General features: G+C 31.7%; 4 protein-coding genes across 10 annotated transcripts; 1 reads left to right on the top strand and 3 right to left on the bottom strand.

Annotated features, from left to right (window-relative positions):
- Positions 1-2,048: 2,048 nt before the first annotated feature.
- On the bottom strand, positions 2,049-4,399 carry LOC110632353 (cyclin-D5-1). The gene is made up of 5 exons (XM_021780555.2): positions 3,920-4,399; positions 3,734-3,820; positions 3,354-3,645; positions 3,148-3,278; positions 2,049-3,023 (listed from the first exon to the last, which is right to left on the bottom strand). Exons 1-5 carry the CDS (start codon positions 4,160-4,162, stop codon positions 2,814-2,816), a joined length of 963 nt encoding a protein of 320 aa, XP_021636247.2. The 5' UTR covers positions 4,163-4,399; the 3' UTR covers positions 2,049-2,813.
- Positions 4,400-28,874: 24,475 nt separating this feature from the next.
- On the top strand, positions 28,875-33,625 carry LOC110651748 (uncharacterized). Of its 3 annotated transcripts, none has more exons than XM_021807144.2 (14): positions 28,875-28,918; positions 29,424-29,499; positions 29,790-29,964; positions 30,080-30,160; positions 30,447-30,529; positions 30,612-30,721; positions 30,831-30,941; positions 31,399-31,508; positions 31,818-32,130; positions 32,221-32,298; positions 32,383-32,433; positions 32,554-32,643; positions 32,976-33,053; positions 33,204-33,625. In XM_021807144.2, exons 2-14 carry the CDS (start codon positions 29,490-29,492, stop codon positions 33,243-33,245), a joined length of 1,332 nt encoding a protein of 443 aa, XP_021662836.2. In that variant the 5' UTR covers positions 28,875-28,918; positions 29,424-29,489; the 3' UTR covers positions 33,246-33,625. The 3 variants fall into 3 exon arrangements, with proteins under 3 accessions (XP_021662836.2, XP_021662834.2, XP_021662837.2); XM_021807142.2 differs by lacking the exon at positions 28,875-28,918 and adding an exon at positions 29,007-29,172; XM_021807145.2 differs by lacking the exon at positions 28,875-28,918 and having other exon boundaries at positions 29,179-29,499; positions 30,831-30,917.
- A 2,902-nt stretch (positions 33,626-36,527) lies between these two features.
- Positions 36,528-53,329, bottom strand: LOC110648718 (uncharacterized). 5 transcript variants are annotated; one of them, XM_021803048.2, is made up of 9 exons: positions 52,679-53,329; positions 51,485-51,644; positions 51,265-51,397; positions 50,925-51,008; positions 50,089-50,202; positions 49,273-49,338; positions 48,834-48,931; positions 38,623-39,041; positions 36,528-37,899 (listed from the first exon to the last, which is right to left on the bottom strand). In XM_021803048.2, exons 1-9 carry the CDS (start codon positions 53,139-53,141, stop codon positions 36,701-36,703), a joined length of 2,736 nt encoding a protein of 911 aa, XP_021658740.2. In that variant the 5' UTR covers positions 53,142-53,329; the 3' UTR covers positions 36,528-36,700. The 5 variants fall into 5 exon arrangements, with proteins under 5 accessions (XP_021658740.2, XP_021658741.2, XP_057990072.1 ...); XM_021803049.2 differs by having other exon boundaries at positions 50,925-51,019; positions 51,336-51,397; positions 52,679-53,328; XM_058134089.1 differs by lacking the exon at positions 52,679-53,329 and having other exon boundaries at positions 51,499-51,639.
- A 4,256-nt stretch (positions 53,330-57,585) lies between these two features.
- LOC110648721 (transcription factor RSL2) lies at positions 57,586-61,598 on the bottom strand. Its single transcript, XM_021803053.2, has 5 exons — positions 61,097-61,598; positions 58,571-59,206; positions 58,245-58,475; positions 57,999-58,130; positions 57,586-57,866 (listed from the first exon to the last, which is right to left on the bottom strand). Exons 2-5 carry the CDS (start codon positions 59,183-59,185, stop codon positions 57,774-57,776), a joined length of 1,071 nt encoding a protein of 356 aa, XP_021658745.2. The 5' UTR covers positions 59,186-59,206; positions 61,097-61,598; the 3' UTR covers positions 57,586-57,773.
- Positions 61,599-72,089: the final 10,491 nt, after the last annotated feature.

Genomic DNA, 72,089 nt, shown 5'->3' with positions numbered 1-72,089 from the left:
GTAACAATTATTGATTGGTTGAGCATATATACCCAAATGTAAGTAAGAATTACTTCTTTTAGATCACATAACGCCTTTATTATTTTAATTTGATTAGTAATTTGATTTGATTTGATTTGATAATTCAAATTTTGGCTACCTTCCATAAACAGGTTAATCTTAATGTCTCATATATTTCATTCAAATTTCAGTCATCTCACCATCTTGAATCAAACATGGAATGTCAAAATGAGACACAAATCATAAATTGAGGAAATGGAAATACTGCAAAATAATCAGGTCTAATTTAGAGAAGCCAAATGAAAAATTTAGGCTTCAAGACAATAAAAAAAGAAGCAAAAGTTGCACAAAGAGAGAATTAAATATAACAATGGAATGCTCCAAATGTTAGAACACCCAATACCCAATAAAATTAAACAAAAAACAAAAGAAAATTTCAGGATTAGAGAATCCATAATGACAAATTTAAAATTAAAACTATGTTTAGTATACCGTAATGCAATTAAATTTTTTATTAAATAAAATATAAAAAAAAATAAAATATACAGTGGAATACTCCAAATGGTGAAACAACAAATACCCAATACCAACAAAAAAAATTGAAAGAATCATTAGTGAATGGATTTTAATTCAATTGAAAATAGAAAAGAATTTGACAGTGCTGAAGAGCTCAAAGGGGGAATTATGGGAAGAAGATAAGAAGTCGAGATCCTGTTTTGAAAGTGACCAATTAAGTTCACATGATTACTGAAACCTTTACTAAATTTCAGGGTCATGTTTCGATAATGAAAATGTTATCATTAATGCCTGTAACCTTACAGTGCTTTTCAATAATTCCTGGTTTGCTTTGTGTCTGATTTTATTTTGAGATACAAGGATTAAATTACTCTTATTTTTCATGCAATTGTGGCGCATTTCACATCTCAGAGGGATGAGAATTGAACCATTTCAATTGAAAGATTCCAAGTTGGACTTCATGACAACTGGGAATTAAAGACCTTCCTAGTGGCCCATACCACTGTTTGGAAATGGCAGATACATACCCAATGAATTGCTTAGTTGGCAATAGCTATCAGATTATAAAGAAGATTCCACCAACAGGGTTTTCTTGTACTCCAATTTGCAGGAATTGGGAACTTTCCAGGCGATAAACAACTGATGAACTGAGCCCACGCATCAGAACCCTGTTCAAATTTGATGCGTCAATAGCATCTAAGGCATCATGGTAGAATTCGAGTCTACACTCTCCCAGGCCCATGAAAAGAATAGATTATAAAACAGTAAAGGAAAATTGGTGCTGTTTGGTTTAGATACAAAGCGCGACCACCCCAGCAAAGTTGCCAGATGATGAGGGAACCAGTGGCAGGCAAAGTACCAAGTACTCCTTTGCCAGTTTTGACTGCACAGCTGTGAACCCTCCTAATAATACCTCCATAAAAAAATAAAAAACAAATTGTCCTGTGCTCACTACTCGTCAACTTAATCTGCTCGTACCTTTGGCTTCGGGCTTCAGCTCAGGATCATGCAAGGAAAAACGACTGCTTCTTGATGAATGGATGGCCCTATTTTGACTTTATACAAGAAAACTTGTAAACAAAATTATCTCAGCGACTTTAGGAAGACCTTTTTTTATTATAATTTGTACTTTCATGTTAAATACATAGAAAAAAAAGGGTAAATTATAAATTTAATAAAATTTATAATTTAATTTTTAATATTTTTAAAATTAATTATTTAATATATGAGATTTAACAAAATTTATAATTTACCATTAATTATATAAAAAATACTAAAACTCGCTTAACTTTATATATTTTCTAACCTAAACAATTTAACCTTTGAAATTTTGTATTACAAATAAAATAAATTTAAATTAAGAAACTATTTTATTGATAATATAAATTCTTAGCAACTAAATTATTTTAGTTAGTAAATATAAAGTTAAGGACATTTTTATTATTTTTATTATAATTAATAGTCAATTAAACAAAAAATTAGACGGAGGACTAAATTGCTTAGTTTTTAAAATATAGAAATTAAATTTAAGATTTTATAATTAAATTGTAATTTATTCAAAAAGAAAAAATCTCATATAAGAAGCAAATGAACACCAATGCTAACATCACTAGAAAAGTAATAATAAGGCATATGGCCATCAATATCAACACAGGAACTAAATTGATAACTCATAGAAACGGAAATCCATTATTCCGTCAAAGGGTAATCACTGGAGAAATTCCTTTTGATTCCACAAGCAATGTGTAGGGTTTCTTGACCCCCTCTAACCTCAATTCAGCCAACAAAGGTTTCCAGGGAAAAGCCAGACATTCAAACAAATTCAATCACATCAATCTCTGCCCCATGGCCAACATGCAGCACAGATTTATCAAATCACAAAAACAGAGAGCAACTCTTTTACTCCACAATTACACTATCAGCCTTTTCAAAGGTGCAAGAAAACATCCCATCAAAAGTTAGGTTTCATAAACCTAGAAAGAAAGGTAAGAAATAATTATTCTTATTATTGTAATAATGAAGAAATTTTTAAAAAGAGCAAGAAATGACATTTAAAAGAAACAAAGAATTGAACAGGCGTGTAAACCTATGAACTGACTGTTTTACAAGCACTCTCTTTTACTTCCATTTTTCTCCTTTCTATAATCATTCCTTGAGGAAACACTTCCAATCAACTCCAAAATCATATCCATGCATCCAGTAATAATCCAAAAATACTCATAAGTAATCCTTTATATAAGCCATGAATTGAAGAAAGAAAAAATTAGCCCTTTGAAGCCCTTGGAAACCAGAGTGTCTCAGTGTCTCTCTAGCCATCGTTGCCGTTTCTCATCAGCTAACCCATAATTTATATCAGAATTATCGAATGCAAGTCTCTTCCTCTTAGTGCTAATTGCACAAGTCATTGAAGAATTCTCTAAAACATCCTGCGAATTTACAAGCTTTGGTGTGTTAAGGTTCTCCATTTCCAGTTTTTGAATTAGATTGTAGCATTGAAACACATCTTCCTGTCACAGAAAAAGAACAAGAAGTTGCAAGTCTCATTGATCAGAATATGCTTCAACTTAATGCATTCATGATTAATCTAACTGTGGAGAACTGAGTTATAAGTGAACAATATCAGGGACTCACAATTTCAAGAAACTCAGAGTAAGTGGAATTTATCTTACACTCCAATGCTCGTCTTGTTAAGCTCTGATCTAGGGCCATCAAGGTGGCTGCAGCTGCTATAACAGACGGTCTATGATCCATCAAATTGATCTCTGCATATAAGAAGCCCATTTTAAAATCACAAACTACACGTACAGAAAATATAATCAATTCCCATTTAAAGGTACCTCTCATTAAAGTAGAGATGAATCCCACAATCCTTGATATTATATGTCTTGGTGGGGAGTCTTTGCAGAATTTGATGATCAAGTAATGTAGAAAAGCAAAAGGAGTAATGGAAATCATTCTCCATTCCAATGTATTTAATACCAAAAGCTCCATTCTTTGAATTACTTGGGTTTTAAAGTTGTAATCTTCAATCTGAAACTCTGATAAAGCAGGTACTTTTATCTCCTCCATTTTTGCAGCCAAAGAAAGACATGCCACTGCTAATAATCTGACGGCCCATAATTTCTCACTCTGCATCCAAAAAAATAATAAAGATTACTCCAATTTCATGAACAAGTATTGAATAGACCAAATTTAATTGAAAACAGCTTTATCTTACATCAATAGACCTCTTTGAGAGGAATCGATCAAAATATGCAAGGGACAAATAAGCTGTTTGGAAGCGGAAATCAAAGATTGCTCTAGTCTGCAATAATTACCAGAAAATCAGAATGCAACATTAATATGATAATATCTCAATTAAAATTTTGTATTTATAGTTCAATGAAAACAAAACAAAACTAACTTTAAGAATCCAAGCAATGGCTTCCAATCGGGCACATCTGAGCCAATTGTCAAAACCCATAGGTTGATCACCTTTGAATCTAAAATTGATCTCTCTTTCAACCAGCATTTCCACATACCCTTCTTCTTCCTCTCTACTTCTTGCCAAGTCAACAAATGTATCCTCATCTACCACATCTTCTACAAGACAATTCTCACTTTCTTGACAAAGAAGCTCAGAGATAGATTCACCTTCCATGTTCATTTCCTTCCTCTTCTTTCTCTCTATAAATGATGAAAATAATGGATGGCTGAAGTCTATCAAGATAAGGGTTTTGCTGTTTTAACGGTTTTATTATGAGGATTGAACGAAAAACAACAGAACTAATGTGTTTGATTTGGTTTCTTCTTGTTTGGTCTGTTGTGTAACATGTATCTCTTCACTGTCTATAAATGTGGAGATTGTGTTGAGCCTTTTTTATTTTCAATTTTCCGAAAATTGTTTTTTGTGGACTGGGTTAATTGGGTGCTTGTTTTCAGAGCACGAGAACAGCAGTTCTAGCGGGGCTTTGTTGGATGTACGCCAGTGTATATCAAGTGTAAGTCACGGTCCAATGAGGAGAGGATTTGTAGTTGTCAGGTGGGTTCCGTTACTAACGTACATGGGGTCGTACCTGAACCCGCACCTTGTTTATTGGTGATTGGTTGGGGTTTGCTTCTTCTATGGTCTATCTCCTTGTAGGCCAATTAGAAAAAGCTTCATGTTATATTGAAGGAAATCATAGTCACCTTTAACTTTATTAGGTCCATCAATTCATGGATTTTACTTCTAGGAGGTCCAATTATTTATTTGAAAAAAAAAATCATATTGATAATTTGAGCTAAAAAAATAATATATATATATATAATTAAAAGTTTTAGTAATTTTTTTTTTGTAATTTTTCGTAATAAATTCATATTTATTTTTTTAAATATATTTAGCTCTAATTATTATTTATACTAAAAATTTTATATTCTTTGAGATAACTCCAATGTTATTGTGATTAATTTGATAAATCTATATTATTTTAAAGAAACAAAAACAATATTTAGTAAGAAAGGATTAAGAGAGATAATCATTTTTCATTATCTAGTTTATTAGTTATTATTTAATTTATTAAATTTTTATTAAATAAAATTTTAAAATCCATTGAATATATTAAAGAAAGATAGTTTTAAGGAATTTAAAAAATATATAATTGTTTGATAGTATTTGTAAATAATAATTGGATAATAATTTTGCTTTTAATTAAGTCAATCCACCGACTGAGGATGGAGAGGTGACTTTCATCGTACTTATAGAAAAAAAAAAGGTAATTTATAATTAAATATTTTAAAAATAAAAGACAATTAGAAAACAAGAGAAGGTGCTTCCTTTGATTGTCCTAATAAAAAGGCAATAAATAGAGATCCCAATTCACTTATGAATTTTTTTTTCCCCCTAAAATATTAGAACTCAGAAGATCTAAGACAAATCCCCACATAAATAAACATAGGCAAACAATCATGTGAAGGTTTGGGGGAGATGTGGCAATGTTGGCCTTCTCAATGGGTAAAAAAAAAAAAAAAATTAGAAGATGACACAAGATCCAAAGATTTAATGACATCTATGTTATTTTACCATTGCCTTTATAATATATAATTTCTGAAAATACTATATTTTAGATTTAATCATAAATAATTTAATTGATATTTTTTACTTTTAAAGTGGAAAAAGAGTAAAGAGATCTCAATCACCTATTCTAAAATTATTTAGTTTACAGTGAAAAATCTTTTAAATTCATTTAGAATAATTTAGAGAGTATTTATTTTAACTTATATATTAGTCAACCCGCTTATAAGCTTTAAAAATAAATTAATCTATTTGTTTATAATAATTTTTTAAATTTATAAGATAAAAAAAAAAGTTGAATGACCCAATTTTTTACTTTGATATTTATAAATTAATTTGACTAAATATTTTACTCTATTAGCATTATTTAATTTTAAAATTTTATTGTAAATCTCATTTAATATCATTTTTATTCATTTTAATAATAAATATATTTATAAGTTATTTTTTATTAAACGCATTAACTACTTATTAATTACTTATAAATAGTTTGACCAAACTCGTAACTGCTTAAAATTTTAAATGCTTATAAACTCCATAAATTAAGTTAAACACTCTTTTAATTTATCTTTCTTTATTTTTAAGATATAAAGGATGAATAAGTCTCATATTTATATTTTTTAATTTTTTTATTTAAAAAAAAAAAAGAAAAACTAATTTTTAGTATATAATTTATTAATTATTACCTAACAAAATTCCAACCCAACCTCTTTTACTCTTGGATTATTGTGTAGGTCCACTTTGTTTAAGTAATTAAACAAGTCATTTATTATTCTAAGTACAATTAAAGTATAATTTTTATTACATACTTTATGCATCCCTAGGAGACCCCTCTGTGGAATTTTAATCATTTGTTTAAAACCCACATTGTGAAAATGTGTTGCTGTGCCTTTCATTTTTAATAATAATGCCTTGTTGTTCGTTTCGCTTTGACTGTTTGGCTGTAAATCACATCACAATTACACCTAACTATACACTAAATTTATCATTTTAGAAATACTTAAGAAATTGTAACTTCATAATCATATTTAATTTAATTTAGGATAAATCTGTAATTTGCTTAAAATTAATTATTCAATTTTTATTTTTTAAATTAAATTCTTTAATCGTCCTATTAAAAAAGATATTAATTTATTTTAACCTTAAATATTTATACTTTTTGATTTTTGTATTTTAATTATTCTTATAATTTTAAATTTAGTTCCTTTAATCAAGATTAAAATAAATTGATTAATTTTTTTTTTGATAAAAATCTAATAGAGGATTAAAAAGTTTGATTTTACAAAATACAGGAACATATTAATTGGATTGTAAAAAAATAAGGATTAAATAATTAATTTTAATAAAATATAGAGATATGATAATAATTTTTTATTTATTTTAAAATTAATTTTATATTTTATAATTTATGCTCTTTTATAAAGATATTTTAAATTTTGACCTTAATTTAAAAATAATGAGATTCTCCTAAATATAGTGTGATGAGTGCAATATATTTTCTATCATACTATAAAATAGTCTCTTTTATTTATGTAGGAGAAAGCAAATCATTATCCTCACTGTCCCTTTTGAAATCTATCTCTAAAATCATCTAAAAGTCTTACTTGCTCCAATCTATAAGTCAATGTGTTTGAATTGATCAAGTCTTTCTTTTTGTCTATCTCTTTCTTTGAGTAAAAAGAAGACAATTAAATCAAGATTCAATCACATTAGATCCAAGTTTTAGGCTGACTTAACAAGTTCTATGAGTCCAAATAAATAAATTAATAAGCAAATAAAATAAAATATACTTTTTTTTTTATCAATTTCTAGCTTATCACTAATTAGCTCCCCATGACTGACAATGTTAATGAATGGATCTTGAGCCAGCCAAATTAATGGCACCAAATATAATTATATAGTCAATCAAATCATAATTATATATTTTATTATTTTAATTATTTATATAAATTTTTTTATATAATATGATATATACACAATTAATTATAATTTTATTAATATAATAATTATTATTATATATAAAAATATATGCAATTATAATTAATAGTTTTATTTTCATTTCTTTTATTGATACTTGGCATAGTCATCGAATCTCAAAACCGATGGTTTTGATTCATTGATTAAAGGGAACGGGATTGAACCATAGGGTCTTTGGTTTCAATTTTAGTCTTGATTTTGCTTTGGTTCAATTTGATCAAATCTAATAACTCAAATTTTTTTGTCAATTTTTCAAAGGAGCAAATGAAATTTTGACTGAGAGCAGGATCGGTCAGTTTTAGCCTAATTTCGATCTCATTTAAAGTTAGTTTTTATCAAGTCGATTCAGATAAATTTTAATTCCAAGTTAGATCAGTCTAGTTTTGGCCATGCATAATTGCCATTATTAGACCAACCATGAAATGATTTTGATCTGATTTTAGGTTAGAGCAAGTGGTCCAAGTATGTGGAACTGAACAACTTATACCAAGCCATATGATTCTGATTTTATTTTTGTTTGATTCAATTTGAGTCAATCCAACTGTGGAACATTTTATTTCATTTTTTATTTTATAAATAAAAATGTTGATTCGAACATGATTGAACAGGAATCGCTCAATTTGGTCCAATTCAAAAAAGGGAGAGGCAATTTTGGTCTAATTCAGGCATGTGAACTATAATCTAGGGGTGAGCATTTGATTCAAACCGAACCGAACTGAATTAAATTATAAAAACTGAATTTTAAATTTTAAAAACCTAATCGAACCGAACCGAAATGGATGAAAAATGAAATCGAATTGAACCACTCTATTTCATTTCGATTCAGTTTAAATCGATTGGTTTTGATTTTTGATTGATTTTTTAATTTAGACTTGATTTTCAAGTTATTTGGTCTAATTTTGACTTTGGTTTGAACTTAATAACCATTAATCAATGAAATTAAACAATTAATATATATATAATTAAATATAATTCATAAATTTCTCATAAAAATAAATCAATTCAAAAATCGATTTGGTTCAATTTGGTTCGATTTGAATATATGAATTACTATTCAGTTTGGTTCGATTTAACTGAATTTTTTTCTCTTTAAAACCGAACCTAACCGAAATTTTTATAATGTAAAACCGAACCAAACCAATTAAATTTTAAAACCGAACTGATTGAACCAAATTAACTCGATTCGATTTGATTTTTTTATTTAAACTGAATTCTGCTCCGCCCTACTATAATCCATCGTTGCCAACACCTAGCCTTCATCTTGGTCTCATCTCAAAATATGGCTTGGAAGGCCCTAAACTTGATCACATTAGTCTTATTTAAAGATTGTTTGGAATCAAAAATTTCGATCTAATTTCAATATTGATTCCTATTTTATACTCAAAAACATGTTTTAAACTCTTAAAATAATTTTATCACTTTGAAAATTTAATTTAAATTGACATTTTTAATATTTTGTACAAACAAATTAAGCCTAAGGTGCTGATATCTAACTTATTTGTAGTCACCTTCAACATACTATTTCTTATTTTTCGATATTTTTTCCCCTTTTCATTTCTTAGACAATTTAACTTCAAGTTCTATTATCATCAAAATTAAACCTTTTTATCTATGTATTAACAAATTTCTTTTTAAAGAATGTGACTATTTATGAGAATTTATACGTTAGTTAATTTTTTAATTAATATAATGAACGTAAGAAGTAAGTTGTTTTTTTTTTTTAAAACCAAGAAAAAAGAAATGAGTTGTTAGGATAATGAAAGTTGGGTGAAAATCTAATTCATACCTAACCCATATGTTGTCACCATTTACTTATCACTTTTTAAGTTTCGGATGACCAAATTATTGACTTGTATATATAATATATTAAGAATTTGTATAATAGTGGTATTAGTTTAATTTATTTCTTTCTATCAATAACAACATAAAGCAAAAAAAAAAAAGAAATTGACTTAACGATTTTAAGAGCTTATAATATTATTAATTAATTTGAAATTCAATCAAAGTTCAGTTAATTAAAAATAAATAAATAAATATCAAAAGATCGAGCAGATATTGAAAAGGAGGAGTGTGGAGTGTAGAGTGGGGACTTGGTCCAATTAAGTTGGAAAGCGTAGGCATGCAACAAGTCCGCACCTTTAGCAAGATAGTCTCCTTTGGAAGAGCCAACAATGTCCCTGCAAAGTGAGCCCTGTCTGTGCTGCCACTTGCCGCCCTGCCTCTCTCTTTTTCCTTTTTAATTTTTCAACCTCATGCATATAATATTTTCACTTCCTTCCCTAATGGACCTCCTCTCCTTTCTTCTCATTGTACACACTTTAAATATTTTAGTTATTTTTAATCATTATGTGATGTTATCAAGAGCTCCTTTAACTAGTCGGATGATGATATAAGCCTGCAAATGAACGCAAGGTAAACTCTGTGGCTTGTAGCCTCTAATGCTTAAGCCAATAGTTTTTTGATAGAATTGGTGAATTTAAAAGCACTATAGTAACTTTAACAGAGTAAACGAACTTGATTTATAATAATGTTGATTTGACATATCTAGGCTGATGCTTAGTGACCATTATAGGTGATTGTGAGAATTCCGAGATTATTCAGTTGTGATCTTGACATTCTCAACGAATATATTTGCCATTAAGTGCCTGATCTTAGTTAGTTGATTATCCAAATTATCTTGCGGAGCTATTTGAGTAAGGTTGGCTGTTGAGTTAATCCAAGCTATTGATCGATATATTACTACTCGATTATTTAACCAAGCCATTTATTACCTTAATCATTTGACTTTTTGACTGAGTGAAGCATAATGTTTGACTATTTAATCATGCCATTTGACTCTTTAATCAGGTCTTATGAGATGTTTGACCTTTTGACCAAACTATAAGATTCAGCCTTTTAAGGTGGATTATATCACCATACATCAAAATAATTAAACAGGAATACTTTTAAATCCATCTTTCATATATATATATATATATATATATATATAACTCAACTCAACTAAGCCTTTATCCAAAAAATTTGGGATCGCCTATATGGATTCACTTTCTACACTCTAAACGATTTTGGATTAAATCCTCAGAAATGTGTAATACTTCTAGGTCATGTTGTACTACTCTCCTCCAAGTCAATTTATGTCTACCTCTTTTTTTCTTTCTATTCTCTAACCTAATGTGCTCTACTTGTCTAACTAGAGCCTCCGTATGTCTATGCTTCACATGACCAAACCACCTCAATCTCCCTTCTCTCAACTTATCCTCAATTGGCACCATTCCTATCTTTTCTCTAATACTCTCATTACGGACTTTATCTAGTCTAGTATGCCCACTCATCCACCTTAACATTCTCATCTCTGCAACTCTTATCTTAGACGTATATGACTCCTTCAGTGCCCAACACTCACTACCATATAACATAGCCGGTCCTATGGCTGTATGGTAAAATTTTCCTTTCAACTTATTGGGAATCTTGCGATCACATAAAACTCTCGTGGCACGTCTCCACTTCAACCATCCGGCTTTAATCCTATGACTAACATCCTCCTCACATCCCCCATCTACTTGAAACACTGAGCCGAGATATTTAAAGTGATTACTTTGGGACAGTGCCACTCCATCCAAACTAACTCCTTCCCTATCACCAGTTTGGCCTTCACTGAACTTGCAATGCATGTATTCTATCTTCGTTCTACTTAACTTAAAGCCCTTTGACTCTAAAGTACTTCTCCAAAGCTCTAGCTTTCTATTAACTCCTTCTCGCGTCTCATCTATCAGAACAATATCATCCATAAATATCATGCACTAAGGAATACTCTCTTATATATATTTCGTCAATTCATCTAAAATTAATGTAAAAAGGTAAGGGCTTATAGCTGATCCTTGGTGTAATCCAATTGGGATCAGAAAATCTCTTGTGTCCCCTCTCACTATGCACACAATAGTAGTTGCTCCTTCATACATATCTTTCAACACTTGTATGTACCTAATATATATCATCTTTTGTTCTAACACACTCCATAAGATATCTCTTGGAACACTATCATAAGCCTTCTCCAAATCAATAAAAATCATTTGTAGATCTTTCTTCACATCTCTATATTTCTCCATCAAGCTTCTAATGAGAAAGATCGCTTCTATAGTTGAACGACCGGGCATGAAGCCAAATTGATTGAGAGAGTTAAAGTATCATGACGTAGTCGATGCTTCACAACTCTCTCCCGCAACTTCATAGTATGGCTCATGAGTTTAATTCTCCTATAGTTTGAGCAACTCTATATGTCTCCCTTATTTTTAAAAATAGGTACTAAAATACTCCTCCTCCATTCATCAGGCATTTTCTTTGAGTTTAGAATCTTATTAAATAATTTAGTTAACCATGCCACTCTCATATCTTCCAAACACTTCCACACGTCAATTGGTATTCCATCGGGTCTACAGGCTTTACCCACTTTCATTCTCTTAAGTGCTTCCTTTACTTCTAAAGATCTAATCCTTCTAGTATAATTCACATTCTTTTCTAATGTTCTATAGTCTATATTCACGCTATTACCATTTTGATTATTATTAAAGAGATCATTAAAATAATTTCTCCATCTTTCTTTAATGTCCTCATCTTTCACCAACACTTTTCCTTCTTTATCCTTAATGCACCTAACTTGATTAAGATCTTAACATTTCCTTTCTCTCCTCCTTGTTAATTTATAAATATCTTTCTCCCCTTCTTTAGTTCCAAGTTTCTCTTATAACTTTTCAAAGGCCTGTGCTCTTGCTTGACTAACTGTCTTTTTTGCCTCCTTCTGTAACAACCAAAAAAAAAAAAAAATGAAAAATGAATTGACTTTGGCGTGTGACAGTGGATTTCCACTGTCACACTGCCAACTTTTTATTTAAAAATAAATAAATAAATAAATAAATAAATTTTCAAAAGAAAAACGGGAGGAGGACCCCCCCCCCCCCCATTTCTCTTCTTTCCCTCTCCTTCCCTCTCTTCTTCTTCTTTCTTTTTTCGGTGACCGGCCGGCGACCTTCCGAGCAGCTCCCCACCTGGCCGGCGACCCTCCGGCGATGGCAAGAGCCACTAGAAACGGCGGCAAGAGAGGGAGGAGAGAGAGAAAACGCGTGCACAGTGGGCAGCGGCTTTCCGGCGCGATTCCAGCTACATCCGACGTCCGATCGAGGCGATTTAGGTGGCGTTGGAAAGCTTGTTCCGAGAGCTTTCTTTTGATACCCATTTTGCAGCAAATGGAGGTCGGATGAGTGAGATATGGAGGAGAGAAGTTTCGGGTTTTTCAAGTTTTTTCGTCAGATCTACGACGATTCGACCGTTGGATCGACGATCCGAGACCACATATGGACTGAGGAAGAGGAGAGGAACATGGTGGTATGATCAGATCCGGCAAATGTCGCCAGAGACCGGCGGCCGGCCACCGTACGCGGTGGTTCTGGCGGTGGCTCCGGTGGGCTATGGAGATAATTCAACTTCCAGAGGCTTCCTCATAAATTTTTGGAATTTTTGAGACACAGATAAACTTCGGGTAAGACAATTTTCATTATTTCTCTATCTGTGGAGCATAAATACAGTGTTTCTTAAACAGGAAAAATTGGAGAAAAATTCTAAGAAAAATATATGATGAAAGTAAAATTATTTGGAGATATTCTATGGTGTTTATTGAATTTTTGAGTGATTGTAGAATATTTTTGAAAAAAATATAGATGAAATTTAGTTAGATTTTTAGCATATGGGCACATAAGATTATTTGAAATTAAGATAATTAAATTTTATATAATTGGTTGAAGCTTGAGGATGGAGGTTTAAATATGTGAATATTTAATTAGGTTGAATTAAGAATATTTTAGATGTTGAAAACTTATGGAATCGAATAAAATTCTTGAATAAAATATTCATGGGTGATTAGAAAATTACAATTCATTTTGCAATAGCCTTATAATATTATTAAGGACTGCGGGACAAAATTTTAGAATTTTTAGAGCTTGTTTGAGGGGATTTTTGAAAAATATCAATTATAGGGACTAAAACGTAATATTTAAGATTTTGAGTATTGTCTGATTTGGAGGGCCCAGGAGGGGCCATGTGATATTGATAAGATGTGATTGTGGAAATTGAGAATTTAGAAGTGTTATTTGAGCCTTTTTGCAGGTTGGGTAAGTCCCAGCTATAGGGGAAATTCTGCCGGATTTTCGGCATGAATTAGGCTGTCTATTGCCTCTTTAGAGTTTTATTCTAACTTAGTACTAATAAATTTATAATTTAATTATTAGGTGATCAAGGTCAGCTATTTTTCTGCATCCAGCAGCCACAATAGTCAACGGTGTACTGTGAGTAAAATATTAATTTTAATTGTAATTTCGATATTATTATATGTTCAGGCATGCCCATGCATCACTTATATGTATGTATCTATGTAGTTAAACTCTAGGCACGTTTTATGTTGCATTCATAACTGTGAAAGTACCATGTATGTTGTGGTAATTTGGAGCAGTGTGCGTGCATTAGCGTGCGTGTGATGTGGCGTGGACTATGGATAGGACGGGTAGACACGGCTTGAGATCTTCGCTGGGACCCGGTCCTTCGGGGTAGACACGGCTTGAGTTCTTCGCTGGGACCCCGATTTGGTTATTAAGTGAAAGTCCGAGCTGAGTTTTTCGCTGGCACAGTTGGAATTAAGAGAGCTGTATAGGGGATCAGCTCCCATATATTATGATTACTACTATTGGGTGTGTGAGTGCTCCAAATTACCTTTTTTTTGATGTTATGATGTGAAAATGTTGTTGATGTTGCATTTCACTCTACAGGGTGCATTAGTTTTAGATAGTTATAGAGATTATGGTTAAAATTGATATTCTACTCTCTGAGTCGAACGCTCACTCCTGTTCAATATTTTTTCAGGCTACAGGAGGAGACATTTTTCAGAATAACCTGTCCCTTTTCTCTCAGGTTATGAAAAGATTAATTAATTGTATTATTATTCTTCAAATTTGTAATTTAGGACTCTGCATATACTAGTAGTAGTATTAATCCTGTCAGAGACTACGTGAATTTAAGTTTTTGTATTAATAAATGAAAAAAAAAAATTTATGAGTTTTAAATAGTTTGTAAATGATGTAACAGAGTTAAGCTGGGCTCCCCTAATTTCAGTCTCTGATGATTTCTGGGCTAAGATGGCCCGAAATAAAATTATAATAGTTTAATTTAAATTATTTTTACATGCATATTGGGCCTAAATTGTGGGCTTGGTTATGGGTTGAGGAATAATTAGGCTTACTACGGGCCTCGGGAGCTTTAGGCTAGCCCAGGTCCTAGTGCCGGTCCAGCCCATAGGTTGGGTCGTGACACCTTCTTTGCTATTTTGTACTATTTATATGCCTCATTATTATCACATTTAGGTAATTTCTTATACCATTCCCCTTTTCTCTTCACTGCCTTTTGTACTTCCTCATTCCACCACCATCTCTCTTTTGAGGGTGGTCCATATCCTTTAGACTCTTCAAGTACTTTTCTAGCTACTTCTCTAATCTTTGATGCCATCTGTATCCACATATCATTGGCTTCCATATCCAGCTTCCATACTTCGGACTCGAAAAGCTTATTTTTGAACTTCACTTGCTTTACACCTTTGAACTCCCACCACTTTATTCAAGCTACACTATTTCTTCTGACCTTACTAGAATTGTTCCTAAACTTGACATCCAAGACCACTAATTGATGTTGACTTGTTAAAGCCTCTCCTGGAATGACCTTGCAATCCTTGCATAGAGCTTTATTTGTCTTCCTGGTTAAGAGGAAGTCGATTTGGCTTCTATGTTGCCCACTTTTGAAAGTCACTAAATGTGACTCTCTTTTTATAAAGTAGGTATTTGCTAGTATTAAGTCGTATAACATAGCAAAATCCAGGATGCTTTTTCCCTCCTCATTTCGATTGCCAAAACCAAAACCTCCATGAACATTCTCATAACCTTGCCTATCACTTCCTGCATGTCCATTCAAATCTCCACCAATGAAAACATTCTCTTCATTCGGTATGCTTTGCATTAAATCATCCATATCTTCCCAAAACCTTTGTTTACTCTCACTATCTAGTCCTATTTGTGGGGCATAAACACTAACTATATTTATTGTTTCTCCTTCTAGTACTAGCTTTACTAGTATAATTCTATCTCCTACTCTTTTCACAGCTATTATAGCGTTTTTTAATGTCCTGTCTATGATCATACCCACTCTGTTCTTGCTTCTCTCCTTTCCGATAAACCATTGTTTGTACCATGAATTACCCACTTCCTCGCTTTTCTCTCCTACCCATTTAGTATCCTGAATGCAAGCAATATTCACCCTTCTTCTTTCCAAGGTATCCACAACCTCCATTAATTTTCCTGTAAGTGATCCAACATTCCAAGTACCAATCATGATCCTCCTCCTATCCTGTTCTTTCCTAATTGGTCTCCTTCTATGATATCTTCTATTGTTTTCTATGTCTATCTTGTGTTATATTCCAATATTTATTCTACTATCTGTCCTATGGACTAGCTTCTTTACTCACACCCATCCATGATGTGGGAACCCTTACTCACTTAACACCACACCCAGGCGCTGGCATGGCACATTGCTTTCGGTGAACGCCTTACACCCTTGCATATTTCTCACTACACCCTGGCTCCGATGTAGCGCGTCGTAAGTATAGGACGCCCCAACGTTTATATCATTTGAATTCATATCATAAGGTGTGACGAAATTTTTACGCTGGTTGTCACCTACCATAACTCTTCTCCTTTATCCAGGCTTGGGACCGGCTAAGCTCAAACTACTTAGGCGGAGTTATATATATATATAACTTCAAAATTTATTAGGTGTGTGCTATTTTTATTAATTTATTATTTATATGATTTCCTTTGAAATAAATTATTTTTAAAAAAAATTCAATTAAATTCTCATACAATACTTGATTTTTATTTTTTTTTAAAATATTTTTTTTAAAACTAAAAAAATTAAATTCTTTCATTTCAATCATAAAAATTGACTAAAAAAAATAATTATATATATATATATATATATATGTAACACCCCTATTTGCATAGTCTGGTATATTTCACTGTTCCAGTGACCGGTGTCGGTCCGGATAATTAAAGAGATTAGAACCACATCTAAGACAACTAGATAAGCCCTGAAAACAAATAATTAGTAATTATCAAATAGTTAAGTATAAATAAGAAAAACAGAACACAATAAGTTAAATGAACCGAGAGTCACAGCGATGGGTGACCTTCTCGGGAAGGACAGCTAGGTCTTTTTAAACTCAAATTTCAAACCGTAAAATGTGACGCCGCGGTCCTTAGAACTATTGCGAACACAGTTAAAAAGAGAAAATCACAAAAAAGAATTGTTAAGCTGGTCAAATAATTAGGTCAGGAATCCGGAAGAAATATTGAATTATTTGCAAACCGGGTTGAATCAGCGACGAGCAATTTGGTCAATTGACCCCTAGAGCTGACTCCTGATTTAACTGTCAAATAAAATCGGAGAAAAAAAAATTTCAAGATCAAGAATTAAATTAAAGAACTAATGAAAAAATAAATGTAAAAGAAAAAGAAAATTGAAAAAGTTTATTACATCACCTTTATGACATCATCATGATGTTAAAACTAATTTTAATTTTCCTACTTAAATTGACCAAGTCAAAAGCAATTTTAAAAGATATAAAATACCAAAAAAAAGAAAAGAACAATCATTTTCTTTTTCTTCCACCCAAGTGTGCCGCTCCACCTTTCTCTTAAATTACCATTATAGCACCACCATGAAAGCTTGAGTTTAAGCTTTCTTTCAACCACTTAAACCCACTCATAAAAACTTGTTAGTTCAACTTGAAGAAGCTTTAGAGGAAGAAAAGAAAGAAAGAAAAGAGAGGAAATTGAAGATTGGGAATTCAAGAAGAGGCTAGTAATCTAAACTTGAATATTTTAGTTAAATGTTTATGTTCTTAGTTTAATTAACTTAGAAATATACTTAAAATTAAAAGAAAATTATCCTTGGGGGACCAAATAGAAATTTAGCCAGCAGTAGGTTAGGGCTTGAAATGAGTGAATTTGATGCATTTGAATGGTTGTTTAGGTTGAATTATGTATGCGGACTATGGATAGGTGTTTAGAATGCATTAGATTTGAATTTTATGAAAATTAGGGTTTTAGCACCTAGGGTTTGGGAGAAAAAATATGAGAATTAGTTAAATAGTGTGTTTGACCTCGTTTGAGATGAGAAATGGTCATGTATGACTAATTGTGGTGTGTAGGAAGTGTTGGAATTAAGTTTGAATTCGGATTGCTTATGGTCATTCTACAGGTAACATGACCAAGGTCCCTTTTAGGGACCAAAACTAAAAATTTACAAACCCAATTGGTGTGAGACCAATTGGGCATGAAACTAGACACAAAATTGCACATTTTTCATTTAGGAATCATGCCCAGAAAGTGACCATAGCATAGTGAACAAATTGGCCAAATCCATATTAGGTAAACTGACCTGTACAAGGCAGATCCAAATGACCTGAAATTTTACCAGTAGAAAGCTGAGACATAACCCTACAACTTTGATGAAGAACACAAACCCAAATTTTGCCCTTAACCAAGTCATTTAGCCACCCAAACTTAGTGACCTAAAACTGCCAGAACCAAATTAGTTGCCCAGAAAATCTGGGTTAGACTAATCCGGCCAGCCATGTTCAAATAGCTATAACTTGAGCTACAAAACTCCGAATGAAGTGATTCAAAAAGGAAAATAAAGTTAAGACAATAAAGAATAACTTCTATGAAGAAAACTTAGCCAAATTCTAACAGTAATATGACCAATGGAACAGTGCAATACAGGACACCAAAACTGAAAATTTGAAATTTTGCCTAAAAGACTTAAATTTTGAGAGAAGAACCAAAACCAACAAATTAGGTAACCAAAATGTGGTATGTGAGTGAAATTAGAATTCTCATACCTATTAAGCATTAGAAAGTCAACAAATTGACTTGAATAGTATCATGAATAGTAACCCCGAAATATAAATTTTAAAGAACGTCAAGTTTAGCATATTAAAGCTAGGTATAAGTAGATTTGAATTTATTTTTAGAGTTATGATAAATTGTGATACTGAAACACTGTGAAACTGTGTGTTTCAGTAAAAAAGAATATCGGAAAGGAACCCGAGACATCGAGTCAAGGCCAAGAGGCGACTCATATAAGGTTTGTGCACAACTAACTCTTTTGTTATTTTTCACTTCTAAATTGATTTGAACAAGTTTATTTTATGACTTATGATTTTGTTTTGTTGAGAATTTTAACTTATTGAATGAAATTGTATAATTTGAATATAAATTTTCTTATACATTTAAGGATTTATTGCATGGTTTTGAGGATTGTAAATTTTAAGTTTGATGTGTTGCCAACCTTGAGCATGAATTTATGATGATTCAATATGTTAATGGTTTGTAAACACTTTGTAAATAGAAATTATTTTGAATATGATTTGAAACCACAGTTGACATGACAATATATGTTGTGAATTCTCATTATCTTGTCTAGTGAGATATCTCCTCCACTAGATGGAGTGAGTTCCTTCCTCTTTGGCTTGCCAGTTGGGGAAGAGTTTGAATGAGTACTCATATATACTAGCTAGTCTTTGTTCCTCCCTTTTAGCCTCGGTTATTGGGAGAGTTTGAAATGTCATGGTGTACAACACGACATCTATTTGAATTTTGGGTCATGGGTCCAATTGTGTGAATTATTGACAACGCCTTTTAAATTATGAATAGTTTGATAAATTATGGTTAAAATAAATAATTTATCAGTGATTCAAAATATTTTTGTATTGTTTTGGGATTTAAAAGAAATGTAGACAAATAGTTACTATTTGATCAAAATGTTATTCAAATGAATAATTTGCATGAATAAAAATATTGATTTCTGAATGTTATGGATTTTGAAGAATTTAGAAATTTTAAATTGTTATTTGTTACGAATTGTCAAAGCATAAATTATATTAAGTTTTTAATTATTAGTTTATGCACCACTGAGTTCACCACTCAGCGATAGCTTTGTATGCTGTTGCAGGTGAAAGAAAATATAAAGCAGTTGAAAGAAAATATAAAGCAGTTGAGCAAGATTACTGAAAGACATAGTAAGACTATCTTCGAGTATATCATAGATATACCCTGGTACTTTAGATTTTGATGTAATTCTGTAATTATATGTATGAAATTTCCTTTGAGCAGTTGTACCAACTCTTTTGTAATATATTTTTGGATTGTAATCAAATACAAATTATTGTAATATTATCTTGAGATTTTATGTACTTATAAAGTTTTGTACTACTAAATTTTTTTAATGCTCCCATGAATGTAAATATTAATTTTGTTACCTTAATGAGATGTTTCAATATTTGATATAATTTAAACTGTGTATTGAGTTGCTTGTGCTGATTTGTGAAATGTGATTGAATAATGGAGTTGTTATTGAGAAAAATATTAAGAGTGTCTTTATTTTTAGATTTTGAAGAACTGTTTTCTCAAAAATTTTACCCACCAATTTAAAAATAAACGAAAATTATTTTAAAATCCCTTGTAGTATATTTAATGGGTTATAGGTAGGCGAAGTACAGTAATTCATAGGTGTACTACGAGAGCATGTTACATCTTACGAGGAGTAGGGTGTGACAAGAGTTGACTTCAATTGAAATAATATCTGAGTGTTTAACTCTAATCCAACTATTCAATATAGTTGAAATTCATATTTCTCTCCATAATTTTCCATGAAAATGGAGGAAAATTATGACCATATTTCTATTTATGAGTGATCTCAATTGCAAAATCACATATATGAATTCTTTGTGAATTATATATATATAAATTGAAAAAGTATTCTCAAATTTAATTCTTCTGTTCATGTTTAGTTAGAACACATTCAAATGGCAATACAGATGCAACGGTTTTTAAAAGTCAGCTTTATAATAAAGGGTAAAGTAATCAAGTACTATATAAATGTAACACTCTAAATTTTTAAATAATTATTTTATATAAAAATTATAATATTTTATTTTTTTAAATATTATAAAAATTTATTTGAAATTTTTTGAATTTTTAAAATAGGATTTGATTTTCTTAAGACAATAAATTTCATCTATTTTAAAAATTAATTTAAAAACTAAGTGGTAAATCTAAAAATATATTTGGACTGTACAAATTTTTTTGAGTTTTTGGTAATTTTTTTAGAATTTTTGGGCCTAGTTTTGGGTCTCAGGGCTGAGTAAAAATTCAATTTTGTGTATCCTGAATCTAACTGGCCAAATCAAATCGAATCAAAACAGACCAGTCAGATCAAACCAGTCTTCTTCTTCTTTTTCTTTCCCTTCCTTGTGCGTTTCGGCCTCCCCTCTTCTCCTCTCATTTTCTCTCTCCTCTCCCCTCCCCACCGTCGGCCACTACCTCCCCCCCTTTCCTCAGTTGCTAGCGCCTCACCTGGAAGCCTCCCTGTTGCCTGGTTCGCCAGAAAAATGCACCCAAACCTTTTTTCACAGACAGTGCGTTGCTTCATATTCTCGACCAAAATTCGGTCGATCCGGCCACCAATTAGATCGGGTCCAGTCCTAATCACCTTCTATACTTCGAGAGTTTTTCAAAGATAACAAAAACACGAATTTTTGTCAAGCGGTTTGTCCGAATTCAACTCGAAAAGTTTTAGCTTATTTCGACTTTTGGGCTAAATTTCTCCCAAATCCAGAACACTACGGAGATTCTGAGAGTACTAGCGTGCTCCATTCGGCAAGAGTTTCGCGGTGATATAAATTTTAAAATTTTTTTGACATCGAAAATCCGCCAAGTTCCACTTACTTCGCAGTGTTTTTTAGAGCATTAAATGAGCTTATTTAATTTCATAAAAATTATATTCTAACTCCTAGTGTTGTGGGCTTCGCGTAGGTACATTCATTTCACAAAAATTTCACTGATGATTGAATCTGCATTTTCAGGCCGGACAAACAAGCTGCCATAGTCGCTTCAGAAACTGGTCAAAATTATAGTTGCCGCCACTATTTTCAAATGCCCCAGACGCGTTCAAAACATCTGAATCGGTGTAGGTAAACCCGAATTCTAAGTTTCCTTATTTACCTAGTACTGGGTTTAGAATAAAAATTCATAAAATATTCGTGGGTAGTTAGAAAATTATAATTCTTTTTGCAATAGCTTTTTAACATTATTAAAGACAGTGGGGCAAAATTTTAGAATTTTTAAAGCTAACTTGAATGATTTTTGCAGAATGCTAATTTTAGGGGCTATAACTGAATTTTCTGATCTTGTGAGTTTTGCCTAGTTTGGAGGGCTCAGGAGGGGCTATATGATATTGATGAGATGTGGATATGGGACTTGTAATTTTAGAAGTGTGATTTGAATCACTATGCAGGTTGGGTAGGTCCTAGGTATAAGGAAAATTCTGTCAGATTTTCGATATAAATTAGGGTGTCTTTTGACTCTCTAGGTTCTTATTTTGTATTAGAGTTGACAAATTCATTAATATAATTATTTAGGTGAGTAGGGACAACTATCTTCCTCCACTCAGCCGCCCTAGTAGACGCCGATGTATTGTGAGTAGATATTGATGTTATTTATAATTTCAATATTATTATACATACAAGGCATGCTCATGCATTCACTTATAATTATATATATATATAGCTATTATAGGCATGCTTTTTGTTGCATTATTACTTGATGAAATTGATGTGGATGTGGCCTTAGGGTAATTTGGAGCTCTGTGTGTGTGTCGACGTGCGTGAGGTGTGGTACTCGATATGGGTAGGACGGGCAGATCAGCTTGAGCTATTCTCACTTGACCCCAGTCCTTTTTGTGATAAGTATGGGTAAGTACGGCTTTGAGTTAATCTCGCTGACCCCCGCATTTGGATTATTAAGAGAAAGTCTGGCTCTAGTTAATCTCACTGGCAAATGTTAGAATTAAGAGAGCTGTGTAGGGGATCAACTCCCATATATATATATATATATATATATATATATATATATATATATATATATATATATATATTTGATTGATGTGATACACGGGTGTGTGAGTACTCTAAATTATTCTTTGTATAAATATTATTTGAAGTTGGCTGAATATGTTGATATATGGTGCATTTCATCCTTAGGGATGTATTAGCCCTATATAGTTATAGAAATTATATTTAAAATCAATATATTACTCTATGAATCGAACGCTCACTTCTGTTCGCCTTATTTTTCTAGGTTACAGGAAGATCCCTTTTTTAGTATAACCTGTATTCTTTTTCATAGGTTCAGTTAAAGAAGTTCCATTTTATTCTTCTTTTTCTTTATCTTCATTCTAAAACTCTGCATGTATCAGTACTATAATATTTATTTGGGTTTTAAATAACTAAACCTTGAGGTTGTAATAATATATATGTGACTGTGTATGGGTATCTGAGATGGATTATTTTATGGATAAGGGAGCTAAGTTCCCATTTGATTAATTTGTAATTGATTGAAGATAGTAAGGGTGAGCTAAAAACTCCCCGTTGGATAGTCTAGGTTATGGCCAGACTCTGTCTAGTTAGTTTCTTGAATTGGAGCTTAGTGTATGGGCTTTATGGTTGAACAGTTAGACTTATTATGAGTTTTGGAGGTCTTATACTGACTCAAGTCTTAGTGTTGGTCTGACCCATAATTTGGGTCGTGACAATAAATGCTGAAAGCCAAAAGCTACAATGTCCAACAATTTGACAAATCCCACTTGGTTAATTGTATAAGAGTTTCTGAGTTAATAAGAAGAAGGTTAAGATTAGGAGTGAGTTCGGTTATAGTCAAATTATGTGAATTTTTTATTACTCGGAGAGTATGAAAGATTGTCCACAATGTCCATGTGTTGAATTTAGGGTTGCCTTCATTCAAGATTGTCCATAATGTCCACAATGTCCATGTGTTGAGTTTGGAATTACCTCCATCAAAATAGTTTAAGCTAATTTGATTTAACTCCCCCTACTATATATTCTCTTCTAATTTTTTTTTATTGTGGCCAATAAATTTTTAATTAATTAAAATTTTTTATAGTTTTTAAAAAATAATCCAACCAAATTAAGATTTGATGGAAAATTGAATATTCAATTTAATTAAATTAATAAAAGTAAAAATAATTTAAGATTTAATAATATTAACAAATATAAATATAAATATAAATAGTATTATAATTTCTATTATTTTAACTGATTCGATTACCATTTGAAAGGTAATTAAATTAAAAATTAAAAATTAAAAAATTCTTACAAAATATTAATGAATTTTTTTTTTGTAATAATTGAATATCTCTTATATGAATTTAATTTGTTAGTTATAACTAATAAATAATGAACATCCTAACCAGAATTATATGTACAATATCTGTCAAAAACGCCAAACGCATTAGTTATCCAATTGAATTGGTTGGTAGAAACCCCAGATGTGAATGCTCTCATTTAATTTTATTACTGTTGGTACCACGTTCTTCAAAATCTTGGAATTGATATTGTTGGTAGGCTAACAAACAATTTATTAATTTCAAAGTTTATACAATTTAATTAGTTGGTAGAAACCCAGATGTGAGTACGGCTCTATCGCATTTAATTTTATTACTGATGTTGCCAAGTTCATCAATGTCAAGACCTTGGAATTGATATTGTAACAATTTATTAATTTACAAGTTTGTAAAAAAAAATCTATCAATTTTTATCTGTTATTTTGTAGATGTTATTTTGTTCATAATTATCTATCATTTTAAAAAGATAAAAAAATATTAACTTTTTTTTTAAATTTTATCTTTATCTCTATCATAATCTCTCTTAGTTAGATGAGACAAAAAATAATTTAATTAAATTAACAAATAATTTATTATAATTTAAGTGATTTAATAATGATATGGCTCCTCAATATATATATATATATATATTTGGCCCAGTAACTCAGGTTTTCAGATAGCCCATAAGCCTAATTATATTTAATGGTTCAACCATAAGATTGATTTAATTAGTTCAACCACTTAATACCTGCTTGATAAAAGCAAAGAATCTTAATTAAAAATAAACAATCTTAGTAGGATTGTCAAATATAACAGTGTCTATAATTATACACTATAAATAGATATATAATTCTATAATTATACTAGCTAATAATATCCATATAATTACATAGTTGACTTATTATAACCAACCATTGTTTATATCTTATATAAAGAGATCAGATCATTTATGAAGGTACATTCTTTTCCTCTAATCAATCTAATATACTATTTTCTCATATCAGCTCTAATTTGAGTGTCGAAGGGTCTCATCGAGTTCATACATGATGGATTTTTGATTCATACCCATTTATTTTTTGTTTTGTAGATTCATACCCACAAAGAATTTATATAAACTGTAACAAATAAATTTCTCAATTACTATGTAAAAATTTTAATCGACAAACAAAAATGAATAGAGTTCGTATGAAATTTATATACAAACAAAGTAGGCATTTCAAGGCATTGCACTATAAATTGACCTTGGAGGAGAAAAAAGAAAAGACAATTAATAATAGGATTCAATGAATATCTATAAATACATTTAACTGAAGTTAAGTAATTGTTGAAGGAGAACACTAAGATTGCCCTGACATGCATGTTTAGAGTCTCAGACCATTATCTTGAGAATTTTTGGTAACGCTTTGCTGATTCAAAGCAAAGGCGAAGACCATAATCTTGAGAATTTTTGTTCAACGACAAGGCTTGCAATAAATGAGTTTCACACTCTCAACACCAAGTAGTTGGATATGGTCCCTTGTTGCCATTAACTATGCGCATAGGCAGCCCCACTATAAGCTTGTTTTTCAAAGCTTGGAGGGAAGATGGAAAGGACCCATCTACAGCGAGGGAATATATGTAAATTCTCGGGGTAGAGAAAGCTGAAAAGTACTTGCTCAGTTACTAGATACACTCTTGCATGTGTCTCCTACTTAACCCTACGCCAAAAGCAGAAATGAGACTCTTATACATTTACGTGATATCAGATCAAGTTGCAATTTGAAAATCAAAAAAACATGGTGGATAAGCTAGATTCAAGTGGATTTATAGGCCAGTCAAAAGAAAAATTAAACCTATAAGAACAAGCCATAAAGAAGAGGTGAAATTCTAAATAGTTCGTTGTATGTAAAAATTAAATACAGTTCAATTGCACTTGAAGGGAGTGCTGAAATCTCACATCAGTTGACTAAAAGAAATTGAAGGAGAATATAAATAAGATGAAACTATGTCTAATTAGCTTAAATTATTTTGATGGAGACAATCTCAAACTTAATAAGTACTTTCTAAATCAAAGATAATATTTTTATTTATTTGATTTTAGTAAAAGCTCAAATTTAATAAGAGAGCGCCCAGATCGTTACGTCTTTTGTGCTGCTTGAAACTTTTCCCATAAGGAATTTCATTACCTTGGGACCGTTATAGTTATGGTTGCTGTGCATCGGAGCTTCGGTCGCCAGCTCATAAAGCTTTTTCTATACCAGCAAATGTTGGGTGTAGTGGTAAGACGCACTAAACTCTTAAGATTCTTAAGACTCTTAAGGAAATGACTCATATTTGATTCTAGAGAATGATATTATTGAATGGAATAGTAACAAACTAAATAAATAAATTATTGGAGATGGCATTATTTTAGGAAATTACTTGAAGTAAATAAAGAAGTGTGCTTAATCAATTGGAAAGTCACTTAGATTGAATACACGAATGAAACATATAGGTCTCAAGAGGATCACAGAAAGCAGAAAGCCAAAACAAGAAAAGAAAACGAGAAGAAAATGATCCATGAAACACCAGACGGTAGGTCGGTGAACATGATATATAGAATTTGGGAATCTGAAAATTCTGTCAGGGTGAGTAAATAACACCGAAGAAATAATTATGGGGCAAACTCCGTATGATTGTGGTTGGCGCCTTAAAATCTCTGACATTTATAAGAGAGGTTTACAATACTGCCACACAAACACATAACCCTTAACACCAATTTCCATGCAATTTCTCTCAACAAAAGTGTTTGCCAATCTTACCTTGGGTGTATTTCACAGGCAGAGAGAGAGTCAGTGAATAAGAGTTGGATTCCCAATGGTTTGACTGGCTTGACTTTTTTTTTTTTTTTTTTTAACGATAACTGGCTTGACTTGATCAGTTTCTCTGCTACCAAAGCCCAATACTAGGGCCGTGTGCTCATCACATGCTAAGCCACAGGCTACCCCAAAATCCATATCTGGGTTTTGAGGCTCATATGGGCTTGAGTTTTACCATATGGGCCTTAGATTTAAATTAAAAAAATTAAGAATAAGATTTAAAAAGAAGAAAGAATTTACAATTTAATCTTCAAGTTTTTTCCTATATTATATTTTAATTTTTAAATTTTAAAAAAATAATTTTTTAGTGTATTAATTTATATTATATTATATTTTAATTTCTAAATTTTAAAAAATTAATTATTTAATCTCTCTAATTTTAATATATAGAATAATTTAGTCTTTATAATTTTAATATTTATAATAATTTTATCCTAAATTTTTTTATATATAAAAATTACAGTGACTAAAGTGGAATATAATGTAAGATTCAAAGGCAAATAATTAATTTTTTAAAATTTAGAGATTAAAATATAATATAAGGTAAAACTTAATAACTAAATAATTAATTTTTCAAAATTTAAATACTTAGTTGTAATATAAAATAAAATCCAACGATCAAATTATAAGTTTTTTAAAGTAAAAGTAATTGAGTAGAGAGAATTTGTGAGTGTAAATGAGTTGAGTTGGATTCCATTTGAAAACTAGAAATTCATAAAAAAAATTAATTTTATTTATTTTTTATTAATTTTTATGTTTAGAATAAAGGAATTTAATTTTTTAATTTAAATAAATTATTTTTAAAAAAATAAAATAAGTATAATTGTATGAAAATTTAATCAAATTTTTTTATAAATAATTTATTTAAAAAAAACTTATATAAAATGATAGGAATTAGATTCAATTAATTTATTTAATAAGTCAAGTTGGAATATGATTTATGGACTTATTTAGTAAATAAGTTAAATTCAAATTGATTAATAATTCATTCGTTTAAACTTATAAGTAATTTCATTTATAAATTTATGAGTTAATTAATGATATTATATAATTACTAGACTTACCATTAAATTAATTTTAGATAATAATTAATAAAAATCATAATTTTTTAATTAATTTAACTAATTAAATTTAACAAGTGAGCTAAAATAAATATTAGTTTTTAATAATTTAAATGCAAGCCAAACTCAACAAGAGTTTGAGGTAAAATCTAAAACTCGGCTTGGTTTACATTCTCATGAAAGTAGAGAGAGTATCTATCCATTCCAATACTTGATAATTATTGAGTTTTCTATAATTAATTAAAAATAAAAATTATAATAATTATTTAATAAAAATATATATTTTTTTTGTTTTCATATAATTAATTGAAGTTAAAAATTATGATTATAATTAATTTTAATTATTTAAATTAAAAAAATATTAATTTTATATTTTCATGTTTTAATTAAAATTATAAAATTATAATCAAAATTAAAAATATAAAAACAATATTTTTATATATTTCCATATTTTTAATTAATATTAAAAAATAAAATATAAAAAATTAACTAGCTGCAATTTTTGAATTAAGATTAAAAAATAATAAATATATGTAAAAGAAGACACACACGTATCAAATAGTTAATGAGTGGTAAATTCTTTAATTTAAAATTAAATTAAATTAAAAAAAAAATTAAATTAGATATTCTAATCCTTTTAGAGAAGGATGTAATTGCCATTGACGAAGTTGAAATCCTTATTTGAGAAGACTTGCGTTTTGTTTAGAAATATTAATTATTTTAATAATTATTAATTATTAAATATTAATTATTAGTAATTAATTATTTATATAATTATTAAAGTAAAAATATTTAATAAAAATAATAATTAAATTGATTATTAAATATAAAAATAATAATAAAATTTTATTAATTTTAATTAAAATACTTTCTTAGTCTTTAAAAATTAAAAAAATAATTTTTTATAAACTATTCTATTTAATATAAATTTTATATTATTAAATAATATAAATAAAAAAATAATATTTTAATTTTAATTAAAATATTAAATACTATTTTAAAAATTATTATCCACCATATATAAAACCAAATCTTGTCCTATAAAAGGGATCAGACGTATGCCTATTGAAGCAAATATTTTCTTGAGAGAAAATAAAACTTCTTCCCGTGAGCCTAGACGATAAATCGACACCGTTTTCTTTACAGTCGTTCAGCTGTCTAATAAGGTATTTATTATATATATTTTTTATTATCCATGTGTTTATTCTTGAACGATGAATCCACTTCTTTCCCTATCTAAAATCACGTGTCTCGATCATTCCAAAATACCGCTCACGTGGGTCCAAGCAAAGTAATCCAACGGTTCAGATGATGCCACGTATTGCGACACAAATAACGCATCTGCTCTTGACTACTCGCTGACGGAATATTCCATACTACCGGATTTGAATAAACCTTTTTTCTATGGCGATGCTCCTCTGTATGCTATCTCTCGCCTGGAAAAAGCTTAAATTAAAATTTGAAACCCTCTCCTAATTTTGTTTGTTGCTTGTTCTATTTATGCCAATTTCTATTGCAAAGCTTTCTGTTTTATTAACCTCTGTAATTTTAATGGCTATTTCCTCATTCGGCTCATCTCTGTCGTCGTCGTCTTCTTCTTCTTCTTTTCTTATTTTCCTTCAATTTTATTCTCTTCATCTTTTGTTTTCTGCTGAATCCTATACTTTTCAGATTCCTAGTCGACCCTGTATCGTCTTTTGACGCGGAGCTACATAACAACCGCAGCAGCCACAAGCCATGGGAAGACGTAAGTTTTTTTCTTTCTTTTTTTTTAAAGAAAAAAATTTTGTGCAATTCGAATTCAGTTTTTTTTTATTTTATTTTTTTAATTTAGGATTTGTTTATTTTTTCTAATCGAATTTGTGTTTACTTTGTTCTACTGGCAAAAGGGTATCCGGAAATTATATTGTTAATTCGATAACTTTGATTGTTCGAAACTGGGTTGAAAACCTAGTTTTTCTCGATTATTACATGTGCATATAAAAAGAATAGAGGATGTTTAAGTTTTGATAATGGCGTGTATGTTAAATTTGGCAGGTAATGCTCAGCGTAAAAATATTGCCATGTTAGATTCTGATGACGATGATAATAGTAGTGTGAGTTCCTCATCTACTATTAAATCGGATCGCTTGTCGGTGTTGGGAACCAAGGAAGTTCAGCTTGATAAAGATAGTTTATTAGAACAGGCTTTAGATGCTTTATACGAGAAGAGGTTTGCTAATTACTCTTTTTGGTGGTAATTAATGTTTTCTGAATTCTGTTGGTGATGTTGGAACTGTGTTACTGAATTAAGCTTATTTAAATGCTGTTTGATTTTCTGGGTAAAGGGGTTCGACAAGAGAGGGAGCTTTGGCATCAATTATTGACGCATTCAATAGCAATATGCAGCATCAATTTGTGGAAAAGAAGTAAGAACTCTTGTAAGTTCTTGGTGTATTGAATATCTGTTAGGACTAATTCAAGTCACTAGAAGCTTTTGCTGACTCAGATATGTGTTCGTTGTTGTTTGGTTGTTATAATTACTCTCTGTTCAAGTCATTAACGAACTTCTTTCTTTCTTTCTTTATCAATTGCACTCATGCAGTTCTACTTACTGTCTCTCTTTCTCTTTATTTTATGTAATAATTTATATGCATCATTAACACTTGTTTTTCTGTTGAATGGTTCTCATTGTCTTATCTTATGTTTTTTCAGTTTTGCTACTTTATTACATCAATGTCTTAGTTGTATAAAAAAAGGTTCGAGCAAAGAGATAGCTCTAGCTTCTCATGCCATTGGTTAGTCTTCAACCCATTTGTTTACTCTTGCACTTTTTACACTGTTGAAATGAATTAGCAATATGTTATGCCCTTTTTGTAGGATTGTTGGCTTTGACAGTTGGCTGTGGTGATAATGCACATGAAATATTGGAAGAGTCAGTCATTCCTCTTTCCCAAGCTCTTAAATCTAGGTCTGAATCCTCAAAGAAGGTATTGGTACACGTAATATGTGAAAATTTTCCCAAGTAGGAGTTAATTTTTCTCCAATTTGCAGGAATTATCCATATGCTGAATCTTTTTTTTTGTATAATGACTATAGCTACTGGAGTGTTTGGCTGTTGTCACTTTTGTTGGAGGAAATGAGCCAGCAGAAGCTAAGCGCTCAATGCAAATCATGTGGCAACTGGTCCACCCTAAACTTGGGTCTAATGTATGCATCTGTTTCCAATTTATATCATCTGTTAGCATGTATTAATGCATGGCCATTTATCAATTATAGGACACACACTCCTACTTACACTTATGGGTGTATGTATTTCTGTTATCTATTTTAGCCTCAGACATCTATGGAATATGTGCCTATTTATTAATTCTGTAAAGACATTAGTATATTAGGAAATTAGGAATATATGATTTTCTTTTATTTTTTTTATAAATAGGAAGATATGATTTGTGAATATTATTTCCTGTTTAAGATCTCTGTAATTAGTATTTATAACCCATGGCTTGAGGGAATAATCAAGCTAATTATTCCACAAATTCTTCTTCTCTATCTCTCTATTTCTTCAAATTCTATGTATACAAAACTGTAACTTATGCAATTAATGCTCCAGGGATGCATGTTTGTTAGTCATGCTTCCCAAATTAATCAGTATTATTCACTTTAGGTAATTGCTGGCAAATCTACTGCGCCTGTAATAACAGCAGTGGTGTCTGCCTGGGCCTTTCTTCTAACAACCATGGATGAACGGACACTTGATCCTAAAGATTGGCAAGAGTAAGTAAATTTTTTATCTGAAAAATTTCCTCCATTTTTTTCTTTGGCTGTGCCTTCAAGTTGACTCTGCCTTTGGTCCTAGAAATTCATTAGACTTAGTTCTATTCACACAAACACATCCACTGCCAACCATTCTAGATAGTTCTTTGGGCCTATGATTTTTGTTAAACCAGTGAAATTTTTGTGGTTCTGGTGTAGTTTGGCTGCTTGTATGCCATGAATGCTTTTAGACCAGAAGGCCAAAAGCATTGTTCTGGGCAACTTGAGCAAGAAATACATATTATAATTTTGTTTTGGCATTTGATGCAGGTCAATTTCTTTTTTTTCTGATCTGCTGGATAAGGATGACCGTTCGATACGCATTGCAGCTGGTGAAACACTAGCTTTAATTTTTGAGATGGAAGGTTTAGAAAAGTTTACTGCTGAAGCTGAAGGTTCTACTGATGGCTCAGTTCAAGAAGGGAAAAAATCTTGGGAAGAATTTACACAAGTACAAGGATTGAAAACTAAAATCCTAAATCAAGTAAGAAGCCTTTCTGCAGAGGCAGGTGGAAAAGGATCCAATAAGAAAGATCTTAGTAACCAGCGGAACTTATTTAGGGATTTCTTGAAGTTTCTTGAGGTATTAAACTATATATTTGTTTCACCCCTCATTTTTGAGATTCATTCTTTCTTTGGGCTTTTGTGATGACATTACTTTTTATTTTTTTAGTATGGTTATTGCCCTGAAACCTCAATGAAGATTGGAGGAAATTCACTGCAGACATCTACATGGTCTCAACTGATCCAGGTTTTTCCCTCCTTTTCTAATTTCTGTCATATCAGTGATTTTGGCTTGTGGTTGAAAGTGTTTCTGATCTGATATCTTTGACAGTTGAACTTTTTAAAGCACTTTCTTGGCAGTGGGTTCATTAAGCACATGCAGGTAGGGTTTTTTTTTTTTTTTTTTGGCTCTCAGCCTATTATATTCACCTTCCCTACAAATATTTAATGTTTTTTTTTTTTGTTGATTTTTACTTTCTGGCACATGATTTTGTTGAAACAGGATAATGACCTCCTCCATGATATCTTTGGGTTCATGCCTAAGAAGAAATATCTTCAAGGCGTTGAGCGTAAGATGTCTAATAGTGAAAAGGTGAGTTCCTATCATTCCTCGTATGCAGTACAGTGTGCTGATTCTGTGATTTCCTAGCTTGAGCTTCTGTGATTTATGGGTTCTCAAATGGTCAAATGCATGCACTTGGAGTTTAGGGTGTTGTTGTCGGCTAATATTAACGCGTAACACCAGTTTTCCATAGTGAGAGAGTGGACGAAAATAAAGTGAACTTACATGTTTGGCTTCTATTTAAAGTTGATAAGTGTATACTTTTTTTGTGCTGCTTTGATCATTCCTTGGCCTATAAAACAATTTGTTTTTGGCTGTATTTTTCCTGGTAGACGTTTAAAAAATGATAATCCTTGTTACAGAGGATGTACAAGTCCCCAAATTCAGTCCTCAACAAAGCCAGGACCCAGTTTCTGAACAAGCAGCGGATGTTGTCTAAGGTAGTTCCTTCTCCATATAATGCAGTTCACTGAATTGTCTTTGCATGTCATTTTAATGAAAAAAAAAAAAAAAATCTTTGAACTTGTATGGTATAACATAATCAAGTGCACTGTCATCTACCTTGACAATTTGTTTCTCTGATTATCCAGGCTAGAAATGTGGGATATTTTGCTTTTAATATCGACGACTAAGAAGCATGAGGTCCCCAATTCTATCAATGCATTGGCTAAGGCTAGTTAGTAAACATCTACAGGAATTGTGGTTGAGGTTAATTTCGTTTTAGTGACGTGTGGACAAGAAAATGGACTTTTCTGGGAATTATACATATTATTTGAAGAAATCATTTAATTGATGTTCCTGGCTAAGATTATACACAGATGAGAATGTTGTCTTGTCTGATGCTATGGGTTCTTTTGACGGAGATAAATTGTGAAGCCCAAACACAAGCATGATCTCTCTCCCCATAACATAAGCTGGGACAACCTTCGTTTTGTTGTCGTTGCATTGTTGGGATGACGACCTGACTTATAATTTTGTGTCGATGATTATTATATTATATGAAGGGGTTAATTTTTTTTTTTTAATTTGTTTAATCTGTGATTTCATCTCGGATTTGGACAAGCATTACTGGATGAATGAGCATTATCATATGCATAAGTGTTATTTTTGTTTTAGGGAGAAAGAAAAAAAAATTCCAAGAAAATAAAGGGTTACGGTTTGTTGTGCAATGAGTTTTTTTTTTTTTTAATTTAATTTTAAATAAAATTTTAAAATAAAAAATTAAGAATAGCTATTCAATTAATTGGCCCCCTCAAAGTAAACATTCTAACTCCGCCGCTCAACAATAAAAAAATCAAATACAAAGCAGCTTTTGTATAAATATGAACCCAACGGAAAAAATAGATTATCTTCTTATGTTAACATTGTAATTTTAATAAATAAATAAAAATATCAATAATAACAATGTAATCTCAACTAAGATGAATTATTAAATTGAAATAAAAATTCTAACATTAATACAATTTTATGCTAATTTATTTTGTAAAATATGCATGATTTATTTAAATTTTAATCATCGGTGTATATTTTGTGAATATGTAAGTGAAAAATTTTTACATTAAAAAAAGATGAGATGAGTGAGAATGACTCATAAACCTATTGTTTTAAAGCTTTGTGTTAGATATAATACCGAGTTCATAAGTGTATTATTTTATAAAACTCATCAAAAAGATTATCTCCAGACGCTTTGGACTAAGGCTCTTTCGTTTGAGAAAAAGTAGGTTCAATAAATATATTCTCACATTAAAAAAAGATAAAATAAATAAAAAATATAAGTAATTATTACATTAAAATTTTGGATTAAATGTGATATAAGACCCGATGAAAAAATTATCTTTATGCACTTTGGGCTTCCATATCTATAATAGTATAATATTAAATTCTAAACTTTTAACAGTTTAGAATTATGATTGTGTAGGAATTCCTTTTACAAAAATTACCAATTTTTTTTTTAAAAAAAGAAAGATACGGATTTTGCTTTAAAAGCATGATTTTTTTTTTTATTTTAGTTAACTTTTTTTAGAAAATTTTATTTTGATTATAATAATTTTTTTTATAAAAATAAAAACCTTAATTAAATAGAAGTTAATCACAATTAGAATTAAAAATTTTAAATTCATATAAAAATTAAAATTAATTTAAATAATTAAAAAAATAAGATAATTGTATATAATATAAATCATCAAGATATTTTGGACAATGCAAATGTTCCTTTCATACAAATTAATTTATTAATTAATATTTTTTAGATTCATATAGCAATTTAATTTATTAATTGATATTTTATTAAAAAATCTACCAAGGGAGAAAAATTAATTTATTCAATATTAATTCTATTTCAATCATAATTCATTAACGTGTTAAATTTCCACGTTATTATTATTATTATTATAGATTAAATATAAATTTTATTTTCAATTATTAATTTTTTATTATAATTAATTATTTATTATAAAATTTTATATTTAATTTAAATTAAATATAAGTAGAATTAAAGATTTGAAATTTATATAAATTCTAAAATTAAAAATTTTAAATTTATATAAATATTAAAGTTAATTTAAATAATAAAAATATAATTTTAATTAAATTAAAGAATGAAAGATATTTTTGACATTTATATATAATATAGATTAATTAAATTAATTTTTTATTTATATTAAAATTTAAAAAAAAATTTAAATACTTTAATTTACATTAGAGGCAAAGCAAACCTAAAATTTTTTGCATTCATTGAACTTAATGTAAAATTATTTATTTATATATTAAATTAAAAATTTTAATATAAATAATTATTTCAAGTAATTATTATATGATTGAGACTGTTTTTATTGGTGATTATTATAAAAAAATATTTGACATAAGAATATTACATCAAAAACTTAGTATGTAGGACCGACTATTCATTGAAGATAAAAATACATTGAGATTATATCTATTGAGCAAATATGAATTCGATTAAAATTTGCTTTCTCCAGAGTATCTACATGAAAGATACAATTTTTGTTTATATTAAAGCAAGACTTATAATAAGAATAAAAAGTAATAAAATAAAAAATAAAATTTAAAATATGTAAAAAAAAAACAAATTAGTAGGCAGATTTGTTTTCAACATTTTGGTAAAAACATCAAATAAAATTACTATATTTTCAATTTACCGCAAGTGTTTGTCTATGACAAACAACAAAAAATTATCTATATATTTTATAGCTAATTCAACTTGATATTATCTTTAATAATATACATTTAGATAAAATTATTTTTTATTAAAATATTAATTAAATAATTTTTCAATATAATTTTTACAATCATCTGGTTAATATATGAAAGTCAAATAACTAAACTTAATTTAAAAGAAAATTTAATTTCAATATCGGTTTAAAAAAAAAAAAAGAAAAATTCAATATCACAGTTAAATAATTTCGAAACCAATAAATCAAAGCTTATTAACAATAAAAAATCAAATACCAAAAATCAAAACTCGTTTCTGCCGTTATTCCTTTTGAGAGAAAAATACTAATTTTCTAATAATTTATTATTTAAGTCATTAATTTCACTATATTATTTTTATAAACCACATTAAAAACTTGTACACCTAGAGGGCAAAACCTATACTTCAAAGCTAGAATGCGAGCGAAAGTTGGGGCAAAACCTCTACGTCCTGTGATAACTGGAAGCGGTTGGAGGCTTTCACTTTGTGGATGCTTTGTTAAGGCCAGAAACGTTTCGTTCAGAAACCAAGATAGGTCCATTTCTGACATTCTCAATCAAGCATCCAAGCAATTAGAGGAATTTCAAACAGTGATGGACGACAACAGAGTCGTTTTTGAAGGAGACTATAAGCCAACTAGTGAGGCAGCCTCAAAATGATGCATCTTCACTTCCTAGTAGAGATTTTCTGAACCTTGGACTACTAGTAGGAACAGCCCTTCCGTATTAAACACCAGAATTGGTTGTTCCGATTGACTACTTTGTAATCATCCAAATTATACATTTGTATTTATAACTCAACATAATAATCTTTGGCAAGCGTAAGAAGCTTTCTTCATAAATTATCTTCCTAACATGGAAATACCCACACCTGCACCTAAAAACCAGACAATCCAGAAAAGTGCTTATTCATAGCTCTATCCTTCCTGTAATTGTTACTTCCTCTTCCCCTCCTTCCCCTGCCCCTGGGATTTCCGGCATTTCCTCTCCCTTGCATCTCAGAACCATCAGATTGGTCATCCTGCTCTTCATGCGACTCCCTCAGCCTTCCTCCGCCTCCCCTCCTGCCTCTACCTCTGGGATTCCTTGTGTTCCCTCTCCCTTCCATCTCAGGTTCATCAGATTCCCTCTGGTGTTCTTGCTCCTGATACTCGGTCAACTTCTTAACTGCACCTAGAGGAATGTTACCACCCTGTCCAAGACCATAAATTAGTTCTCCCTGCGCTTGACTAACTAGTGAAGCTTCACTGGAATTTGCAACTGCAACTGAACCTGCAACCTTGTAGCTGTAGTTCTTTCCATCCTTGACATAGTATTGCGGCTTTTTTCTAGATCCCCACTTTGTATTAGGAGCAGTTTGAACAGAGATTTCACTTTCAGTCCCTGAAGATTTCCCCAAACTAGAGCTGACTTTGTCACTAAATATTTCATTCTCCTCCAACCCTGACTCAACAACACTTAAACCTAGATCATCAAAGGAGTCATCATATTCATCCTCATACTCGTACTGTGAAATCAGAGCTACAGTCCTTGCTGCATCTTTGTCATCCCTGGCATCAAGAGTATAATGTTCATGCACATCATTAGACTTTCTAACAAACCTGCCAACTGTAGATGAGGATGAAACAGATGTACTGTCAAATTGTCGCTCTCCTGCTACCTCTGTATTGGCAGAGTTAGTTGGCGTTGTTAAGGGGAATGATGTAGATTCAACTAACTTCCCCTTTCCTTTATCCTTGGTCAAAGCAGACTTGGCTGTTGGCATGGTCTGCAGTGATGGATCCAAGCACTTAAGATCTTCATGAAGAGTCCCCTCGAGTATTCTCTGAATCACCTCTTCTGGATCATGGTTATAAACTTCAAGGCAGGCAGCCAAAAACCCCTTACCATAATCAGGAAATAAGTCCCTTATTTGACTAATTTTGGATTCCTTGATGGCTGCATCTTCATCCATTTCAACTTTGTTGCTTGAAACAGGGGTTGGCACAAGTGTTTGCTTCTCAACAGTACTCTTCAGAGAAAACATTGTTATCCCAGATAAATACTGGAGCTGTTCATCATCTATGAATATCCATCCTGGAGGAAACAAATTAAACAGTAAACATAGGTAGCTTCAAAGCACTCAAGTAGTCTGAAAGAATATTCATAAGCACTCAAGTAGTCTGAAAGAATATTCATACTTAAAAAGAATATAATCATCGTAACCAAGCCTAGTATCAAACTAATGGCAGCTACATGGATACATGAAGTGCAAAACTAACTAGGCAGTCATAAAGGACACCAATTAACCCATGCATGCTTGGCAAAAGCCATTGTGCCAAGAAAAGAGACACTATATCTTTCTCAAAAACACAAGTCACCTCGTTTGACGCAAAGACTGACCATACATTTATTTATACTTCTTAGTATATTTGAGCCTTATAACAATTGCACCTCGATTGCCAAAACAAGCATTTAAACATTTCCTTCAACCATGGGGCAATGTCATCTTAAGCAAGAACCATCATTATGAGATGTGCAAGTAGAGCCATTAGTAGTAATAAATTTTGGGTAATCACAAATGAAGTACAGATAAACCCTCTCATTTATGTTGGCCCTAGTTCCGAAGACACTTGACAATTTCATCCCTGAAAATTTCAATATATTTTAATCATAAAAGGATATTTATTTAATTAATTATTTACTTGTCTCCAAAATTATATTAGACAACAAAGTAACAATGACACCATGATGATGTCCATGGCATGCAATATGCATCTGAGTGTACAAAAACTAAACTTCGTTAAGCAGGCCACTCACCAGCATTCTGTAAGCTCTGCAGTTTGCTCATTAGATGGTAATTCTTATCAAGATTCTGAAGAAATGTATTTCTGTTCTGATTCTCTTGGGTGTACAGCAGTAGTCCACTGATCTCCCTAAAGGTTTGAATCAATATATCTGCTCTTATGACAGGGTCGTCCACTTTTGCTGGAAACATCTTTGTTACAGCTGGAATGGGAAGGCAATCTGTGAATACTTCATTACTTAAATAGCAAATATCCAACAATTTCCAACCCAGTTTGCAAATCCTCATGGATAACATCTTCAAACTAACAGCAATATTTGATATCATTTCATCATCTCCTCCTGCCAATATAATTCGGAACCCACGTTGTAAAGATGGAAGCAAAGTATCATGCAATCTTGCAAGCATGACCAACAATTCCTCATTCCCATAACTGCAAAGATGACAGAATTTGGTATGAGATGAAGCCAAGATTTCCACGAATTTGCTAAAAATAAGAAAAAGGGATACATAGTATTGGCCTCATGGTTTCAAATTGCAGTCGGGATTGTGGGTAACGGGAATAGGCCTATAATGGCTGTAACGTAACAACAACGGTCTAGTTCTACGCAAATGCTTTTGAAAAATTGGCAAAGTTCATAAAATGATTAGATATTAGTAGATACAAGCATAAATAAGATAAACAACAATATAATAAGCACAAATACATCAAAATTATCAAATTTAGACATCATTAGCAATTAACAATTTATAGCTAAAATAGTTATGTAGATATGGTAAAAAAAAACTAACCTTACTAGTTACTACCACCAAAATGAGTGTACAGGTTCTTATTGGTCTTGACTTTGATTCTAATTTTTAGAGATTTGATTATTAGCTTGACTATATTAGTAATATTGTGATGGATTGAAGCTAAATAAGAAACCCATATTAAGTGGATCACTGAAATTGGGTTATTGACAGTATAGTAGTTGCTCTGCTGAGGAGAAATTTGAATACACAGAGATAATAATGTAGATATCGATTTGAGTGTGCTCATTCAAATTGCCCATATCCATAATTATTAGAAGTATCTTCAGTTGATGAGCCTCCTTGCATACCACAAGTTCCAACACCTTTACGCTTTGTTTGAGATGTAAAACCACCACCAGCACTATCAGTTACATGAACATTGATATGTGCATTGCATTGCTAAAGATGGATGACGAGCACTGCTTGCACCACCACTTTGTCTTTGACAGGATGGATTCATGCAAACCACCAGTAGCGCCACCATTCACCTATGGTTTCTCCTTCACCTTCACCACCATCATTGCCGTCACTTGAACTTGATAATACAAAAGAATCACCATCACAACATTGTTGTCCTTGATTTTGAGTAGTGGATTGTGATGGAGAAATTCTATCAACATCATCCTCCAACTATGGATTTGATTTACCATCAAGAAGAGGCGATTCCCTTGCCTCCAATCATGGATTTAGCAGATCATTTTCATAAAAAATATAATCCAAATTAATTAGATTGTAACTTTTTCTAACTCTTGCAGGCTTTTTCTTGTTAGATTTTTCACTTTTAACCTCATATTATAGTGAGCAAAGACAACATGTAATTTTTGATACCATAATCTGTTTCTTATCTTTGTGTGTATAAAAGAAAAAGAAAAAAAAAACCCCAGCTTCCCTCACATTTCGATGTTGAAGTTATTTGACTAAACACTTTAATTGCAATTCTTCAAAATTCAGAAGCACTTTCATCATAATTAATCCATCACTCAACTTGAAATTACCAATACCGACATTATATGAAAACAATAGATGTTATACTTATTTTGATCTTGATCGGTGAACTTAATGTTTTTTTTTTGTGCCAAAACGGAACTAAAACTCTCTGTTTTCTCTCAAAACATTAGTGCCTACTATTACTAAACTGAGTTAGACGAGCGAAGATGAGTGAGTGGGTCAAGGCAAAAGTCCATGATGAGTAGGATGGGCTTACTCCGACAAGCACTAACCATTGTTAAAAGGTTAGAACTAACCATTTAGATAGTTAGCCCTTCACCCTTATAAGCCCTTTGAATTCCTTGTTATTTTCAATGTGGGACTACACCTACGCCCAATAAATTTTATTTCTTATTAACATAACAACATTAAATGCATATTAACTATTTTTAATTCTAACTAATTAAGTGCTAACTTCACTTAGCTATGCACTTACTTTGGTTTAATGCGCGACCTTAATTTACTAAATCACTATCTAGCCTCATTATAATATTCTTTAATTCCAACAAGATTTTATCATCATTTACGATATCACATGGACCATTTTAGTATCGAGGATTCAAAAAAATACTCTACAATATATATATATATATATATATATATATATATATATATATATAAAAGCTACCACATTATTTAATATTTTTTAAACAATAAATATATATAGTAACTCGTTAAGACATCAACTTACCAGCTACATGCAAATTATGATATAATTGAAAAATTTCACCTTTCATCAATAATTTTCCAAGACTCTATATAACTTCTAGAATTTTTCTAATTAGCCAATTTTGCTTTTCATTGCGTCAAATATAAAACTATTGTTGACTTTTCATCAACATCCACCAATGTCAAAACTTTGAGTAGAGGCTCTTAGATTTTCATTATTTGTTGGGCTTTCTCCCAAAAATTCTTTCCCTCATCACCCAAGCCAAGAAAATTTTCTTTTTTCCCGCTTCATAAGCAAGTCCATTGGTGGCCTGACCAAACTTACTTGTTATCCACTGCTTAGATTCAAACATTTTCGTAAAACCGACCTACATCGGACATGAGACTCCAATGAAATGAAATTTGTGGTAAATCTTGTTATGCCAAGGCGAATAATATATCTATTGTCCATAAATTTTTTTATATGATTGACCACCCAATTATGATTATAAATTGAAGTGTGGAAGTGTTTGGGAGATGTGGGAGTGGCATGGTTAACTAAATTATTTAATAAGATTCTAAACTCAAAGAAAATGCCTAATGAATAGAGGAGTTGTTTAGTACTTATTTTTAAAAATAAGGAAGATACATAGAGTTACTCAAACTATAGGAGAATTAAACTCATGAGTACTATGAAGTTGTGGGAGAGAGTTTTGGAACATCGACTACGTCATAACACTTCTATCTCTCCCAATCAATTTGGCTTCATGCCCAGTCGTTCAACTAGGGAAGCGATTTTTCTCATTAGAAGCTTGATGGAGAAATATAGAGATGGGAAGAAAGATCTATATATGATTTTTATCGATTTGGAGAAGACTTATGATAGTATTCCAAGAGATGTCTTATGGAGAGTGTTAGAACAAAAGAGGGTATCTACTAAGTACATACAAGTGTTGAAAGATATGTTTGAAGGAGCAACTACTATTGTGCGCACAGTGGAAGGGGACACAAGAGATTTTCCTATCTCAATCGGATTACACCAAGATTCAGCTATAAGCCCTTACCTTTTTACATTAGTTCTAGATGACTTGACGAAACATATACAAGAGAGTATCCCTTGGTGCATGATGTTTGTGGATGATATAGCTCTGATAGATGAGACGAGAGAAGAAGTCAATAGAAAGCTAGAGCTTTGGAGAGCTTTGGAGAAGTACTCTAGAGTCAAAGGGCTTTAAGTTAAGTAGAACGAAGAAAGAACACATGCATTGCAAGTTCACTGAAGGCCGAACTGGTGATATGGAAGGAGTTAGTTTGGATGGAGTGGTATTGCCCCAAAGTAATCACTTCAAATATCTCGGCTCAATCCTTCAAGTAGATGGGGGATGTGAGGAGGATGTTAGTCATAGGATTAAAGCCAAATGGTTGAAGTCGAGACGTGCCACGGGAGTTTTATGTGATCGCAAGATTCCCAATAAGTTGAAAGAAAAATTTTACCATACAGCCATAAGACCGGCTATGTTATATGATAGTGAGTGTTGGACAATAAAGAAGCCGTACGTGTCTAAGATGAAAGTTGCGGGGATAAGAATATTAAGGTGGATGAGTGACCATACTAGACTAGATAAAGTCCGTAATGAGAGTATTAAAGAAAAGGTAGAAGTGGTGCCAATTGAGGATAAGTTGAGAGAAGGGAGATTGAGGTGATTTGGTCATGCGAAGCGTAGACATACGGAAGCTCCAGTTAGACAAGTAGAGCACATTGGGTTAAAGGATAGAAAGAAAAGAAGGGGTAGACCTAAATAGACTTGGAGGAAAGTAGTACAAAATGACTTAGAAGTATTACACATTTCCGAGGATTTAACCCAAAATCATTTAGAGTGGAGAAAGGGAATCCATATAGCCAACCCTAAATAAATTTTTGGGATAAAGACTTAGTTAAGTTAAGTTATAATTAATTACCCAATTATGATTGTAAATAAATTGCATGATAACTCTGACTTAGGCAATAACTTTTTTTATGCTCCTCTTTTCAAAATCTTCTAAAACAAGGTCAATGTAATGTGCACTACAAGTCATCCAATACAAGTTAGGAAATTTATTCTCACTAACTTTGATGGCAGCCTCATTATTCGTCATTATTTGCACAACCTATCCTATATCAATTTCTTCAACTACCTCTTTCATAATTTTAAAATAATAATTTTCATCTTCGTGTTCCATATTTGATGCATCTATGGATTTGTAGAACACCGTGTCACGATTTGAATATGCTAAAAAATTGATTATACTTATTCGAGTAAGCCAACTCCATCATGATAGATGGTATATTAGTGAAGTGTAACTTCAATCAAGTTATTCCTCTAGTTATTTTTCTTCTATAAAAATTGCAAGTTATTTCTCCTTTTTTCACTATCAGGTGGCCAACTTCCATCCAATATTATCACTTAGTTTATCAGTAAAAAGACCTCCAAGCATTTTTAAATTCTAGGTGTCACTCTCATTATTCAACAAATTAGATATTGTCAATTGGAATTAATTTAGCTTCAGAAGTCACTTGTATCATATTAACAATACAAAGTCCCAACTCACACCAAATTTAAACATATGAAATAAAATTAATTAATAAATTAAAATTTAATTTTTAATTTTTTTTAAATTACAAAGCATATTTTTTTCCTTTTGACACTTACATATCCATTAAATATTAAGTATAATAACTAAGATAAGTATTTAATTTAAACTTAAATTTTAAACTCTATTAATTTTATGATTTTTTTTAAATAAATCATAATATTTTTTCCTTAAATTTTATTTTTCCCAAGTCCAAATTTATACTTAGCATTAGCAAATATTAATGAAGCCTAAATGATATTTTTTGTTATTTTACAATTAATAATGTATTTTAATAAAATTAATTCTAAAAAATAGTTTAAAATTAAAAAAAAAAAACCTATAGAAACGTATAAATCAAGCAAACTGATCCTTCAAACTATAAATTTAACAACAAATCTAAGATCAACAATAATTCTTTTCAACAATATGCAAAAAAAAAAAGCACATAATGAAAAGATACAGCAACAAATAGCAAATAACTCACCAAAAGTAGCTTTGGAGAATATATAACTTTAATGATGATCTTAGCTTAGAAAACAATATGAAAGAGATTTGTAAAAGAAAGAGGAAATCTAAATGAAAATTTAAAAAAATATAAAAGAAACAGCAGTTGTGGAAGAGAAAACCACTTAGACACTGAGAAGAGAAAATATTGTTTCCACGTGATTTATAGTATGTACATAATTGAACTAACAGCCATTACCATTACTTAGTGATAAATAACCGCCGTTATCAGTGGTGACAGGTGTTGTACATACAATTCAGGATTTGCCTATAAATAACAAGGTAACATGTAATGAAGCGTTTAAAGACTTGTAAATAATGTAATGGCCATTATTTAAAACCATGATTTAGAATCCTTTAATTTATATAATTGGAAAAGCAAGAAATTGTTTTTGATGATCAGAAAAAACGCTTTTGTCATGCGGACTTGTTAGTGTTTCCTTCCTCTGGGTTTCCTTTTGCAATTTTGCTGATATAATGGCCTTATTGAGTCAAACATAAATGAGCTAGACCATTGTCTTTGGAATTTTGGATTGGAGCTATACTGTTGCCATTAGACCCGTACTAGACCAATCATGGTTTCAAATAATGGCCATTACATTACGTAACGGCTATTATTTATAGGTTTTTGAAGGCTCTGTTACGCATTATCCCATTATTTATAGGCAAATCCTGAGTTGCATGTGTAACACCTATTATCACCAATACATAACGGCAACAGCCGTTATGTATTGTTAAGTAATGGTAGCATCTGTTCAATTATGTATTTGCTGCAAATCAAATGGAAATAGTATCTTGTCTCTTTGTAGTGTCTGTGTTTTTCCTCTTCCATAGCTGCTATTTCTTTCATATTCTCTCAAATTTTCACTTAAATTTCCCATTTCTTCCACAATCCCTCCCATATTGTTTTCTAACCCAAGTTTATCATTAAAGTTCACATTAACTTAGTTATTACAGCTAATCTTTAATGGATATGTAAGAGTAAAAAGGAAAAAATATATGCTGTAATTAGAAAAGGTTTCAAAGATAAAATAACAAGAATAAGAATAATAATAATAATAATAATTTTTAATTTATTAATTAATTTCATATGTTCAAATTTGACACGAGTTAGTACTTTGCATTGTTAATATGATACAAGTGACTAATGAAACTAATTTTATTCAAATTGACTATATCTAATTTGTTGAAAAGTGAAATTGACACCTAGAATTTAAAAATGCCTTGAGGAGGTAAACTAAGCGATGATATTGGATGGCAGTCAGTCACCCTAACAGGAAAAAAAAAAAGAAAAATAACTTGTAATTTTTGTAGAAGAAAAATAATTGAAGGAATAACTTGATTGAAGTTACACTTTACTAATATACTAGGCCCAGTTGCTAGTTGTCGAAAAGTGCCATTATAAGTGAGAAAAGGCCTTGTGCCTGATAATATACCATCCATCGTGTGTGATGGATTGAGTTAGCCAACTTGAATGAGCATAATCAATTTTTTAGTGTATTCAAATTGTGACAAAATGTTCCACAAGTCCGTAGATGCATCAAATATAAAACACAAAGATGAAAATTATTATTTCACAATTATGAAAGAGAGTTGAAGAAATTGGTCCGAACAAGGTTGTGCAAGTTGTGATAGATAATGATGCTGCCATCAAAACTAGTGGAAAGAAATTAATGGAGAAATTTCTTAACTTGTATTAGACAGTTTGTAGTGCACATTTCATTGACGTTATTTAAGAAGATTTTATGAAGAAAAAGAGCATAAAAAAAGTTATTTACCAAGCCAAATTTATCACGAAATTTATTTACAATCATAATTAGGTGATCAATTATACAAAGAAATTTACGAACAAAGATATCATTCGCCCTAATATAACAAGATTTGACACAAGTTTCATTGCATTGGAGTCATTTGTCCAATGTATGTCGAGATCGCAAAATATGTTTGTATTTAAGTAGTCAATAACAAATTTGGTCAGGCTACCGGTGGACCTGCTTATGAAGAAAAAAAAATTGTTATTGACTTGGGTAATGGGAAAGGAATTTTTGGGCAAAATCACAACAAATAATGAAACTCCAAAAGCCTTTGCTTAAACTTTTGAGATTGGTGGACGCTGATGAAAAGCCAATAATGAGTTTCATATTTGAGGCAATGAAAAGGGTAAAGTTGGAAATTTAGAAAAATTTCATAAGCTATATAGATAATTGGAAAATCATTGATGAGAGGTAGAATTTTCAATTATACCATGATTTGCTTGTAGCCGGTGTGTGATGCCTTAATGAATTACAATATATATTCATTGCTTAAAATATATTAAATTATGTTCTAGCTATATACGGTATTTTTTGAGTCCACAATACCAATATGGTTCACATGATATTGAAAATGATGATGAAACCATGTTGAGATTGAAGAATATTATAGTGAGACTAGAGAGGGATTGAATGAATCAAGGTCACATGTTAAACCAAGTAAATGCATAACTAAGTAAAGTTAGCACTTAATTAATTACAGTTAAAAATAGAGTTAATATGCATTTGGTATTATGTTAATAAGAAATAAAATTTATTAGATGTAGGCACTAATGTTTCGATATAAAATGGAGAGCTTTGGTACCGCTTTAGCACAAAAAGCCATTAAGTTTACCAATCTAGGTAAAACTAATAACATTTAGGATTTTCATATAATATTGATATTAGTAATTTCAAGCCAATATAAAAGTATGTTATTTAATGAACTATTATGCAGCTGAGTAGTGGATTAATAACAGAGAAAGTACTCCTAAACTTCAAAGAATTGCAATTAAAGTGTTGAGCCAAACAATTTCAGTATGTAATTGGGAGAGAAACTGGAACACTTTTTCTCTTATACACACAAAGACAAGAAACATAATACGGTATCAAAAATTGCATACATTTATCTTTGTTTAGTATAATATAAAACTAAAAATGAGAAATCTAACAAGGAAAGCCCAACAAGAGTTAGAAAGGGGCTACAATGCAATTAACTTGGATTATATTTTTTAGTAAGATATACATTAAATCCTTGATTAATAAAAGAGAATCTCCTCCTTTTGATGATGAATCAAATCCATGGTCGGAGAATGATGATTTTGGTAGAAATGTTCCATCACAATCCACTGCTCAAAATCAAGGATAACAAGGTGGTGGTGGTGATGATGACGGTAATTCTTTTGTATTATTAAATTTGAGTGATAGCAATGATGATAGTAATAGTAGTGAAGATGGAGGAGAAACCACAGGTGGACATGGTGCTACTAGTAGTTCACATGAAGATCCAGTTGTTCCACATTGGTTTAGAATAAAATATTTAAGCTAAATGTAAGACTTGGGCAAATCTCTTCCCTTTGAGCTAGTTTTTAGGGTGGAGTTAGGCCTGTTTCATTTTCTCTACATGGTATCAGAACTTACCATGCTTTAATGTTGGACTACCCACAGATGTATTTGCTTGCAAATTTCACACTCCAGATATTCATGAATGGGCGTAAGATGGTATGTTAACCCATATTGATTTAGGATAAAGTATTAGAACTAAAATAAAATTTGGGCAAACCTTTTCTCTTTGAGCTAGTTTTTAGGGTGGACTTAAAACTGATCCATTTTCTCTAGAGTGTTGGAAAGCCGAAATTAAATCCCTACATTATAGGGATTATTATTTTTTTTTATTTTCCTCTTTTGTATATCTTGTTTATTATTTCTATTAGTTTTCTATTGATTTAGGTTTCCTTATATGATTATGATTCTTGTGTATAAATAGTAGAATGTACAGAGTATTTTAACAGTGAGAAATATATTAGAAAATACTCTCCAAAACCTCTGATTTCATCAAATCTATCTAGTCAAAGACAAAGCGATAGCCCTAGCAATGCTTGTGACTCATCTCCAGCAATGTGATGCATATATCAACAATTGCGTGGCTCTCATTATGGTGGTGGTGGTGGTGGTGTTGGTTATACATCCCAAACAAAAGGTAAAGGTGTTCCATATGAGGACAAGTGTTCTATTGATTTAACTAATTATGGATATGGTTATGGAACTCATGGTATGCATGGAGGCTCATCAACTAAATATATTTATTCTAGAAACTATGTATACAGGCAATCTAATTGGGCACATTCAAATCCATGTCCATATAATTACCTTTCTATATATTCAAATTTCCCAATCATCAGAGTCAACAGAGCAACCAACATACTCTCAAATAACCCAATTTCAGTGATCCACTTGATAAGAGTTACTCATTCAACTTCAATCCATCACAATATTACTAATATAGTCAAATTAATGATCAAAACTCCTAAGAGTCAAGATCAAAGTCAAGACCAAGAACCTCTAAGACACTCATTTTGGTGATAGTAACTAGTAAGGTTGGTTTTCTTACTATATCTACATAACTATTTTAGCTATAAATTGCTTCATACTAATCATGTCTAAAAATGATAGATTAAATGTCTTTATTTTATGTATTTGTGTTTATTATATAATTTTGTATTTTAATTTTGCTTGTATGTACCAATATCTAGTCATTTTATGAACTTTGTAAATTTTTTGAAAAATTTTACATAGCTCCATGCCATTAACATTGCATTACAGCCGTTACAGGCTTGTTTCCGTTACCTGCGACCATGATTTGAAATCACGTTCCAAATGTAAATAGCTACCTCATTTCTATAGGGCATGAAAAGAACACAGCTGCTGGTTTGTATGCATTAATAAAAGCATCGATGGAAACAAGTGCATCATTTATGAAATCCATCACCTACAAAGAGAACAGAATAGGTCTTGAATCACAACAATGGATCTGACTAAAAACACAAAGAAATATAAATATATTTGAATATATTTTGCATCCAAAACTACAATCTAGAAGATAGCAGCAACTTATTTCATGGTAAATCTTTCAAGAAGTAGATTAAACAACTTCTGTCTACCATGTTTATTAGTATACCAATTTTATTAACTCATTCATCAAGTATAAAAGAAAAAAAAAAGGAGAGAGAGAGAGAGAGAGAGAGAGAGTGAGAGTGAGAGCAATAATTAAGCAGGGTAAACAAAAAAAATGTACGTGTCATAAATTTACCAAAACAAAAGAAAACTTACCTCTAACAAGTCATAATGAAGAGAACTAGATCCAAGGTCTTCATGGCTTGCAGAGGAAAATAAAGCCTATTTATGATGTCACATGGAAAATTTTATCATGAGTTGCATATAATGGTATGTATATCTATAGGTCATAATTCCAATGTTATTTTATTCCACAAAACAAGAAAGTCATGGTCAACCCAACAAAATTTTCCTTCAACCTATTACTCATGAACATGAGTTCAAAGCTTTCAGTTTCCAAATTATCTTCTTCTTGCCACAACTAATAGCGTATAACCAGCTTTGCTTTAAGTAAATAAAGAGAGAAAAGTGATACAAGTTATAAAATAGGAGGCTATTGTTAAAAATGAAAAGTTCATCACTTTGAAGAAAGCATAGCAAAAGGTTATTTGAAATAAGAAATACACTGAAAAGGGTCGATTCAGTAGGTAAACTTCATGCGTAGACTATTGCATGCCTGTTACAAATGAAATATCCATTATCTAGCATACAAATATTAAAAATCTTGCAACACTGAAAAAAAAAATTGATGAGGTGCTCCAGAGAAATAAGCAAAGGTAACATATTAAAAATTATATAGATATGTTCCAGTTTAAACAAAAGCTGGAACCTGGAAGCACACTAAAGTCAATTAGGGCCCTAAGAAACCAATTTAATTGATGAATATATACAAGATATGCTCAAAGTATGTATCTACAAAATTCTTTTGATGTATAAAAGGTGGAAATATTCCCTTAGCAACATCAACAAATAACTATATCAACTGAATACATGATTCATGAGGTAGAAAATAATGTAACTGAAAAAAGTTACCTCCAAAGATGAGATGCAACGTTGAAACATTGTGTGAACGATCCCCAAAAACTGTGACATGGCCGCAGTTAAATTATCATAGATCCCAGTCTGGGCTTGCAAAGCATTCTTAACCTGGGGGAAAAATCATGAAAGAGAGAGATCATATAAATTCAATTTAAGGCTCAAAAGAACATCTTCATGTGATCATGAACACACATAATATGAGATGCCCACTACATCCAACTTCTGAAATTTCAACTTTCACCAGTACCCATCAAAGGAGGCACTTTAATTATAATTTGAACAAACATTATTTCATAAAAATTTCATGACACTCAACAGGATAAGGCAGATTATGAAGCAAAAATTCAAGTTCTTCTATCACATCTAAGGGGCAGCAAGACATTTTCATCTCATTGACAATTTTTTCTTTTTCTGCTCAAGTGATGATGTGACATATGCTTGCTGAGGGAAATTGGTCCATTTTTATCACTGGAATCTTCAGGTACTCAAGTTATTAACAAGTCAAAATCTTGAAATTAGTTGTTGCAAGTCAACTGCCAACCTGATGTGCGCAAAAAGAAATGCATCCTTTATGTTCCCCGTTAAGAAGCTAATGATATTATATTTATCACAATTGGAGAAATAATAGTAAATTCTGAAGTTCTCTTTCGTCAAAGGCTACAGTTATAAACCAATTAGAAAATCAAGGGCCTCTAATTTGGTGAAGGTAAACAAAATGAGACAACAAATTTTAAGCATCAAAAATTAGTTATAGCTCGAGTTAAGAATCAGTAATGGTATAATGAACAGAATAAAACATAAAGTGATGATAGTAGAGACAACATGCACACCAGAACTTGAATCAATTCTTCATTTTCATGGCCATAAATGGCACATATATCCAACAACTTCGGCAGGTCAAGCAACTTTTTTTCCTGCAAAAGGACTACATGTAGAATTAGTAAATAAAATGCACAAGGAAAGATACAGTAAGAGAGTTGAATCCTAAGCTAATAAATGTCTGAACCTAAACCTGTTTAATCCTAGAAGGCCTATGATACATTAGCTTCCAATTTTACACTTACTGATTCAGACTCCTCTACAGTATCTTTTTAAATTTTTTTATTTCTTTTTTGCAAATAGGTGGAAATAGTATATTGAACAAAGACATTATAATGGTGTCAGCTGAACCTCTTTTCCCATTCCAGAATAAATTCCTTCATTTCTAAGGAAACCATGTATGATGAAGTAAGACGACCCACCTGCATGATCTCTTGAACTAAGAGTATCAGCAGCCCGAGCGCCTGGATCCCTGTTGGAAGATCTGCAACAACACAGCATCAAAATGAAGTCATTTTAAAAAATGAAAATGAAGAGACATAAAATACTAACATAGAGCGTGGCAACCTACATGCGATACAATACCATGAAAACACGGCGACTTAAATCACGTTCTCCGACAACGACGCCTGCGACAATGCCCTTAACTCCATGATGTGGGAAATCATACCATCTACTTCTATGTTTCAGGAAGCTATCCAGAAACTCATGCAAGGAATTGTCACTGGCCACTAAGAAAATGGGGACAAGTGTAAAACAGTGATTATTCCAAAAACATTTTTAAAAAAATCCACCAAACACTAGAAATAATAACAATAACAATAGCAACAAAGAAATAATGGTAATAAAATTAAAAACAATAATTGACACGGTGCGAAATTCAAGGAGCCAAAAGTCCAAAGGCCGAGTCCCACCACCAAAAGCTACACAACCAGACCGTGTAGCACAACCATGCCACACGGCCGGGCCATGTGACCTGCAGGAAGCTGCGTTCCAAGTCCTTTTTTCTTCCTATTTTGACTAGGAATTCTAATTTTAGTTGTATTCTTTATTCCTAATTAGTTTTATTTGTATTTTCTAGTTTATTTAGGACTTCAAAACTTTATTTCTATTTAGTTTAGATCTTTTAAATATTTTCCAACTTAGATTAGGATTTAAAACTCTATAAATTAGATTAGGATTTAAAACTTTAAAAATAGCCATATACTCTTATAATTTTCGGACTTTATTAAACTGATAATTTTCTCTTCAATAAAGCTGTGTTTGCTTTATTTTATATTTGGGATTCTAGATTGAATCTTGTTAATTTTGGGGGGTTTGGATTAAACCTTGTTTATCTTTAGGATTTGTCCGATCCTCATTCCACGCCAATAACCTTTATAGTTTTAGTTAAAACAGATAGCTAACATCATTAAGCAACTATTAGTCTATGACCAGACTATCTCATGGTGTTTCCATACTTGGCAAATAATGCTATGTTGTCCTTATTTTGAATCCGCCAAACCAACAATTTCCAATATAAAAACACTAGTATTAACGATCGGCCGCATTGCAGAGCGATCTTAAGCATTTCATTACAAGCAAAACTATTAGCAGAAACCTTGTTAAAGTCCACCAAAATTTGAAAACTACCGATTGTAGCAACAATAATTAAAACTTAGAAAAAAGGAAAAAATAGCTATCTAACCAAAACAAGAGCAAAAAATCCGAACATGATGAACTAAAATAAACATAGCGAAATATAGCAGTCCAAGTGAAAGAGTACCTTCCCTCCAGAACTCTCTAGGACTCAACTTGAGCAACCGAGACAACTCCCTATTCAAAAGATCCACAACTCTCTGAGACTCCACTGGATCCAATCCTCCTTCCTTGGCGCCGAGCCCAGCCGCCACCGCCTCATCCTGCGGCAAGTAGTTTATGAAATTGCCAACATCCTGACGTCCCGCTGCCGTTCCGCTGGACACCCAATCTTCGTTATCTCCCACCCGGACCTTACTGGATGACGCTGCGCCACTGTTAGCAGTCGATGCTGGGTCGGCGGCATCAGATTGCTTTGAAAGCGATTGTCTAAGAGAATTTAAGAGCGTAGGATCGGGACTGGAATTAGAATTAGGATTTTGATTTCTCGGAATGAATTTCTTATGGTTTTTTGGGAAATTTCTGGGGTTGGAGCCGCTCCACTCTTCTTGTTGTGACTTCTTGTTGTGGTGAAAGTAACGCTGCGACATGTTTATCTCGTGTGGTTTCTGTTTTCGAATTCACAGAGTGAGAGTGAAAGTGAGATAGCGGAGGGGACGAAGGTTTCGCTTCCTGATGACTGCTAATGGAGAGGGTTGAATTGAAATTATGGAGCAATCACAGGCCTAATGTTTTCCCCAATTGCAGCGGCCGAAACCTAAAAAAATAATTTAGAGAATTTAAATTTTATCCACTGTTATAATAATTATCAAAAGCAAAAAAAAAAAAAATAATTTATAGCTGACATATTTTATTGTAGTTAATAAAATTAAATCTAAAATTGTGAGGTGTAGATATAATTGTTCCCCAATATTAAATAAGGTTGGATATATAACCTAAAATTATAATGTATGAATATAATAATTAATTAGTAAAAATATTTGTTTTTCCTTAAATGATAATAAAAAATTATAAAAAAATATGTATAAAATTAATTATTAGTTTAATTTTAATTAGGTTAGATTTTTAATGAAAAATTATAATTAATTAAAATAAAAAAATAAATTTAATTTTTTGATTTGGCTTGGGACCCGTGAATTGTGCACACTTTATTAATTATAAACAAAATTTATCATATCATATAATTTAATTATTAATTTGATCAATATAATATTTATTTATAAAATTTTGCTATAATGGTAAAAAATATAATAAATAATTTTTTATTCAAAATAATTATGTCCATTCAATTTTATTTTTCCAACAGAATAATTCATCAACTAAAAATTATTGTTAATTATAGATTAAATAATTAGAATAATTTTAGTTATATTTTCAATTTAAAATAATCACATCTTTTATGTTTTATTCAGTTAACAAAATATTTATATATCCAAACTTATTATAGTTTACTATTAATTATAAGTTAAATGAATAATTTAAATTGGGGTATTTTGAATTCTTAATAGAATATTTCATTAAATAATTTTATTTCTTAAAAAAATTATATTACTTTTACATTGAATTCATTTCTTTTAAAATTACTTATTTTTTAATTAAAAATTTTAATTAATTGTGTTTATCTTTATGGGTGAGCTCTGGTGCACAAACTCTCTAATTTATGCTAGTTAGGAAAAATTACTGCAGTAGGAAAATTCTTCCCTTGATCAACAGGGTATGCATATGGTATCCACTTCTTAAGCATGGGAGTTTCACATATTTTTCTTTTGATTTTTTTTTTAATTCACTATAGTGTTAGTGTTTGTGTACTATATTGTTGATTGGATAGAAAATAACTTTAATATTTAGGAACTAAAATGTAATTTATAAATTTTGTTTTGGTCTTTACCATTAAAGATTTAATTGAATTAAATATTTAAAGTTATGTATTTTTTTTAAAGATAAATATATGTGGTAAAATATTGGTACTTAACTAGTTAAGAATAATTTATAATTAATTAAAATATTTTATCAAAATAATGTGAATCTTGTACTAATAAAAATACCAACTCAAAAAGTAATTTTTGTGTTTAAAAAACAGACACAAAACTAATAATATAAAAGATAATTTTAGTAACAATATCAAAGTGTCATATTATAGTGTCTAAGTTACTGTGTGTGTCAGAGTCAATGCGATAGTATGTTAAATATACACAAAACTACTAGTTAAATTAGTATTTTCATAGTTTTCAGATTGCTTGTGAAAACGTCAATTGAAGTTGTGATTTTTTAAGCATCTGTCAAAATAATTATGTTATTAATTTTAAACTAATAACAATTATGTTATATACACTAAATTTATCACAGAATTTGACATGTATATAATAAAATTATTATAATTAAAATATTAAATAAATATATTATATAACAATCACAATAACATTTTTTATTAAAGTTAAAAATGTATCTTAATTATAATTTTTTTACTTCTTAATACAAAAATCTAAGTAGCAACACAATTTAAAAATATTGTATATAGCATATAAAAAATTATGTTGGATATAAAAAAAATTACTTAATACAAATAGAAAAAATAAATGAAGAAGATGAAAGAAGAAAATATACATTAATTACAATATTTTTGCTTCTTAATGTAAAAATTCAAGAAGCAACACAACTTGAAAATACGGTATATAACATAAAAAAAAATTATATTGGATATAAAAAAAATTACTTGATACAAATAGAAAAAAATTAAATGAAGAAGACGAAATAAGAAAGAAAAACCTAATGCTTTTAAAGATTAGTTTTACTTAATACAAATGAAGTCTTCTATTTTTTAAGATTAGTTTCTGGTTTTTAAAGCTAGCAAAATAATTTACGGGCATGAATAATTCATGTAACGTCAATAATTCAACATACTATGCAAAAGCAGAAGGAATAAATTCCTTATAATATTTCTGCAATATATTTATTTCAACATACTATATATATTGCACTTCAAAACACAATTTCATTTGGTGGTTTTATTTTACAAAAAAATCAAATTATGTTGATGTAACAGGACAAAACATAAAATTATCAGTTTGATTGATGATTTTGAGAGTAATATTACTTGTCATACTGATACAAAATAACAAAAACTTTATTTCAAGTAGTAATTTCGTACAAGTATTGAAATATAAAATCACTTTTTCAAATGATAATTTCTATTACACTATATTATTTTAATAAATAATTTAAAATTCACATTATTTTAATAAAATATTTTTAAAATCACATTATTTTGCTCTCTGTTCCAGCTACTAGACGTGTGAACAATTAGTGTTTTGTGACAATCTAGTCCAGTTTTTATTCATTATATAAGATATGTACCTCAAAGATTTATCCGTAGATATTTAATCTAATTCATTATTCTTGCCCCATATCTATTAAAACGAAATCCTGTGAAAATTAATAAGAGTTTTATTTTATCTTTCCGTTACGTTTATATATGCTTTAATTCTCAACATACTTAGACAAAAAAAAAAAAATCTCAACATGCACTAGGATAGAAAACAGGGGCGAAGAGGAGGGTCTTGGGGGGGCCTTGACCTGACCTCAACTCTCAAAGGTTTCTTTTGCATATTAATGTGTATGTAGAAAAAAAAAAAAAGGTTTATTTTAGTTCTGGCCTTAAATATTTTCAAAAATTTTTAATTAGTAAATTATATTTTATTTTTTATTAATTGAGCTCTTAAATTTTTTATTAGTCTTTCTAAATATCTATAGAAATATTAAGTAAATGCAGTAAAATTTTATTTTTCGTTAATTAGCCCTCTCAAATTTTTTACTAACTCCTAGTAATTTATAATTTATATATTATGATTTAAATTAAAATATTAAAATTATTTAGTTTTCATTAAATAAATATAATAATTTAATTAAAAATTAACTATTTAAATTTTTAAATTTATAAATTAAGATTTAACTGCTAGTTGTTATTTGAAAATTAAATTCAAGCAAATTCAATAATTTTCGGTTACAAAATCTAAAATTAGATGGGATTTCTTTAATCTTTATTTGTTCTCTCCCTCCCATCTCTCGTTTAGCTTTCTTTTTTTATTTTATTCAAATAAAAAATTATTTTATTTATCCCAACTTTTACGTCAATTTTAAATGTATCAACTTAAATATGTATTTTTTTTATGTTTCTTTAATTTTAATGATTATTATTATTTTTAAATCTTATACTATTACGCCATATAGTCTAATTATTTGGCATGTATATTTATTTTTTTTATTTTTGAGTCTATAAATTTTATGCAAGGATTTGGCATAATATTTTGATACCAATTGATTTTTATTTTTTTAAATTACATAATTTATATTATAAAATTATATACTAATTAAATTAAACTATAACATTGCAATACTTACTATTTATTATAAAAATTATATTATAATTTTTTTATCAGATAAAAAAAAAATTATAATTTCATATTTTGTGTTGTTTTTATTTATTATTGACCCATCAATGAAAATTTCATGGCTTCATTACTAAGTAAAAATATGTCATAAATGTTGAAATTTTTTTTACCAATTTGGATGGTTAATGTTACTTTCCCTCTGGCCATGGCCCATGAGGTGTCTATGTATGTAGCTCCTGAAGATTGTCAATTGAAATAATTTTTTTGGCTGTCAATTTTCAGAATCATGCTCCCCACTTCTCGTTACCAGGGCATGTTATTTTGTAGGCAGATGGTATTAGAGGGTAGCTCTTCCTTTTTTCACAATCTCTCAGTCGCCCTCCATGCATTTAGCAGTATTTGAACCTGAAAATGCTCTTTACTAAAAAAATGCCAAACTTTTACTGCTAGACTGAACCTTGAAGGTAATTTAGGCTTATTTCTGATAAAAATGAAGATGCTACTGGTACGTTTTTTATATGTTACGGTAGGAGATTCTTGATCACATTACTCTCATATTATCTGTCCTTGTATGCTTTAGTTTGTACTTACAATTTGTTCATTAAACTCTGCAACTTTGGAATTGGAAGATCCTTGTGAAGCCATCTTCTTCTTAATATAGACATATGCATATATAAAAGGACAATAAGCAGATCAAGCATGATTGTAAATAACAGTATTTCTATGTTATATTCTGAACAAAGAAATTATTTTAGTTGATATAATTATATATTAATAATCTCATTTTTATTAAAAATTAACATTAATTTAAACTTCTGACAGCTTCCTCCAACATCATAGAAGCATAGAGATCTTCTGATTGAGGCCAATGTCCATTCCATTGTAAGCAATAGGAGCGTACATCCACAGATCATCAGAGCTTAAAAGCTATAAAGATAAAAGAAGACAGATTAGCAAATATGACAGTTTAGAGAATAAAGAAGAGGGACAAATTATTTAAAATATATATACATATATATATATATATATATATATATATATATAAAACACTTTCATTACCTTGATCTGGAGCTGCAAAAACTTTACGTAATGAACTGCCTCCTCTAGCATTGTACTGATATCAACTTTTGTTCCATTAGGAACAAGATTCTGCAAGATTCTCAATCGCTCATTTATCCTCTCCCTTCTTTTCTGCAAGATTTCATGAATAGAAAATGTATGTGAGTAGAAGCTACTGGTTCAACTATTAAATCAATGAAGTAAACAAATCAGAAAAGTTATTGTGTAGTCGCATTAGTGGCTTACCCTTGCATAAAGGCTCTGGGGATCTGTGGCAGATCCCCTACTAGCTCTTGCCTTGCCATTGGAATTGAGAACTTCAGACGCTTTAGAATCATGAGAAACATTATCCTCCTCTGAACTGCAACTGCTAGAACTCTGTCCATCAAGTCCAGCATTTCTCTCTTTTTCCTCATTGCTACTTGGAATGAACTTCTGGTTTTTCTTGGACTTTACATTCTTCTTGCTCTTTTGCATCTGCATTTAGAAATCAATGATCGGTAAAACCTTACGTTGAAGAAAGGAATTGTCCTACTATTCATTAATTCATAGTCTCAAATTAATGTTCTTACATCTCTTGTAGCACGAGATTTTTTATTCTCTGGTGGATTGACTTCTGATTCAGGGAAATCAAGCATTCTTTTCAGCTGCAATCCCCTGGCAGGAACAGGATTAGCCACTGGATGACTGTCATCTAAATTCCCCATCTTAGCACTGCTCATATTTTCATTCATACAGATGGTTTCTGTCATTCCAATTTCAGGAAACATTGGGACAAAAGAGCCTGAATTTTTCTCATCCATGATACAAAAATCCATGGACATGGAATCATCATTTGTTGCCAGAATACGGTTAGTATCACTAAAGTAGGTTTCATGGCAGGAAGAAGGAATCAAAACACTACTGCTACAGTTACTGCTGCTACTATTTTCCTGAGATAGAAGATTCAAGTCATTGTTGAGAGTATTCCAAGAATAAAACAGACTCTCATTAACCTCAGACATGTTCACAATGGCTTCATGATTTGGGGAAAAAGCTGACAGGGTAGTAAACTGCAATCCTCCGTCGTTCTCGAGAGGAAATGAACACTGACCAAGCAATTCCCGTGCGATATCAAGCTGATCTTGGGTGGAGAACATTCTGCTGAAGTCCCATTCTCCGTCAGGAAAAGCTTCCAGAGTCTCCATATTAACAATTAGAAGCTAAGCCTGTGGAGAAAGAGAGGAGGGGTATGTTTCTCTGGTGATACTAGTAAGAAGCTTGATTGGGCTTGAGAAAAACAAAAAACCAGGGACATATTTATATCCAATCCCTACAAAGAATGTTAGCAAGAATTGACTTCATTTGTAAACTAAGAATTGTTAATACCTAATCATTCCTCTGGTGTAGGTCCTAATTCTCTGTAACTGAACTCAGGAGTCCAAAGGGGACTCAATACCAGGCAAAGGACAACTTAGATGATATATTAAAATAATCGAAAAGTTTCAACGCCATTAAACAATATTATAAAAACAAGATAAACTGCAATTAGAAGGCAAAAGGGGTCATTATGAGAAGACTAATTATGATTAATGTGAAGAGGAAAAGAATATGTTTATGTAATAGAAAATGTGAGAACGTGGGAAGAGTCTTCCTGAATAAAATAAAAGCCATGGAATTCTTACATGTTAGAGAGCGATTATAAACAAACTGCACTCTGAGGACGGCCGTGACGTGGACATGAATCTGACATTCTTAATTCAAACTAAACGCGCAAAACCCAACACGTTAACCATGGAACTCGTTCTTTGTCTCCTCAGTTTCTGCTTAAACCTAATCTGTTGTCTTAAACCTAATCTGTTGAGTTATCTCCTCGATTTTTAATCATTCATAAACGTTTCAAGCATTTTTTCCATATCCATGTAGCGTTATACTGCTTTCTGCTTTCACCTTAAATATATCGGGAAACAAAAATATAGCAATTCTGCCAAATCAAACAACCAAGTCATTGTCTTTCATCGGCTCACCATCCTATTACATCTTGCGATTACTCTATGTTAGCCGGTGCTCTTCTTGTGATTTTACTAGTATTATAAATTAAGTTCAGTTTGGTTTAGCTATTGCTGATAGCGAATAGCTGATAATTTATAGTTGTTGTTGATAGTTAGTAATTAAATGTAGTCGATATTTGCATTTGATAAAATTATGTCTAACTATTGATATAAAACAACTAATAAGAATATATACCATATTATTTATTTTAGACAATTTATTATACAACATAATAAAAATATAATTATTTTTTAAGTATATATGAAAATGAAGATTATAATTATTATATTTATAATATTATGTATTTACTTTTTATTTATTATATTTTTAAATAATTTATTGATATAAAATATTATATTAAAGATGCAAAAATTTTATAATTGATAAACTTTTTAAAAAGGATAATATAGTCTAAATAAAAAATAAAATCAAATCAGTCATAAGAAATAGGTTTGAAATAAAGCTGATACAAATTGCAATTGATGGGTACCCTATTAGTTGTCTATCAGTTATCAGCTCTTTTTATCAAACACCTTAATTCAACTATTTGGTTTGTAAACAAAACACCCACTAAATTTCATGTTTAAATCAATAAATTTCTATTATGTTGTGCCACATTAATAGGGCATAAGGCAAAAATGTTGAATATAAAGAATTGGGTAATCATTCCCTTTAAATTAACTTTTGAATTGAGTTTGGCCTAACTAATCTTGTGATATAAGATAAGAGTACTACATATAAAAATTTAAGCAATTCTCCTCTTGAGCTGGATATGCTTAATATGATGAATCAGTCTTTATTACAGCATATCATCTTCTTTCTTCCTCTGAATTCTTCCTCTTATTTTTATTTTGAAGTAACAACACAGCTTTACAATTGTATCTCTCTAATCCGGTTAACAAAAGATCATTAACACTGGAATTAAAGAATTTAAAATGAAGGAAAAGCGATTGCGCCAATTGAAATTAATTAAGAAATTGAAAAACCAAAACACAGCTGTGAAATCTTCATCACGATCAACCATAACAAAAACCAGAGATTTTTCACAGTAATCCACTCTAGATTACCTGAACAAAGCCATAAACACACATCCTTTGGCCCCTTAGATTCCGCCGATCCTCGCTCTTGATATCCACGCGTCAAATAAGGACGGGTTCTAAGGTACTTTAAAAAAAATTAAAAAAAAAATCCTTCTTTAAGAGTCTATTCTATCAATGTAATGTATAGTTTTCAGAATTGTCAATTGCGCCGGCCATTGCACGATCTCTCTGAAGAAAAAAACTGAAACCCTAAAAATCCAAGAATTTTGGAATTAAAATTAGAAGAGAATAAAATCTGTAAGGGTAGCAGAGAGAAGTCTGATTTTATTCGTGGGATTCAAAGTTTAAGAAGGGATAATGCGAGGCGGCTTTGCACGACTATGGTAGTTTATGGTTTGCCTTTCAGCGTCATCGTCAAAATATTAACCATTATCAGGACAAACGCTATAAAGACAGCTACTTCTGTCTTGTTAAACAACCAACCAACTTATATAATTCTGCCTCAACCACCCAGAATTAACCACATGACCCTTCCTTTTTCTGCCACATTTTCCTCCTTGTTAGGCTGTATATATATAATTTTAGTGAAACTTTTTTTTAATTATTCTTTTTTTCTTCCAATAATGAAGTTTACTAATTGAAAAAAAAAAATTCAATACTCAAAAATTTGAATTGATAACAAATTTAATTTAAGAAAATTTTAACTTGTATACAGTGTGAACATTTTTCATGTATATACAATTATTTTCATATAATTTTTTAATGGAATTCCTAATTAAAATTTCTGAGTTAGTCATTAGCAAAAAACATAAGATTTATGGTGAGACCCACCAATTAAGTACATGAATTCTATATATTCGTGTCTTATATTTATGGTGAATCGAGTCTAGCTAGAAATTTCTCAAGCAAATAAAATATTCTCATTGTCATATTTTACAAAGGGCAAAATTATTTTTTGACATGTGTATGTAGTATTTATACTTTTTTAATACCTCATCTCAATTAAATTTCAAATTAAACTATTAAAAACTTTATATTGCTTTATATATATATATATATATATATATATATATATATATATATATATATATATATATATATATTTTAAATATAATAATAATAATGTATTTCTCACAAAGTGCCTTGTATATTTGTATTTGTAGCTTTCATGCAATTATATTGTCGGATGATGAGATTTTTAAATAGAAGTTGGTAATAAGAAGGTTCCTATTCTTACTAATTATAGGAAAAGGAAAATAAAAATGAAAAAAGCCCTTCCCAAAAAGAAGTAAGCCCAAGTGCTCAACCTTTTTAGATGATGAAGCGTTGGTCAACTAGCATCCCCACCAACCTTTCCTCGCCTCAAGAGAGAGGTCACTTGTATTCTCTAAAATAAGGAGAATAATAAATCCCATATATATATATAAAAGAAAAGAATATGTACCAAAAAAATAATTTCTCAAATTCATAATTTTATCATTTTAAAAATAATCTTAATATTGTTGAATAATTTTAAAATATTTTATACTTGTAATTATCAATGAAAATACACCATGGAGGGAGAAAATTATAGACCTTGTAATTATCAAGTTTGAATTGCAAGTCAGCACTTACAGTTAATAGAGAGCTACTCTGTTTAAAAAGAGGTAAAGTAAAATAAAATTTTATAAAATAAAATTTTTTAAAATAAGATTTTTTATAATTTTTAAATTTTTAGTGTTTAGAAAGACGATGAGAAATTTTTTTAAGTATTTAAAAGTTTTAAAGAAAAAATTTTATTAATCCACCAAAATTTCTATATTAAAAAGTTTTCTTATTTCTTAAATACAAGTTCAAGATTTTTAAATTTTGAAAAATATTCCATTACTTTAAAAAACTTCTTCCCAAACAAAGGTTAAGCGGAGAATATGTTAATTGCCTCTGATTAATTTTTTTTTAATCGAATAAAAACATGCACACACTTGAGACAGGAAAGATATAAAATTATGATAATTTTGTGATTAAAAGATTAATTTCTGTTAGGTTATAGAAAAATAATAATTAATCATCATGCTATTAATTACAAAATATTAAGTGTAAATTAACAAATTTTTTTTTTTTGGTTAGTACATAATAATTTAATGATGTGTGATATGAGTGCTTGTCTCATATATATATAGTGTGATAGAACATCATAAACTCCTTGAAAAAGGTCTTATCTTTTAGATGTAATTATTACTTATTAGAATTAAACATTATATTAAAAATTATCACTTAAAAGTCAACAAATGTATATTATACAAAAAAATATATATTTAATTAACACCCATAAACTTATAATGGGTAAAATATTGATTTTAAGTGAAATGCCAAACTTGCTTGTCTAGCAAAAGACATGAATTAAATATATAATAATTTTTTTTTTTTACAATTTGGTTATATAATAAATTAATTCATGGAAAACAACATATTATTTTTTATAAGAGGATTAGTATTCTTTGAAACAACATATTACTTTGAAACTACAATTATCTTATTAGATAATAAAATGGAACTGAAAAGGGACCACTGCTTCCAGCTTTACGTAATTGTATTTCTCTACTTCAGGTTACTAACACACATCATACATAAGTAATTTGCTTACTAATGCACATCATATATAAATAATTGATGCTATAACCACAAAAATAGTACTCAAAAGTGAGCAACAAATAATCGAGTAACAGATAATGAAGCTCAAACTTGGTTCAAGTAATTGCAAGGTGCTTAAACAAGATGCTCAGACACTCAAACAACTATTACTCATTCAAGTATATCCCTGGATGTTTAGATATGGATCCCCAGATAATTGCATCAAAACCTATATAAAAGCCATTACATATGTACGTGAACCTATTTAATCCTATTCATCAACAAATCTAGTCCCATTTACTAACTTAAACATTGAGTCGTAATTAGCTAATCCATTCAGTGTTTCTATTGTTATCTTGTTGACCTGCATTCAGTGTTTCTATTGTTATCTTGTTGATCTAATACCCAGATTTATCATCTTATATTCGCAGAAGATGAGAACAACATTAATAATCATATTTTTTTCCTTTTTAAAATTGAAATGATCTCCTAAAAGAAAAAATCACACCAATTGAGGAATTAATGTGGTGAGCAGAAGTTTTATATAGCTAGAAAGGTGGTAACCTACGTACATTTTTCATAAATATAAATAAAATTTTAAATACATCTATCAATTTGTATAATTAATGTCATCTATAAATTTAATTTTTCCTAATTAAGAACCAAAAGTGTAACACCCCTAATTTTTAAATTTATTATTTTGGGAGTAAATATTAATATTTTATTTAAATTTTAGGAAATTATTTGAAATTTTTCGAAATTTAGATTTTCTGAAAATATAAAACTTTGATGATTTTTAAAAATTAATTTAAAGCCCACGTGTCAAAACTAAAAATATATTTGGACTCTATGAATTTTTCTGAGTTTTTTAGAATTTTTTCGAAATTTTTGGGACTCGTTTTCGATCCCAAGGCAGAGTAAAAATTTAAAATTTTGTATCCTGAATAGGACAGGCCGAATCGAACCGGAACAGATATGACCGGTCGAATCGGACCGGTCATTTCTTTTTCTTCTTCCTTCTGCACGCGCGGCCGACACTCTCTCTTTCTCTCCCGTTTTCCCTCTCCTCCCCGCTCCTCTCGCTACGCCACCGTCGCCTTAGCCTTCTCAGCTCGCCGGCGCGCCGCCCAAGCCCGTCCCACTTGCCAGCCGTCGCCTGAGGCACCGGAAAAACGCGCCCGAAATGCCCTAACGCGCAACGCGTCGTTTCTTCTTCCCGGGCCGATTCAAGCCGATTCGGCCACCAATCAGACCGGATCTTGTGTCAAACCTCTTCTACACCTCGAGAGCTTTCCGTAGACACCAAGAACACCAAAATCCATCTAGCGGTTTGCCCAATTTTTGTCAGGGAAGTTTTAACCCATTTCGACTTTTGGGCTAAATTTCTCGCAAACCGTGAACCCCACGAGAAAACTGAGAGTACCAGAGTGCTCCACTCGTCAAGAGCTTCGCGGCAATACCAATTTCAAAATTTTCCGATACTGTTTTTCGATGGGTCCCACGAAACTTCGTAGTATTTTTTCATGCACTAAATGAGCTTAGAAAATTCTGTAAAATTTATATACTAACCCCCGTGTTGTGGGCTTCGTGTAAGTACCTTCAATTCGCGGAAATTCAACGGTTGTCTGGATCCATAAATTTCAGGCCGGACAAACAGACTATCGAAAAAGTCTTGGAACTGGATCGAGATTTTGGCTACCCCACCATTGTCAGACGTCCCAAGTGGGTTCTCAGGGTCGGAATCGGCATAGGTAAACCCGAACCTTACTTTTTCTTAATTATCTAGTGCTTGAATTGGATTAAAAATCCATAGAATATTCGTGGTAACTTAGAAAATTATAATTCCTTTTGCATTAGCTTAGTAATATTGCTAAGGATCGCGGGACAAAGTTTTAGAATTTTTAGAGCTCATTTTGGTAGTTTTTGCAAAAGGGTTAATTATAAGGACTAAATTATAATTTTTCATATTGTGATTGTTGACCGTTTGGATGGGCCCAGGAGGGGCTATGTGGTGTGATTGAGTTGTGGGTGTGTGGTTTGTGGATATAGAAGTGTGTTTTAAGCCCTTTTGCAAGTTGGGTAGGTCCTAAGTATAAGGGAGACTCTGTCTGATTTTCGGCACGACTTAGGACATTTTTGGTCTTTTCTTAGTTTGTATTGAGTCAAATGTATTAAATAATTGTAATAAAATTGTCAGGTGAGCCGGGACAGCCTTCCTCCTCCGCTCAGCCGCCACAGTGACTTCGGTTAAGTCTGTGAGTAAAATATTAATTTTAATTGTAATTTCGATATTATTATATATTCAAGCATGCCCATGCATCACTTATAAATATGTATCTATGTAGTTAAACACTAGGCACATTTTATATTACATTTATAATTGTTGAAGTGCCATGGATGTTGTTTGTGGTAATTTGGAGCAATGTGTGTGTGCGGCGTGCGTGTGGTATGGTATTGGATGTGGATAGGACGGGTAGACACGGCTTGAGAGACATTCGCTGGGACTCGATCCTTCGGGGTAGACACGGCTTGAGAGACACTCGCTGTGACCCCGCATTTGGTTTATTAAGCAAAAGTCCGGCTTGAGAGACACTCGCTGGCAGAGGTTGGATTAAGAGGGCTGTATAGGGGATCAGCTCCCATATATGTATTATTTAATAGTATTGGGTGTGTGAGTGCTCCAAATTGCCTTTTTGCTGTTATGATATGAAAATTATGACGATGTTGCATTTCACTCCACATGGTGCATTAGCTTTAGATAGTTATAGAGATTATGGTGAAAATTGATATTTTACTCTCTAAGTCGAACGCTCACTCCTGTTCATCTATTTTTCCAGGCTACAGGAGGATTATTTGTTGTGGCTAACCTGCTCTTCTTCTTCTCAGGTCCATTGATAGTATTTAATGTATTTTATACAATTGAGTTAAATTTTAGACTCTGCATGTGTTAGAAGTACTTATTTTTACTTTGGGCCTGTACTATAAAAGTTATGTTGGACTTGTAAAATTATTAACTGTATGCATAATGGGATTGGATGAGAGAGTTGAGCTCCCATTTGAGTTATGACATTTTGATTATATGGAGGGTGAGCTGAGCTCCCCAATTTATTATATATTGTGTTTGCAGGTCGGGCGAGTCAAAAACTCCCCATTAAATTATCCATTTTATGGCCGGATTCTGTCCGGATGAATTCTTGAAGTTGGGCCCAAATGGGCCTTAGAGTTGGGTTAAGGAATAGTTAGGCTTACTACAGGCCTCAGGGGCTTTAGGCTGGCCCAGGTCCTAGTGCCGGTCCGACCCATAGGTTGGGTCGTGACAAATGTAGTATCAAAGCTTAGGCTCCAGATTCATAGGGAATATACGTCTAAAGTGTTAGAAAGAGTCTAATAAGAGTCACATGCGGAGAATAGGGTCCACATTCGTCTTGCATTGTCATCTTTGCTTCTAGTTTCTGCTTTATATAATTGTGTGTAAATATAAGTCTATAGAGCTGTGTAACATGCCGTTTTGAAATTTTGTGGGCTAATGCTACTGAATTTCAAGTAAATGCGTAGAAGCAGAAGAGCTGCCACTACGCCAGAATCGGATGTGCTTGACGAGGTATCGGCACAGGATGAGGCGCCTGCCCCAAGGAGGCAGGGTAGGAGACCTAGAGCTGCTCAAGTAGAACAGCAGCTGCCACCAATTCAGGAACAGTCTTTTATGGCCCAGGGTCCCATGGACCCAATAGCAGCTACCTTAGTTGGATTGCAGAAAACCATCGATATGATGGCATAGTATATGGTCCACCCTCCCCAACTGTAGCAGCCCACCGCACCAAGAGGGGAACCTTACAAACAAATAATTAATTTCAAGAAGCTGGTGCCTAGTACTTATGATGTGTTAGATGATGCCTATCGATTTTTGGATTCCTGCAAACAGGCAGGGACGGAGTTGTAGTTGACTGATAGGAGGCTTATAGAGTGTGTGCAGCTTGTCATGGGCCCTGTGCCTAGGATGGATGAATGACTACATATTACCTCGGATTGAAGGTTTGTCTTGGACTCAGTTTGTGGAACTGTTTATCAACAGGTTTGTGCCAGAAAGTTTCAGAGATTAAAAGCAGTGGGCCTTTGAGGCCTTAAGGCAGAATGGCAGATCTATAGATGAATATGCTACAGAATTTCTGGAACTGAGCAGGTATGCACCTACAGCAGTGGCTACAGAAAGTATGAAGGTAAAGAGGTTCCTAAAGGGGTTGGACAGGAGGTATGCAAACCTGGCCATGATGTCTGATCAGTCTTTTGATATGGTAGTTAATCGAGCCCGACAGATTGAGATTAATTATACAGAAGATGACAGTGGAAGGGCAAAGAAGAATAGAGCAGAAGGTTCTTCAGGTGTTCCCTACATGGGTACCACTGATAGTGGCGGCCAAATTCACTACAGAGGAAGAGGTAGAAGCAACAAGAAGGGTGGTTTTAACACAAATCTCGAGGATTCAAACCAGGATACAGATATAGCAGTGGTCACAGTTCGGGTTACAGCAGTTCTGGGTCTGGTTCAGATCCTCCTTGGCACCTTGCACACAGTGTGGAAGAGGACATTCAGGACCTTATATGATGGGTTCAGGAGTATGTTTCCGGTGTGGCCAGCAGGGTCACTTTGCTAAAGAATGTCTAGTATTCAGCGAGCCATAGATGGGGTCACAGGGTTTTGTTGCAAATGTTTCTCGTCAGTTGTATCCTGGTGCTTCCAGCATGGCGGCGATCGATTGATGTGAGTAGAGATAAGGAGGGCATGGATTTGGAGGCAGGTTAGGAGGTAAAAGTCAATATCAGGGTTCTGCAACTCAGGGTAGGGGTCAAGCTCGGGTTTTCACCTTGACCCACTAGGATGCTTAGGCTTCCAATGCAGTTGTGGCAGGTATTCTTTTAGTCTATTCCTATAAGGCTTGTGTTTTGATAGATCCGGGTGCTATGCACTTATTTGTCTCCTCAGTTTTTGCCATGAGATTGGGTAGGAACCCTACAACTTTAGAATGCCCTTTATCTATAGCTACCCCACTTAGTGACAACATATATGTGGATATGGTTTTTCCGGGTAGCTCAGTAGTAGTGGATGGAAGGATCATCCCAACAGACTTGGTTCCTTTACCGGTAATGGATTTCGATGTAATTTTGGGAATGGATTAGTTGGCAACTTATTATGCCACTTTAGACTGCAGGAACAAAAAGGTGTATTTTCACATACCTGGTGTGGAAGAGTTTAGCTTTGATGGTGACAGAGGCGTTGCTCCATATAATTTGGTGTCAGCAATTAGTGCTAGGAAAATGTTGAGGAGTGGATGTCAAGGGTATTTGGCATTAATGAGAGATACATCTGTAGAAGGTGTTAACATGAAAAATATTCCTATTGTCAGAAAATTCAAGGATGTCTTCCCTGAGGAGCTTCCAGGGTTGCCACAAGGAAGGGAAATAGAGTTCTGCATTGATGTTGTACCGGGTACAAACCCCACGTCAATGCCGCCTTACACGATGGCACCAGCAGAATTGAAAGAGCTAAAGGAGCAACTACATAAGCTTTTGGACAAGGGTTTTATATGTCCGAGCACTTCACCCTGGGATGCTCATGTTCTATTTGTGAGAAAGAGAGATGGGTCCTTGAGGTTGTGTATTGATTATAGACAGCTGAATAAGATGACTGTGAAGAACAAGTATCCACTTCCTCAGATTGATGATCTATTTGATCAGCTCCAAGGGGCTAGATTCTTTTCCAAAATAAACCTACGATCAGGCTAATATCAGCTGAGGATCAGGGAGGGGGACGTACCAAAGACTACGTTCAGGACTAGATATGGTCATTATAAGTTTCTAGTGATGTCTTTTGGACTCACTAATGCACCAGCGGCCTTCATGGACTTGATGAATAGGGTGCTCAGACCGTTCCTGGACCGTTTTGTCATCGTATTCATAGATGACATTTTGGTATACTCTCAGACCAAGGAAGAACATGTGTGGCATCTAAGAATGGTATTGCAGACTTTGAGGGAGCACCAGCTCTATGCCAAATTTTCAAAATGTAAATTTTGGCTAGGAAGCATCTCATTCTTGGGACACGTGGTTTCTAGTGAAGGCATTCAAGTGGATCCCAAGAAAATTGAGGCTGTAACTGATTGGCTTAGGCCTACAACAGTCACTAAGGTGCGAAGTTTTCTGGGCCTAGCTGGCTCCTATAGGCGTTTTGTGCAGGATTTTTCCAGGATAACAGTTCCCCTAACTAAGTTAACTCGGAAGAACATTCCATTCATTTAAAGAGATGATTATGAGGAGAGTTTCCAGAAGCTTAAGGAGTGTCTAACCACCGCCCCTTTGTTGACATTACCGATGAGTGGTGAAGGATATACCGTGTATTGTGATGCCTCCAGAGTTGGCGTAGGGTGTGTTTTGATGCAAAATGGAAAAGTAGTAGCTTATGCTTCAAGGCAACTAAAGAGGCATTAGCAGAACTACACCACCCATGATTTGAAAATGACGGCTATAGTCTTTACACTAAAGATCTGAAGACACTACCCGTATGGTGAAGTGTGCGAGATATACACCGACCACAAGTGTTTGAAGTACTTCTTTCAATAAAGAGATTTAAATTTGAGACAGAGGAGATGGATGGAGCTACTGAAGGACTATGATTGTATCATCCAGTACCACCCTGGGAAGGCCAATGTGGTAGCAGATGCTTTGAGTAGAAAATCTTCTGGTAGCTTGGCGCACATATCAACGGAGAAGAGATCGTTGATTCAGGAAGTACATGAGTTGATGGATTAAGGTCTAATTTTAGATCTTTCTGATGAGAGGGTATTATTGGCCCATTTTTCAGTGAAACCAGACCTGCGAGATAGAGTTAGAGTTTCTCAGCACAGAGACCAGTAATTGATGAAGATTATAGAAAGAGTACAGTAGGGTGAAGGTGGTGAGTTTGGATTTGCCAATGATGGTGCCCTTTTGCATGGTTCCAGGATATGTGTGCTCGACGTGGACAATCTCAGAAATAAAATCATGCGAGAGGCACACTATACACTGTACAATGTCCATCCAGGCTCCACCAAGATGTACCATAATGTGAAAGATAACTACTGGTGGAATGGCATGAAGAGAGACATAGCAGACTTTGTGTCAAAGTGCTTGACTTGTCAAAAGGTGAAGTTTGAACACCAGAGGCCGTCGGGGAAGCTACAAGAGCTCCCTATCTTAGAATGGAAGTGGGAAATGATTACTATGGATTTTGTGACTGGGTTGCCTCATACCATGCAGGGATATGATTCGATATGGGTAATTGTAAACCATCTGACTAAATCAACTCATTTATTGCCTGTGAAGATCACATATTCTGTTGCATAGTATGCCCGGCTCTATATTCGAGAAATAGTCAGATTGCATGAAGTTCCTGCTTCCATAATATCTGACAGAGGGCCCCAGTTCACTTCTCAGTTTTGGAGGAAGTTGCAGGAGGCACTTGGCATACAGTTAAACTTTAGTACCGCTTTCTACCCTCAGACAGATGGGCAGTCCAAAAGGACAATCCAAATACTGGAAGACATGCTTCGCAATGTGTTTTAGATTTTGGAGGTCAATGGGATGATTAGCTACCCTTGGTGTAGTTTGCCTACAACAACAGTTATCATTCCAGTATAGGGATGGCACCCTATGAGGCGCTATATGACAGAAAGTGTAGGTCTCTTTTGTGTTGGATAGAAATGGGAGAAGCAAAGGTGCCTGATGTAGACCTAGTGCAGTACACTTCAAATATAGTTCCTTTAATCAGGAAACGATTGAAAACAACTTTCAGTAGGCAGAAGAGTTATGCAGATCCCAGGCTGAGGGATATAAAGTTTGTATTAAGCGATTACGTATTCCTAAAGTTTTCTTCGATGAAGGGGGTCATGAGATTTGGGAAGAAGGGCAAGTTGGCACCTTGATATATTGGACCTTTTGAGATTACTGCTAGAGTTGGAGCAGTTGCCTATCGGTTGGAGTTACCACCCAACCTTTCCAATGTTCATCCTATATTTTACATCTTCATGCTCAGGAAATACATGCCTGATCCTTCTCATATGCTACAGCCGGATATAGTAGAGCTGAAGGAAGACTTGACGTTTGAGGAGCAACCTATAGCCATAGTGGACTACCAAGTGAGGCAGCTAAGATCAAAAAAGATCCCTATGGTTAAGGTTTTGTGGAGGAGCCAGTTTGTGGAAGAGTGCACCTGGGAGTCAGAGCGGGACATGCGTAGCAAGTATCCTTATCTATTCAATGTGTAATTCTGTACTTTATTCTGCCTTGTGTAAAATTCGAGGATGAATTTTCTATAAGGGGGGAAGAATGTAAAACTCCTATTTTTTAAATTTATTATTTTATGGGTAAATATTAATAT

Source organism: Hevea brasiliensis, chromosome 2 (genome assembly GCF_030052815.1).
Source record: "Hevea brasiliensis isolate MT/VB/25A 57/8 chromosome 2, ASM3005281v1, whole genome shotgun sequence".
In the NCBI taxonomy this organism is placed as follows: Eukaryota; Viridiplantae; Streptophyta; class Magnoliopsida; order Malpighiales; family Euphorbiaceae; genus Hevea; species Hevea brasiliensis.
The sequence above is the reverse complement of the archived record's forward strand: the minus strand, read 5'-3'. Positions and strand labels throughout refer to the sequence as shown.

Coding starts and splice junctions, on each gene's coding strand:
- LOC110651748 (XM_021807144.2), top strand. Junction 30,942..31,398: donor ACCCTAAACTTGGGTCTAAT/GTATGCATCTGT, acceptor TATTCACTTTAG/GTAATTGCTGGCAAATCTAC. Junction 32,434..32,553: donor GGTTCATTAAGCACATGCAG/GTAGGGTTTTTT, acceptor TTGTTGAAACAG/GATAATGACCTCCTCCATGA.
- LOC110632353 (XM_021780555.2), bottom strand. CDS start 4,162: ATGAACATGGAAGGTGAATCTATCTCTGAGCTTCTTTGTCAAGAAAGT. Junction 3,821..3,919: donor CCATTGCTTGGATTCTTAAA/GTTAGTTTTGTT, acceptor TAATTATTGCAG/ACTAGAGCAATCTTTGATTT. Junction 3,646..3,733: donor TCTCAAAGAGGTCTATTGAT/GTAAGATAAAGC, acceptor TTTTGGATGCAG/AGTGAGAAATTATGGGCCGT.
- LOC110648721 (XM_021803053.2), bottom strand. CDS start 59,185: ATGGAGACTCTGGAAGCTTTTCCTGACGGAGAATGGGACTTCAGCAGA. Junction 58,131..58,244: donor CCCAGAGCCTTTATGCAAGG/GTAAGCCACTAA, acceptor GAAATCTTGCAG/AAAAGAAGGGAGAGGATAAA. Junction 57,867..57,998: donor TTTTGCAGCTCCAGATCAAG/GTAATGAAAGTG, acceptor TTATCTTTATAG/CTTTTAAGCTCTGATGATCT.
- LOC110648718 (XM_021803048.2), bottom strand. CDS start 53,141: ATGTCGCAGCGTTACTTTCACCACAACAAGAAGTCACAACAAGAAGAG. Junction 50,203..50,924: donor AAGAATTGATTCAAGTTCTG/GTGTGCATGTTG, acceptor TTTTTCCCCCAG/GTTAAGAATGCTTTGCAAGC. Junction 49,339..50,088: donor GTTGCATCTCATCTTTGGAG/GTAACTTTTTTC, acceptor CATCATAAATAG/GCTTTATTTTCCTCTGCAAG.